The sequence below is a fragment of the Varroa destructor genome, unplaced genomic scaffold (genome assembly GCF_002443255.2).
Source record: "Varroa destructor unplaced genomic scaffold, Vdes_3.0 BEIS01000007.1, whole genome shotgun sequence".
Classification (NCBI taxonomy): domain Eukaryota; kingdom Metazoa; phylum Arthropoda; class Arachnida; order Mesostigmata; family Varroidae; genus Varroa; species Varroa destructor.
Window position 1 is genome coordinate 29,736,604 of NW_019211460.1, and position 59,656 is coordinate 29,796,259.

Consider the following 59,656-nt stretch of genomic DNA (forward strand, 5'->3'; position numbering starts at 1 on the left):
TCACGCTACATAATTTTACCCTGCAAAGCTCGACGGCATCGTAGTAGCTCGATATTCGCCCAACAATAAATTGACAAACGACTAAACCTTATTATATAAAATTCTGTAAGATCCTGGTCTATTCGCTGTAGAACAATATTTATTTGAAAATTGTATTTACGCGATTTTGTGACATTCACCTAACACATAAAAACCGCAAAATAACTTACTAGGTCCCGTCAAGAGGAACGTCCCTTCGAAGTCTCGAATGGATAAGACGTAAATGGTGTGCGCTTAGAGTCAGCTGCTCACGCATACATTGAACGGACTTTACTAAAACGGTGCTAGCAGATTAAATTGGTTTAGAATAATACGTTCCTTTAATAGGCAGAAACAAAGAAAGCAGACGTATTTCGTTATGATAGTTTTCTCAACCATAATCGCCTTGTGAATGGCATTCACACAGTGAAAAGCTGTCACTCGAAAAAAAATAAGAGATAAGGTTAATTAATTCTCCATGGTACCATGTTCAGATAATCAGCTGAGAAAAAAATTTCCATGGGCTACTGAGGAATTAAGATATTTTTGTCTTGGTTGAGTGCACTAGAGACAGTGAACGTAAATTAACTATTAAACTGTGCCGAAAACATCTTCAGGTGTTCTTGTACCTGAACATCGTGGCGCCCTCGCATGAACATGGGCTCAATTATCCTTTAGCACTATCCTGATCGTTTGCTTTCCTTTTTTCGGATTGTTTGCAGCTTTTCAATGAATTGGGAACAAAAGCCAAATTATAGAGAACTACAGCTAAAAATATGAAGTAGATTAGTGAACATGTAGGTATTAATCTTGTTAATTATTGGCAGTAAACATCTGAATTAGTCGTTTTATCAGGCAGCAACGATTCATAATGCACGATTTTATTTAAATCCTACCAAACACATAGTATTACCTTCTTTGAATTCCGTCTGAGCTGTAAGATCACTTATCGAATATAATAATAATCACTCTTCACGGCCCATAATCAACTGCTCTCGTTGCTCGTTTGTGGAGTTTCGCAGATGGAAATACGATCAAATTTATTGCGTCAATTCGCGTGGCACCCAAGCATCAGCTAACCTTCTGCTTTGAATATTTAAATCTATTAGGTGGTAAATGTTCCACTTACTACCGATATAATACCTATTCACATGTCGGTATTGCTGAACTTTTAAACTTTCATCGACTTATTCCGTCATTGGGTGACCCCTACAAGGAACGTCTTGTACATCAGCACTAACAGAATTTAGTAACAGAACCATTTTCAAGCCGTCTCTTCGGAAAGCGCATGCTGGACATGAACCGCAAACACTTCTATAAGCTTAGGTAACGTTTGTGCCTCTATTGTAAAAAGGTTCTCTCCCAAAATTGTACTTGTCTTCAAAATGTTCAATCGTAAGTCTAAATAAGGGCGATGCAACAATTTTGCGCGTCTTCTACAGCCAAATCTCAACATCTTTCAATGCGACTCATATTAATAATACGCGATCCTAAGGCTATTCAGCTAGAAAAACAGTCAACACATCTTCGACTATATATATATTATAGGCTTTGTTATATATCTGTTAGAATGTGGCTGCTACGAGTGACACCGTATATTCGTGCTGCAGTGAATATTGCTCCCGCGTATGGATGGGTAAGACCAAACGAACTAAGAATCGTCTTTGTGGTCGTTTCGAAAAAAAGTGAGGATCAGTTCTAGGCAGAACACCGGCTAACAAATACCACAGCTGTGGCTGTTGATGCTGGGAAACAGGCACAAAACGCTGAAGACGCAGCTTGGTTTGTCGTTTTCTCGCTGCTTTGTCCGACCGTTTTCTTTGTCAGCGACGTCGTTCGAATCGACCTTTCTTGATGTCCCGGCTAACGCTAATGGAGTCGAAGTGACGTGACGCTCAGCGTTCGATTCGGTTTATCCGCACGGTCTTTCCATAGTTTAGACAGTGTCTCTCTATGGCTTTGTCCTATTACTGCTTACACTGCTATGTTATTTACGTGACATCCTTATACAGCATCTCTGCATAGAAAACATAGTAGCCGACGTCACAAGCCCGTATCTATTCGTGAAAGATATCAGCAGGGAGCGATTACCCGACCCGCCGAGCAACCCACTGAACCTGACTGGCTGAACACAACTGACCCGATCCGGAAATGGGATGATGCGTCGATTACACTGAAACCACCGTTGCAGTCTTAGTCTGTTGCTGTTAGCAACGTTGACACTAGATGTCGCTATGGTTTTGTCGCACATTTCGGTATTCGTCCATCTTTGCGATGGATGGATGTATCGATGGTCGCTGTGTGCGATTTCCGAAAAAAAAGACAGATGATACAGTAATAGCATGCTTTTCATGCGAAAAGTAAGCTTGGCACTTCATGTGTGATGGACGCACCAATTGGCCTAACGTAACCAGGTCATCCAACGAAACACTTCTCAGTCGATAGTAACGTATTCAATAATCAATTTTCTCTCTGCTAACGAAATGTTGTAACCACTGAAATGAGCCGAATTGCTCAACGCATGTCTGTTTCTATTTGTCTAAATAAGCTACTTGTTGATTCGATTGTAATATTGCAGTAATGGTATCGCCTGACTAGGCTTCATTTGTTTACGTACGAATCTGGTAACAATAATATTATTTAGTATGTGGGCAGCGCATTATTCGAATTGGCCTTAGTATCCTTCAGTTACGAGCAACTGTGACCGTTTGTCACAGTTGCTGATTGCACGTAAAAATAAATAGCAATGTGTAATCTTTATTTGTATTGCAAAAAAGGCGGCAATACGGCTACGTAGCGTCAACCTTTCCTCAGTTGTAAGAATACATCAAAAGTAAAATTCGTTAGATAGTTCGCTTAGCGCTGAATATGCAACAGCTTCCGTTTTTTACCGATAGATGTCAATGAACAACAGGAAGTTGGATGGACAGACCCAGTGAAGAATGTACAGCTAGCTAAATGCCGAATGAATTGATAGGCAAATAGGCCCTTTCTTCTTTTTTCAGTAACGCGAGATTGTCGTTATCAGCACGATGGACGAGTCACAAATGGAACTACCACTGTGCCAATGACACATCGCAGGCCTCGCGTAGAACAAGAAGACATGTGTATATTTATGTGTGGAAGTATTATGGATTTAGCAGCAATAGTAGTGCAACCATACTTACATAGGCAACAGTAGGGACAACCGCCATCGCTGTTATGTGCTGCTGATGGATGAAGGCTCCTAAAGTGCCGAAGTGCAAAAGCACTTAACTATCGTCTAGATAGAGCCGAAGTCCGAAGCAACCATACACTGATTGAACAAGTCACTCAGTCAACGGCAAGCCGAATAAGGGCTGCTGGTGACGCTATCTCGCGATAATAACGGTAGCAAGGTTGCTTTGTAAAAGGCGCTTGGCCGACACCGAACCGAACCCGACTAATGAAGCCAACGTCGCCTTGCCACTTCGGTGAACGAAGTTGAGGTGGCCGAACCTCAACTTCGTTCACCGCGTATAATGCTGAATAGGAACGACACAACCGATGCCTCCGTCATGCTGGTGTAACTCCGTTAAAAATACACGAGGAAGGAGAATTCGAGCTACGGCCACGGACACCGTCCGACAGCTATGTCTTCATACGACTCCGGCTAATGCTTAGATATAAAGACTGGTTTGGTGATTGACTGTTCGTCACCGTCGAAGCGACAACAGGTAAAATTTTACCAACGTGAGTAGGAACAGACATGGAGGGGCCCTCAGCAACAACAGCAGCCCACAGAGCCGAACAAAAGCTCCAGCCTGTCGCGCGTTAAGCTGCCTATGGCAGCCGCCTATAACTGTGTTCGCAGGCGCCATTTCTAGGTGATGTCCGTTAATGATCAATGCTTGATTCGTTGGTCAGTGTTCGATCTCGTTATTGCTGCTAATTTTGTAGCAATTTCATTGCGTCAACCTGTTGCTTGGTGTTGCAGTGTTGTTGACTGACGTTCGAGTGTCATATTGCCCTCGTTGCATTTAGCCCTTGCCACTACGTAACAGCATCACTATATGTCTGAATTTCCCGCTGCCTTCTGCTTTAGGGTGTCGGAACCGATTGGAGACTTTCAAGGAGTCTGTAGTGATTTACCTTGACTAGGAAGAAGCAGAGAAATGATTAACTATTATACAATAACGTCGTTAGGGGCCAATGGATTGTTTTAGTCTATAGCCATATCAACAACGGTTCGATTTTTCTAAAACAGTTTTAGTTTTTGTTTTTTGGTATTGTTCTAGTTTATTTTCCTGTTTCTATGCGCGGGACGGCCAACTCAATCATGCTGTTAGCGGAGGGAATCAGGGTGTTTTTCCGATCGCGCAGCAGTAACAGCGTTCGGCTGTGCTGATGCTGTCGTTGTCAATGCCGGAATGAGGTTGGTATGCTAAAGCAAGTAATGAAGACATTTTTTCATTTAATTTGGTCTTCCATATTTGTTGTCGATTTTTGCTGTGACACTATTTCTTCTATGTACAGTTTTGTACTTGAACGTTGTCATTGCTGTGGACGTCACGCTGTCGTCGTGATTCAGCCGACGACAAAAAGATTTGTTAATCGCCAATGACGATATTTTTTGTACCTGTTACGTCATATTAATGAATGATGATAAGTATACTAACTAGTTTTTTACAGTCGGAAGCATTCAAGAAAAACGTTTTTGTTCGTTTAGAATAATAAACAAATGTTAAACCGTGTTGATATAATCTTAGCTTATCGCTGATAGATTCACTTTCGATGCCGCATTTGCTTTTTTCAACCACGTACCAGCCAGTGCGAATATTGAGTTCTTCAGCTTTGCATCTAACAATTGTGCTGCAATCTAATTTTGCTAATTGTTACGGCCATTAACAAAAGCTAACCCTTTTCTCCTTTTTTTGCTTTTGGACAATAGCAATAAACAATCGCGGCATTGCGTTTGTAGCGTCTAAGCGATAAAGGATTAGCGGGAGGAGAGGGTCCCTTTTACAACGTCGATACAGTCAAACGTTTCTAGTCAAAACTAAAACTGGCAGCCTCGTAGTTATTGTGAAGCTAACAGAAACATGCGAGCAGAACAGACAAGCGGTGAGTGGCTTTACGCGTACCGACGGCGGCGGCTGCGATAACGACGACGATGAACGCTACTGCGGTAGAAATAGGTTCTTACCTATACTGCCTTCTGCCAGGCCAAACTTCTCTCGTCGCATCTGAATTCACCGTTTTTTCTTTGGGTCGCCCTGTTTTAATGCCGTTGGTGTTATTTCACTTGTAGTACAGGCGCTGCACTTCCTGCGACAACAAGCAAAGAAAGCGTTTTACTTTCGCCACTTTGTCGCTGCCGGTGTTGCAGCTGCCGCTGGTTGGACGGTTTGTTGCTGTTTTACTGTCTTATCTTTTCCTGTATTGCCTTCGTTTTCGAGGTTCTTTTTTTAGCCAGAGCAGCTCCTATGGGAAGCAAAAAGCGTTCGTGGTGCCATTACCGTCGGTATCTATCCACAGTAAATGATGAACGGTCACTGCCAATTATCGTAAATGGAGTTAAGCAGAAGATGATGGAAACGATGGGCGATGATGATGAAGATGATAGCGTAACATCACTGCCCGAACAAAACACTCAATATTGCAAACACTAATAGCTTTCTAGCGTTCTATGCTAATGCGCTTAATCGCTCACTGGATCTTTAAACCGCAGACAAACTAAACGAGTCATACAACTATTTTAACAGCGGGTCATTTTGCTGGTGATACCATGCCGCTACTTTACCGTTATGAGTGCAATGGCCGGTTGCCGGTGGAGCCAGTTTAGCAGGTGAACCCAACAGCAGCAGCACTGGCACCTGTATGAATAGGGGTGTTGGCAGATACAGCCACGGCCAGATTACAGCTTGTTTTTCCATTATATATGGGTCGTGTCCCGTAACTATTCGACCCACCTGTCGCTTTTGCTGATGTAAATCAACTGAATAACGTGAGACTGGTTGATCACACCTGCTCGCTCTTGACTATCTATCTGTTCTATGCTGTGCTCGTTTGATATGCGGTCGCTGTCTTCGTCGTGGCCGTTTTCGCGTATTTGTGTGTTATCGGTATTGATGCCGACCAACACGCATTTTCGCCTTTTGTCCTACCCCAACCGACCACTTCGTGGTGATCTTGTTCTTTCGGCAATGAAAATGATGACATTTCGACGGCAACGTCCACGATGGCGTCAAACAATAACGACGAAAACGAAAATACCGACATTTGATTAGATTGTCGTCGGTGACGAAACGGATCCAACACAAATATAGTAGGCGACATCATCAGGTGCTGTTAGAGACAACAGTTGCAGCTCTAATGGCGAGTGGAACCAGTTACTATCGCCAGCGATAGCGGTTCAATGTGCCATAATAATTTTAAATGGCACAGTACAACGCCACTTGGACTAGAGTAAGCCGTTTCAGACCTATCTAGAGATTACAGTACAGTTATTTTATTACAGTTAACCTTTTCTGGGCTCTCACGGCAGACATTCATCAATCGGCACCCAACACACGGAACGCTGTTATTGGGTCAGTCAAATTCGTTCTTACTGCCATAAGGCAGGCGAATTACTAATAATACTTCAGCAGTAACAACAAATAGCAGTAATAACAAATGGCAGTAATAACAATAGTCCAATGTTACGATTTTCGTACGAAAAAATGAAAAAAAATAATTGAGTCGTTTTTATAGTAATAGGTATAATGATTCGTTGCTAGTATTACTAAGCGAGCGCACTTCGGGGGGTAACTGAGATGAGAGCCAAAAAGTCTGAGAACTACGGACGAGCTACCTAACCGTCACTTTGAATTTCATTGTGCGTTGTCTACATGTAATACTGATCTAAATGGCGGCCCACTGGCTAAATGCGGTGTCCTGTCGTACTATATAATTATGTAGTGTGAATGAATTGCTCTGGACAACGATACCGGTAGCAAATAGTTATAAAATTGTAAGTGGGACTTGTTAACAATATGCGGCCTATGTTGTTATTATCGTCAGCTAATAAACTTGGAGGTTCGAAAACGTGGGGCTAACGTATTACTGATTTTTAGTGATAAGACACTGTTCTATTTCACATGCATTCAGGTAATTGTTTTCGCGTATAGTACTAGACAATCGTGATGCCGGTAATTAGGGAGTTTAGCGTCTAACGTCATTTTAAGCCCAATGTCTAGCAATGTGGTGAGAATGGGTTATAGAGAAGACGGGCCAAGGAATGCGTGGGTTTGTCGCCTGTATTGGTATATATAACATTAACAAAACGCTGACAAAGAATTGCGAGTTTTAATTGTTCTTGGAAATAAACACTGAGATTCAGCGACGTTCAATAGCGCTCAGCGACCGCCGACAACGAAATCGCAACTAACATGAACGTAAGGGACAATTTAGAAATCTATCAGGAAATATTATCAGGCGTCGATCGAATCGTGCTTGAGGATTGCATTCTATTAAGAAAATAAGCCATTGTTTAGAGAGAGAGCGTGCTACTGAATATAGTGGATGAGGGGCACCGAATAACGAAACGAATTCTGGAAATGTATACATATGTATAAACGATGCCCGTAAAGTCAAACTACCAAAAGTAGCTACTGTAATAGGACTATCTATATAGAGGATCTTGATGGAATGAAGCTTGATCAAAACACAAATTAACCATTGTGGGCATCTGAAAGTAAGCAATGCAGGGTATACAGCTGGAAACAAGGCGCATACCTAACGTGGTTGTAACTTCGGAAGTTTTTTTAATTTAATTGTCTCGAGTTGTTTACGTAACTGCGCCGTCGTAGAGATTGTTGTTTGTACGCATTAAACGCATTCACGTAGGCTCTGAAAAATATATTGGCTACCAAACATCGCATGGCTTTTTGATGGGTCAGTACATTTTAGCCGCTGTCACAAACATTCTGGCAATTGTGTGTAGATTGCGTAGAACGTAACGCGTAACGTAACATTCAAAGCGTTCCATAATATATGTGGATTTCACGGAAACGGAATTGAGAACTTGACCTTTGAGTCAGTTAATTCAACGTTGGTTAGATTGTAGCTAAAATAAACTTCATATTGCTTTTAGCCTATTCCAGCATTTAGTTATCGCGCACTAACCTGCCTGAACAGTTACGTTTTACTTAAATCGTACAAGGAGAACAAGGTAAAATAATAGACTTATTTTTTTTAGAAGGAAGTTGTCTTGATAAAAAGATGCTAAGTCGCCGATTTACATAAAATGAAAAGGCATTCCTTCGTTAAAGATAATGAAAAATCTACATTAAATCCATACCGGTGTGACGGGTAAACTGTGCAAGTAATCACTGTCCCAACAAAAATCATTGCAGCATTATTTCGAAAATGTCGTCCACGGGTATCGTATGATAATGAGTCACTTATCCGCACATTTTTTAAGTGTACGGAACGTTTTTGAATGCAGTATGTCACGTTTCTCGATTCAGTAATATCTAGTAGTGTAGAAATTATCACCACAAAGACCGCATTATTGGCGTCGCTGCTGTTGTTATAAGTGTTATTACGCAACATGTGGTGTGTATTGTACCGACATTGTTTGATGGTAACCAGTCAAAATATGGAAAAAGTGATACGCGTAAAAAGAGAAGGATAACAAGAGAGAGGATTTAATGTTCCGCTTTCCTCCGTACTTAGCTTGATAAAATTACACTTGTTAAGTCTGTATTGAGCCCAAAATTTGCTGCTTAACTTTGACGGTATACTGGATTCGCTAATTAAGTGGCCCGGATTCTAATTCTACAATTACGTCAGCAAGTATTGGTCTACAATTTACGTACGGTACTATAATTACTTCGTTTTATCCCTCCGCTGTAACTTCATAAGGTGCGTTTTCCAAGTATAACACCATATAGCGCACGTGCAAACGTGCAATTTCGGATGTTTTTGTTCTTTACAAAAACTTATACTCCTTAAACAAACAATACACACGCACATACGCACACAAGTAAACACAGAGAAAGACAGAACAAATGGGATAGCTGTTATCTGCCCTTCACCTACGCTGTTTCTCCCTCCTACTCCATTTCTAGATGGCAATGTCTTAACACTCTGTCTGTAAGTCACGCCACGTATTACCTGCATGAATGTGTTATCCAGCATGCATGACACAATTCATCTGAGCACGCAAAGTCTAAACAAGGTGCTGATACCAAAAGCGACGGGGTGAAACGTTCTACGCTTAAGATCACCGTGATGCCCCCTGCCATAGCTAACTGAGCTGCAGTGATCGACTTTGGTTGTTACGGTATGAACAGTAAGCGATAACGAGAGCAATGGGCGGGCTGCAGGAAAAAGTCAGTGATGGTAGCGGCGCAGTTCTCAGCGATGAAAACTTGGTGAGCGTGCGTGTGTTTTCAATTAAATGGCAACAAATACGACAGTAACTCGTTGAACTTCTTTCTTTAAAAAAACACGAAAGACATTGTTGGCGTGTGTGTGTGTGTGTGTGTGGTGTGTGTGTGAGTGGGTGGGTGGCTTTGTACGGGTAAAATAACGCCTCGGCGGATTTTTTCTGAATGCTAGAAACGATACAGTTAATACAAAAAAAGCATCGCTTAGCGTTGCTACTCGATGCCATAGCATTCCCAGCGCACACCGAGAAAGCGTTCGATATTTTATCCTTGATACGGAAAACTCTGCTACTAGGTTGTTGCAAGTGTCGGTAGAACTCGTAATTACATGCTTCGGCGCATGTGACTTCCGCATGTGTTTTGCTATTTAGAATATCATCTAAATCTAACACTTCAAAGAAAACACACTGCTGATTCCATTGGTACATTTAGCAGATTAGTACTTTTTTAATACTGTTTATAACAAGCGAAGCATAGGGTGATTCTTTAAATCTAACGTGCTACGCTGTGGAAATACCTAAGGACCTTATTATATTGTGTAAACTCATTGCGGCCACTTAGTCCCGTGCAGAGCACTATTTCTATAGGAGTGAGAGCACTTGCCAATTCCAGATCTATATACAATTGAAAGGCATCCCCTTTTAACTTGAAATGTTGAAGTTAAAAGAAAACTGACTTCGAAGCATTGGCAGTACTTTCCTGCATCTTACTACCTTCAAAAAATAGACGGCTTCCGTACTTCTACCAGGCAAGTTTTGCTTCAGGTTAATGCTCGGCGATATCGTTATGCCTGATTGTTTCCAAAATCTTGTCCTACAGCTACGTTCTCCAAAAGGTATAGGAATGACGATGCTGACCTATTATAAACGGGCGTCAAGGACATACAAATAATTCTTATGATTTATCGATTTTACCTAAGCGCGTTCTTGTATACGTGATTTAGATATTCTTCATCGAGATTTAGGATTGTTAGAACACAGGATGCTTGAAAAGAGAGGACACATGGGATAAAATGCTACTTTGCGTGAGCTATGTTAGTACGGTGAGGTGTTTTTAGTAGTCCCGTATGACAATCTCACTTTTGGTTGAACCATTGCGGCTTTTAAGGGTACTATTATACAGAAGTTAAGTAACTCATTGGTCTACCGTCACTGCAGTTTGGAACTAGGCGTCAATTCACAGCGGTAATGTAAATGTTTGCTCCTGAACTACAGCTGTTCGAAGATAACCATGTTGCACGCAAAACATCCTGTCCGAACACACAAGAAGCAGCTAGCTTATTTTAAACTTATTCTGTTTAGGAACGATAATATATACCTGTAATAGCTTATAACCCTGCTTTCTTTCATGTTTTTATTTGGCCTGACACACAGATGCAAATTGGTGAATGTCCCGTAGTAATGTCTCCAGTTAATCCTTGCGTGATGGCACGGAGGGCACCTCCCGAAACCGCCCCCGAAGACCGCAATTACCTGCAAACGGCTCTCGAACACTTCGATCGAGCCGCGGAAGATGATCAGGTGGCATTTGTTGAGAAACTGCTTTTAATGATGAGCCACGCCCAGCATTCGCGCGTTAGTTCAACCTTGATTCCTATGTTGCAACGAGACTTTATCAGTCTGCTACCGAAGAAAGGTCTTGATCATCTTGCTGAAATCATTCTGTCATATCTCGATGTACAATCGTTAGCGAACGCTCAATGTGTCTCGAGAGAATGGTACCGAGTAATAGCTGAAGGTATGCTATGGAAGAAGCTTATCGAACGGCAGGTTCGTATCGACCCACTATGGCGAGGTCTGGCAGAACGTCGGGGCTGGATGCAGTATCTGTTTAAGCCGGCGCCGGGTAAGCCTCATCCAGGACACATGTTCTATCGCAAACTCTATCCCAGCGTGGTTACAGATATCAAAGCGATTGAAGACAACTGGAAAACTGGCCGACCTAACCTCCAGAAGATCAATTGTCGAAGCGAAAACTCCAAAGGTTAGTAGAGTTGATAGTTTGCTAAACTGTCTTATGCGCGATAGATAAATGAATGAGCCGGCGAGTGACAACAGAATATCCTAGCAGGCCGCCTACATTGGATTACGTAAGAACACGTAAATAGCCCTGGACGGATTTTTTGTCGAGCAGGAAGGGCTTCATTAAGAATTTCAAAGCGAAAACATAGCTGGATGTGTGAGGAACGCTGGCTTAATATGGAAAAGACGACGTGGATACAGAGATCATGCTGTCTCCTCCGGTGTTAATCTCTATCTTTCGAGTGTCGAGTTGTCGTTGAACAAAAATGGTACAATTGATTAAAAATTACAGTGAAATGGTAAAACAGATCGCAGTTGTAAACATAATGCTCTTTCGATCCACCGGGTATTTTGGCAGAACGTAAAAAACATTAGCTAGCTAATCCGTGGATATCATACCAGATGCTTGGAGCAGCGCCCGGTAACCATAACGCATATATTATGCCAAAAAAAAGTACGAGATATTCTACAGGGTCTATTTCTATATTAACAGCAATTAAAAGAAAAAAAAGGCTGAAAAGTATTACATAGCTTCATTTTGTTCTATTCAAAGTGAGAATTCACTATCTTGGTTTACTGTCTTGATTAATCAATGGCCCACCCCCGTAAACTAATCTAATAATACCTTACTATCGTATTCCAAAGGTCATACACAGAAACCCCAAAGTGAGAGTAGTCGGTTGGCTTTAGCTGTCATTCAGGAAACGCGAAAAGAGGACGAAAACATCCTTAGCATCGAGTATCGCGTGTTTTTTGTCGATGTCGAGTATACGTCATGGTTAAGGATCGCTAATTCGATCCTGTTGTAATGTCAACAGACGATCGGGCTAAAAATATACTACTTCTCGAGTACTGATTGCATGCAGAAGTACTACATTATTACGTTTCACAAATTAAGCTTATTTCATCATTTAATTAGCCCCGTTAACGTTGCGCAGATACTTCTAGATTTTCTAATAAAAGTTCAAGTGATTCCCCTTTATGAAAAGAGTCGGCAGTTAATCTTTAATAACTAGTTTGAGATGTATAATATTAAGGGAAGAGGTTTTCTTTTCCATGTCCACTGCTGAATTGACTTCCAGCACCCGGAAAACTTCTATAATTTGATTTTATTTGTTGATCATATTCGTTGTATACCGTGCGTCTTTTTCCGTTATAGCCACGATCTTAGTCTTTTTGTGACGGATAGCTCGATTGCTAAATGAACACCAGTGAACTGGTACATCGAATATGTATAGGTTGTTTCTTAGATAAAACCCAATAAAATCAAGTTACTCCTTAGCCTAACTTCGCAGCTTCCTACTAGTGACGTATGTAACCGTGGCACGTCTATTTTCAGGAGTGTACTGTCTGCAGTACGATGACAACAAGATCGTTTCTGGGCTCCGGGACAATACGCTTAAGATGTGGGATCGCAAGACCTTAAAATGTACACACGTGCTGCAGGGACACACCGGCAGCGTTCTATGCCTGCAGTATGATGACCAGGTTATCATTTCAGGCTCATCCGACTCTACCGTAAAAGTTCGTTTCACTTAGGAAGTATATAAAATTGTTTAGTGCTTGCTTTCTCTCGCAAAAATATTCATAAGAACCGAAGAACTTTTAGACCCGTTAGAATATTAAACTCATCTTCAATTTTTTTGTAGTTCGCCTTCACAGAGCGCGTGTCGATACTGGGATTCATGGAAGCTATTAATTCTTCCTCAGAACGGCCGTTTCTTTCTCCAGATTCACTTTAGGTAGTTTCGGATAGCCTGTGTTATCAGTACAATATTTTCTTTCTGACTTTCCTCGGTATATAGGTGCTGTTGGGCCGTTCACCTAAGTTACTCATAAATGGAAAGCTTTCCCATTTTATTTAATTTTATTCTTTCTTGTAACTATACTATCAACCCTTTTTTGAACAGAATTTTGCCACAACTACGGTCCGGGTGCAGTTGCTTATATGGAGGCCGGTTTTTGCCTGTTTTGCTCAAGCCTAGCAATGTATAGTATAAAAGCCGTATAACAGTCATGATCAGCCTCATTCAATGTCACCATTGCGACCTAGTCACCTCCATGAGTCATTCTCGTACTCCTTTTTTGTGGTTTAGTTACGTCTTTCGTGTCAGCATACAAACCGACCTTCTGTCCTTTTGGTGTCTGCCCTAGGTGCTTCTGCCCTAGGAAACACGCCTACACGAGTTAGCATTGGCTTGACTACGCATCTCAGTGGATAATTTTGAATAGATACCATACATGCTTGGCCCAGCATAGTAGAAATTACCGTGGCCCCGTGCTATAGACCCTACTTGGTACTCTAGCGTCCCGAGGCCTACGTAGAATTACGACTATGTTGCTGCTACTCAAGAAGGAATTATTGCCTGCCTCAATACTGTGTTGTACCTATCGTTGTTAAATTTGGAACTAGGAGTGGGGGCGATTCGCTTCTGCTATAGGCGAATCTCATTCGTGATTTCATTCATTTAAAGTACATAATGGATTGGAATTACAAAAGTAGCCTGTGGGTGGTAGATATTAGAAAATAGTGGGTATTTTCCTGGCTGACCGACAGGTTTTTTTTTGGCATAGTACGAGAGACGATCTTACGCGAGGTGTATAAGGCATGTATACGGAAATAATAGAAAAGTTCAATTTTGAGATGACTTTGTTTTGAATTAGACGAACGAAAAAGTCAAGTTCAAAACAACAAACAACGAAGAAGTTCTTTTTTTCTATGTCTACTGTGTTGGACTTGACTTCAAAACGCTCGGTCAGCTAATAACCTTGTTTTTTTTATATTGGAAATTAATATGAGTCTGCTTAGAATGTTTCACCTAGTCAAAATAAACAAGCTCTTGTGTTTCTCGGTGAATTTCATTCTTACGAATCTGCTTTTGTCGTTATATTTGTTGCTTTAATTTACATAGGTGTGGGACGTGAAAACTGGAGAGCTAGTGAACACATTGATACACCACTGTGAGGCGGTTTTACATCTGCGTTTTACCAACGGCATGATGGTAACGTGTTCAAAGGACCGCTCAATTGCTGTGTGGGACCTCACTTCACCAAGGGACATTGCGCTTCGTCGGGTCCTTGTCGGTCACCGGGCAGCCGTCAATGTTGTTGATTTCGACGAGCGTTATATTGTTTCCGCGTCAGGTGATCGCACAATTAAAGTAAGTTCATAGAAAATTATGGCGGAGGTAGCCAGATTATTGAAAGGCAGGCTATTCCCAACGTTTAGTATGGTTAGATATTATATGACGAGTCACCTTGATTCAGCAAAAAAGGTGGCAAGGAGAAGCTATGCTACTTATGTGTTTCAGTATATTTCAGAGGAACACATAACACGAGACTCTATTATACAAATTATAACCATTACGATTATAGAAATCAGAAGCACATATTTAGCGTGATGTGAATAATTGTAAAGTTCGGAAAAGCGACGACATCCTCTTAATCTTATCGTAATTATCGATTCCCCAGGTCTGGAACACCTCATCGTGTGAATTTGTGCGCACGTTGAATGGTCATCGACGAGGAATCGCTTGTCTTCAGTATCGTGAACGTTTGGTTGTCAGCGGGTCCTCCGACAACACGATACGGCTCTGGGATATCGAGTTCGGTACATGCCTTCGTGTTCTTGAGGGACACGAAGAGCTTGTGCGATGCATACGGTTTGATTCGAAGCGAATCGTTTCAGGTGCCTACGACGGGAAGATCAAGGTAACTGACCACTAAGCGGTGCACGAATTGACAACCATGAAAAGGTTCATTGTGATATACGAATTACAATAAACCTTTTCATAGTTTAGGCTGCAGAACATACATTATGGCTTCGTAGGGAGAATAGTTTCCGACTGACTGACAGTCAGTTAAGCTTGTTAGATTAGGTGCCACGGTAGCCGCCAGTCGTCACGTCGATGTTTTATAATATATTATATTATATTTTCATATTCTGTCTGAAACTACATAACCAAAAGGAGTTCCTTCGCGTACTCCGCGCTTTTTTTTTATAATATTAATAATAACAATATTATACTTCCGCAAGTACTAAACATTTTTATTATGGCAGAAATAAACAGTACTGGTATTGGAGGGGCTGATTTTATGAGTTACGTTTTGCAATAGGTGTGGGACCTGAATGCCGCGTTAGATCATCGTGCACCAGCTGCTCAACTCTGCGTCCGCACACTTATCGTAAGTTTTGCTTTCCTTTTGGTCAGGATCATTAACACCATCATAATCATCGGAACGATATTTTTGTTATAAAAGCTTCTATAAAAATAGTGTAAGAGAGCTAAAGGTTCAAACTCTAGCAGAGGAAAGTTGTTTTTGCTTTTTACGTCCACTAATCGTTTAAGCTTTTTGAGATTGCCTGTAAATTATTTTGTCGTCACTTTAAATAATTAAATCGCGTCAAAACTAACTTCTAAATTGAGAGATTCCACTCTAACCAAACTAACAGAACTGGCTTTCGCGGCCGGCCTGGGTTGTCTGTCGTTTCTACAGGAACACACTGGTCGGGTTTTCCGACTGCAGTTCGATGAGTTCCAGATCGTTTCTTCATCACACGACGACTCCATCCTTATCTGGGACTTCCTCAATGTTGATCAACCGCCGCCCGGGTCTCCGCTTGCACCGCAGGCTACTCAGGGCGGAGCCCCTGGTGGAGCAGGACCGTCGATGGCAAATCCGGCTGCTCCTGGCGCAGTTGGCGGGGGTGGAGGCTCTTCTGACAATGAATCGAACCCTGATTCGCCCCGAAGAAACTTCCCATTTCCCGCGCCAGTCGGGAAAGCTGTCCGTGATTGAACGACAAACCTGATCAACTATTAAAGTGGATGCCTGGATTGGCACAATCTGAAGCGTGCTTGCTGACGCAATAACAATTAAGCAAAGTGTGAAATGGGCAAGACGAAGACAAATGACGACTAGACGACTACGTCGAAGACGATGAACAGTTGCGTCCACATGGATTTGTCATAATTTTCCCTCCTTCCGTTAACCTGTTTTGGCCGAAAGGTATCAAGATATTACGTGTCATAATAGCCGCCCACGTACCAACATTCTCCAATCCAGCTGGACCGTCTTGACCTAGTCACGCAACATCGCCGTACGAAAGTCGCAAGAAAATGTCTAACCGCCAGCTTTGGCCTCAAATTTGAAATTGTTGTTGCTAGCTGTTCGGTTGTCTAACAACATACCGATTAAATGGGAAGACACTATGAATCAGTATATCTAAACAATCAACACAACCGGACGCGCGCCTGTGCTCTTTAGGAAAGAAAGGAGGTACCAAGCAAAACGAAAAATCTGTTTTCGAGAACGAACATTTTTCTGGTTTTATCTGGGGTTTGATCCGACCTATTGATCTTTAACGGTGTTATTACCAGTCGCGACGTCTTTGGCGTAAGCGGATTCGCCTAACCATCAATAGGATCCAAAGGCATGGCGGCAGATATTGACGGGGTAGTAGATAGCCAACTGGGTGGCGTTAACCCTACCAGAGACTGGATCTGGGGACAGCAAGTCCAACAAATCTGACGCAGCCGAAAACATAATACGAAAAAAACGGACACACAGATGTGCTAAGGGTTACGGGCAAAATGGGATAAACATCAGTCACGGCAAAGTTGTTTTTCGCGCGTGATTATATGAATGTGTATGTGTTAAATAGATAGGCCGTACACTGGTTTTGGCCAATATATGTATATATAGCAGTAGAATAACAGATGTATTTAATAGACATACACGCATATAGAATAATATACATATATTTGAAGTCCAGCCATGTTGGCTGTCGATCACCTAGACAGAGTCGGAATTGATCTCTGCCTCGATCCATTTCTGCTGCCTCTTCTAATCACTGGCTCTCTTCACTGGCTGTCGAATCGATTTTGTTTGCTTAACACACATACCTCTGTACAATTGATAGAGTACACAGTGGTTGAACGGAGCTGCTGATCGTATACTATAAGAACAAAATATTTTCTTGCACGAAGCACCTTGAGGGCAACAGGAAATGTAGTATGTTATGGAAGTAAACCATCGACGTGGCCGTGTCCTTTGTGACGAATCTTCATATCACTGTGCAATCTTATTAAAAGGTCGAGCTGCGAAGTGTTTCGAATAAATTCGGTTAATGTTAGGGCAGAGGTGTAAAGAAACAAGACATGGATATATGATGTTAACACAAAAACACCATACAGTGATAAGCAAACCCACTAACAACAGTATGATATCGTTCACATCTATAAATTGTTAGAGAGTAACATAATAATGGGCTGAATAGTTATACCTGTGTCATCGACGTAGAACACCCTCATGGCAATAACGACGATAACGAAACATGGCATGTTATAAGGAAAATCTGATATTCGTGTAAGTGATCGTCAAATCGGGTAAAGAAAAAACGGAAAATAGTTACGATCATAGTAAATACACGGCCACGTCCCACTGGCAGTTCGGTGGTGGACAGTTGTCGTATATAGAGGTAATCGTAGTGAAAATCAATACGAATAAATATGGAAGCAAAGCGTAAGGGCAAACGAAAACGGAGAAAAACAAACGCACTAGCGATTACGGGAAGGGAACATGACACTTGAAATGAAGTAAAAATACGTCGTATGTCGTATAGACGTTGACGGAGTACGTGAGGCAATGTAAGAACTCAAAAGGGGCTTAGATTTATCTGAGAAACAAACTTGAATTTTCTAATTTTACGCTGATAACGATCGTAATAAGGATGCTTGAATTACATCCGCAAATACCTTTCTTTGTTGAACTCCAACGAAATCCTTGCTGAAAGTATGTAGAGCGGCTTTTCGCATTTTCACATTGTCGCGTGGTTATGCATCTACATTTATTTGAATTTATGAGTAGAAATGGTTCTAAGCGGGCCAGATCAACATACCAGGGTTAAGCAGAAGTTATACTAATATAAAGCTAGTGAGTAAAGTGATATGGGAAGTTATAACTGCCTAGGAGGAGGAAAACTAGATGATGAACGATAATCCCCAGCCTATAGATATATATGAGCACTTGAGCAGAAAACATGTATAAAAGTGCATATGTAGAAGCAGCGATGCATATTTAACGAAAGTAGTCATTAAGTATATATATACACTTTTCTTTTTTCCTCTACATATTTTTTTTATATGTACCTATATATATTTACTTGAAAAAGAGAGCGAGAGAAAGCAACAACAGAAAGGCAAAGTTCCTGGCTAACTGTGTTTGCCGGCGACGCAGAAATCTTGCTCATCCGGAAAACGACAGAGAATAACACATATGTGAAGTCCAAGAAGACTTCTAAAGATGAAAAACAGAAAATATTAAGAAAAAAGAAAAAATATTAAGACGTAAATAGTAATGGCGAAGAAGTTTGTAATGGACGTGACGAAGCTACAAACATACGATTATTATTTACTAGTTACTCTTTCTTCCCTTGGAACCTTGTGGATCTCCATTTTATAATGAGATTAGTATATATTAACAACGACGATCACTGAACACGGTATAGTCCTAAGTGATAACGACTCGTTTTTCCATCTTTTTCTTTTTTCTTTTTTATGTTAAGCAAACAGCCGGTGTTTACACCACTCCATTATCACTGTCTATCAGACGATTTCTCACGGGATATGTGACGGGGTATTAAGCGAAAAAAACAGGGCAGAAAACTTACGGTTCCAACGCAATCGATTATCCTGGATAGATTTACAACAGAACGTGGCCGTAAAAGAATTAAAGTTACGATTAAGCTGAAACAAATTAATAACAACCACTCTGTATGCGTCCGGCATGTGTTGGAAGACAAAATCATCGAAGGTAACATAGGCACGCACGGCAAAGACAATTGCCTGTGGCAGCAGATATATGATGGCTGTGATGTGGGAAGAGCAAGGTCGTCGATTTGTTCTTTGAAGATAATGCCTGGCAGATCTTTAATTGGGTTGAGTTCAAGTTTGTCTAGAGTGTTCGAGTATCCATTATGGAGTTAGCGTTAAGCACAGCAATCGCCGTTAGATGGTTCTTCTATTTTCTAGAGATACAGACAGAGAGAAACGAGCAGCATATAAGGGGATAGATCGCCGGCCATCAGCACAGCGTGTTTTAGGCAACGCAATCAGCCTGGATAGTCGGTTTTCATCACGACCATAATGATTAATAATCATCATAAGAAAATAAGTAACAGAAGAAAGTGCGCATTTCATTCATTAGCAATTACGGTAGTGATGGCGCGACATGGTAACCTATCCCAGAAGCGGTGATATTCACACAAACACGTATAATATAACGTTTGACGGACGACCACGTCTGATAGTGTTTCAAGAAGAACGGCTGGATAAGCCATTATTAGGGATAGGCGAAACAAGGTAAGTAAAACAGGATAATGTAGCTACTGGACTGATGGATAGACAGAGTGAAACGTAAAGAGGGAGAAGAGGAAAAGTAGACGAAACCGATAGGGAAAGAAAGTTATTGAGAATGTGATAATTCCTTTGTATAACACGATCAATTTAACAGAGCGATATAGAGGTAGACGCCCGCATATACATACCGTCGTTAAGTAGCGAGTCACCAAAGCGAAAAACAAAACACTTCTAGCACGAGAACGACGATTGCGACTCGCGAGTTGCGCCCGATACCTTTAGCTCTGCGTCCACCGAATAATAGGGTTACGAATAGTCTGCCGACACCGACAGGCAGGTGTAGCTAAAATAACGCATTATCACCTTGTCTTTGTACTGTCACTGAGTAGTGGGACAACGACGTTGTCAAATTAAATATGCGGCATCAGAATCGACCGAGTAGCTGCTTTCTCAAGATAAGCTAAAATCGGGGGTAAGTTAAGCATGGCAGTTCACTGCTTGGCCAGCTGCCTTTCATTGGTACCTTGGCGTTCTATAGTTTATAGGTGGTGATGGTGAGCAAATCAGGTGTCGAGAGGCTAAGCGGTAAAACCTAAATGCTGGAGCTGCCGCTGACCTCGTGCGGCCCTGCCGTCCTTGTATAAACTGCAGCTTGCAAATATAAAATAAGTATAACAAGAAGAGCGTCAAAAGGCGGATCTTTAAAGCTAAACCAACTTTTCTTTCGAACTATTCTTTCCGTTTTCCAATATGGGCATGGGAAGGAATCAAACGTTGGAGGTTCGCCTAGACAAAGCCGCCGCTTTAGGATATCTTTGTAAAGACTATGTGTTATAACAAGACAAAAATAAAATGAGAACAATACCAACAACAAATTAATTGAATAAGAAAAATATTTCATTGCTTTGCAACTCTGACGTGTTCGTGTGTTGATTTCTAACTAGGTATTGACTGAAATGCAAGGTACACCTTAACGAAGTCAAAAATGACATGATGATTTCAAGAACGCGTTGAATATAAAAATTTTAATAGCATAAACAGTGAGCATTGCGGTGACGGTGACGAATGCTTTTATTTATAGGAGTAACCAAACGAGTTTTCGAGTAAAGTTAGATTTTTACAATAGTCCATAATAACAACAGCAGGAAAAAGCGCTTTAAAAAAGCGCATATAAATAGCGCATATAAAAGTTAATATGCACAGAGCGCCTAGCTTTGAATAATAATCTTCTAGTCTATACTGTCATCAATGTTAGCGCCGAAGAAGAATTATAACACAATTTGGTACAATTTTAAATAGGAAGTACTATATTTTATATTGATCCCAAATCTCAGCTCACCGATTATACGTGGAAGTTTGGTGTATTCTTGACAATGCTGGGTTTACAGTAGGGTTGATTTTTGCAGCGTGTTTCGAATTATAGTCCTTTTATTTTGTTGCAGGTATAATACGCGCATACATCTATCCTTCTGCTATTTTTAAAATTGCTCATGTATTGCCTAGGTTTACAGTGTCGTTGACACAATTAGCAACTGTCACTTACCTGTCCGTCAATAGATAAGCGTGGATATCAAATTGTTTTAAAAATCAATACTAGACTTTGAAAACGATCCAAAATAATTTGCAAACTTTATTTTATACTTTTTTATGTTGTATTTACCTTACCAATTCATTAAAGTCGATATTTATTAAGTATAAATAAATTGCGGGCTCAGTAATACATTATGTATATATAAAAAAATGCTCCTATTATTCCTATTCTATTATCGTGCGAGAGTCTCTTTGACCCCAATTCTTGCCTTCTCTTAAATATCCACATTAGCTGCTGGTAGGTGAATTACACAGATGTTGGCTTTATTGTCCAAAGCTGCGGGAAACACAGTTTCACTTTCATACTTATCTGGCTTTGATTGGATGGGGATCCCTTTTTCAGCATGTCAATGGGCACGGCGGTTTGGGCTGCCAGAAGGAATCCGATGTCACTATCTACCAGATGGAATATATTCAGGTACACCTTAGCACGCAGTGGCAACTGTGATTGTGGCTTCATCGGTATGAGATCTAGTTCGTCACAGGGGAGGAGGGCGTTTAGTTTGACATTCGCTGAAGCCATCGTAACAGCAGTTAGATGGTCGAGGCTGAAAGTAGCCTTCGACACGAGGTATACCTTAATAAGCAAGTTGCCAGTCATCACGGTGATCTTTTTGCTTCTGATTCACTCGAGGCGGGTCAAAAGGCATACATCGTGCTGTGTATACACTATTCTTAGCATAAATTGTTCCAAGTGCTATAAAGATTTTGGTACACCGGATTTTTACTAGGGAGACCTTGTACGTCTGGGCCATCATGTACGTATCCAGAATTAGCTCCTATGTTTTTCAGCTTTATTTTCCCTTTGATAGATGCAACACATATTACAACCAAGCTGCATTTCAAAACTTCAAAACATCGTTTTCTTACCGTGAGACTGTCATTCCTCACTTAATTCGCGAAAAAGCCACATCGTCATAAATGCTAGTACAAGTGCTAGTGTGTTAAATGTCCTTGCGCTATTGTACAAGGCGCGCGAGGCGAATGTTTGAAGGGCTCGCTCTGAAAATCCTGTGATTGTTAGACTTGCGCACACACTTAATTGGAAACGCCATAATCGTTGTATGGCGAGCTCTTGAATAGCTATTAGACGTGTTGTTCCTAAATGTGAATTCAATTTTGACATTACCAAGATGGTAATAAGAAAATCAAAACACTAAGCAAGGCAATTACTGTGAAAACCGCAAATTGGGAATGTAAGCAAATTTTACTTCTGGTTTGTCTAACGACAAGTAATGCTCATATTTGAGCAATGGTTCGGAAGCCATATCAAACGAACTAAAATACTAATTAGTTGCAAATCAAATGCGCGATATCATCCCTCGGTTGATTGCATTGGAGATAAGAACAAACACTGGCAGATAAATGTACGTAATTGTTCCTGCATGTTTTTCGCTTGTAACATTTGTCTACTGGACGAGTTCCCTATACCGGTCGAAATCATGCGACGGTAATTTATGGCTCACAGATTTCAAATATCTATATTTCGATACTAAGATAGCACGGCCGAAAAATGCGCCCAGAACTGAAGCGTCTGCTCATCCGAGGTAAGTAATAGCAACTTATAAAGTATGTGGGCAAACCTAGAGTTCTGCTGTTGTTGTGCTTGTGGCACTGAAATACTCTGTGCAAGTTTCGATCGCTTTTATGGAATGTTCTTACCACATAATTAAAGACAATATAATATAATTGGTATATCAGCACCAGCAATGTTATATGGAGATCAATCGACTGTACTTCAATGCAATGCCACCACGTTGATAAGCCCCTTTTTTTTTAATAGAAAAATTCAGAATGTAAAAAGTCTGGCTTCTTTCGAGCTAGTGCCTTGTACGTTTCTTCTTTGCTACCACAGATGACGCAACTAGTATTATCCATCGTATATTCCTGAACCTAAGCGCGTAACTCAGAACGAAAGTCTAGGCTGAGCACGAGATTATTGGTTCGGCGCAGTTCGAGCGAGGGTAACCCTTTTCAAACTGCACAATATTTTTCTTGCCATTTCAGCATACCCCGGATTACAGGGCGTTCGTGCGGTTTCGTTACAGTTCAGATCATCTGACAGGCGACGCAGCTGTACGCCACGCATCCACTGGAAACAACATTGTGTGGTACAATCTCGAATGACTTCGAAGCTGTTTTAGTCGAACGATGGGCTCTTTGCGTTGCCCTTTCCCTTCGTATGCAGGTAAAAGCCAACCGCCGCGACCTGCTACGTAGATTCTCTCTCCAATCGGTTGCAATAACATTCGAGAACAAAGCGTTTAATGACGCAATCGGTGCGGCAGCTACAAAAAAGGCCATCTGTTTTATCTGCGCAGTGATGAAACATATGTTTCATTGAAAAAGATGTTTATTACCTGGCCAATGGTATCGATAAAATAATGTTATGACTGATCTGATTAACTATGTCGATAGGCAGCAGAGGCGAACTTTTTGTAAATATTGTCTTGAAGCTCTGCCGCGGACTACGCGGCGATGGCATTGTTTATTAAAGTCGAAGATCTAGAACTTTTAGTGCGTTAGGACACAAATCGTAGTTGTATACATGCAATGCAATGATAAGGTGTCGGTGCTTCGCGTATAAGTTTGTTTACGAACGGCTAGCAACGATTCACTTGAGTCGACGTTACGAATGTGTTTTACTGTTACTCGCTTCTAAACAACCTAGAATAACATTCAAACGAAAACGCTCGGCGAGCCATAGAGCTGTTGCGAGGGGGTACTTAGCTGTGGCCGTGAGTTTAAGTATGTCTTATCTGCAACCTCAGATCTGAACAGAGGCAAAAATGTATATGGGGTATGATTACGCCAAGTAGATGAGCGGCTCTCGCTGGCACGAAACGAAGGCTGTCGATGCCCGGATTCGAACCGGGACTACCACGTGTTCGACTGATGTATTTGCAGAAATTCTCTTTATTGTTGACTGTGACGGAAGCACTTAGTACGCTTTGCTTTTCCAATGTTCGTATTGCTGAAAAAAAAGTCCGGAAAGCTGACAAATGTCGAGATTTTCAATCCTTTTGGATAGCGATCCCTAATGATTAAAATGGCACGTATAGCATGGCCTCTGTGAGAAAACGATCAGTGAATGAAACCGTTACACATAAATTCGTTTTTTTTTGTTCTCTAGAGATCATTTGGCTAAGAGAAATGTGACTGAATTGACTGTTAAAAAAGGTACTACTGAAATCATTTGTAACTACTACTAACTATCGATAAAACACCGCCCAAAAACCCGTGCGTTTTAATTTAAAGTCGTATTTTCCATGATTAGAGTCGAATAATAGTTGGTTTTGAACTCGGAAGATTCTGCTTTGGACCGAATTATTCAACTTATTCAGCTCTTACGAACTTTTGGCCTTGTTGGGTCGTAATGTCTAGCGGTAGTATTTAATGATATCAAGTATCAATATTAATCGCAGATTACTTCTTTATTCATAAAAACGGTATTGTGCTCCTGTTAACGATCGACACTATCGACAATTCAGAAAAAAATACTCAAAATATATTACGCAATGACCGTAAAATAAGAACACGTTCTAGAAATATCTTACTTTCAAAAAATTCGTAAAAGCCAAAAGGCGATTATTCTTAATTTTAAAATATCGAGGTACGCCCGAGACGAACGTTTCTGTCAATCAAAGAAGTTATCTGAACAAACTCCAAGTCCATTGCCGGTACTAATCATCTGCCCGAGTCTTGGACGCGATAATGAGGTGGTGAATCGAATTCATTTGCTCGATAGTAAACAGCAACGGCGTTGGACAAACAGCAAAAAAACAACGACAAATTTTTTCCGATTTCGTTGGCAGTCGCTCTCGAGATAGCAAGCGCCGGTTGAGCGCCACTGTGTGCCCGTGACAGAGCAGTGAGAGACGTGTTTGCCTCATGAGTTTAGGAACTTGTGGTAGTCTGGGTTCGAATCTGGTAAAGACAATTCAGTTAGAGTCTCACGCTTGAAGAAGGTAGCCGTCTGAAGTCCACCGCACTACGAATAAGCACCACGTGGTCTGGTGAACGCCGTTACTTCTGTTACAAATAGATTTTCATTCATTCATAACTGGCTGTCTGACGCCATCGTTTTACAACAACAGAGTTGTTGTTACTGACCGCGTATTGCCTCATCTTTACCAGTAAAAACAATTTTCGCCACATAAAGAGGCAGCTGGTAGAACTAGCCCAGTATTGACGCAACAATTCTGCCACAAGCCATCTCTATCAACGTAGTTTTCCAGTACAAATCGCCGCCATGGACGCCGGCAGCCCGCTGGAGTCGTCTATAGTGCTTATCTAAACCTGCTGCAGCTAGTACAACAGAACGGTCGGAGATCTATTGCTCCATAATCCCTCTCATTATTCTGTTCATTGGCCGTTGTTTGCAGTTGCAGACGGCAGAGACCACAGACCACAAACCGGCCGTCAGAGACTGTTGCTTACGGATGGGTGCTTCGTTGCAAAATAGACATTACTTTGTTGACAGCAGTAGCAGCAGCCTCGACCTTGCCATGATAGCTCGCTGCGCCCGGCCTGTTTGTGAGCCCATTCCTCGTAATGTTAGCGGACAGTCAAGTGGGATTCGATCTCGTAACTCCGCAAAAGCGCCGATTCATCAGCAGCGGCCGCGACGTTCCGGCTGTAGCAGCAACACCACCATCAGCAGGTCTCGGGCCACTGACGGTTAACGCCGCGTATTCCGATGGACACTATCTACTTCTACGCTCGGATTTCATATTCTACTACTGATGCTATCAGTGCTACCACAGCCAGACTCCTATTGATATAGCAATGACACGACTGCACTAGAGCTACCACTTATAGGCGGCCGTCAGCAACGACGTAATATGCTAATAATGACTGGTATAGAAGCAGGTGAATTCGGGCCACTAGTGGACGCTTATGAACCTGGCGGGCAATTTTGGCTTCTCGAGAAAGAATCACTGCGTCGACACGAAATTCAGTAGGTCTGTTTAGGTGCACATTAATGCGCAGGTCGTCTTTTTATCAAGATCATGGTAGATGTGAGACGCAGCGGCCATTAACCGTTAAATATTCTATTATTAATATTATTTAAGTATTTACTAACTTCATCGGAAGAACTGCGTGCTATTGCATGCTAATTTGCCTTGCAGCGTGCTAATAAAGCCGTATTTAGAAGAATTTTTCCTGTTAATCAGCAGAGCAGATTGGCCAGCCAACGAGGCGAGACACTTCAGAACGTTATTGGCAAGATCAACGGCAGCGAAAGGGCGACAACAGACCCGACTTACCCAAATTCAGTAAAATTAGTTTGTCATAAGTTGGCTCTCTCACCGTTAATTGCAGTATATACAATAAGATAATTACAAAGCACTCAACTCTCACTGTGAAACTATTCTCCGTGTGGAGTTATCTGATTTAGCATCTTGTTTTTTTTTTTTATTTTCCAAGACAGGTTGTGCGAACGTGTACGGTCGAACGTGAAATGATTGTAGAATCACTACCGAACCAAGGCCCAAGGATACGAAGGTTTACCAGCTGATGCTTCACAAAAACAAAGGAACACCTTGGCAGTAAAGTCTGGTTGACGTTAGGCATTTTAAAGGTTTTTAACCTCCTAAAAACAAAGCATTTAATGACACAGCCGTCTGAATTTTGCTATAGAAAGAACAATTAATTACAATTAATTACAACAAATTAAAAATCTCAATCTCTGATTTTTCTTATATCCATCATCAATGATTTGGTCGTCTTGAGGTTGTTTGTCATGTGCTACTTCAAAATAGGTCAATTTAGTCGCACACCTTACAATTTAAGTGAATAAAAAAATGCATTTATTACACTACAGGAAGATGGATGATATTACCACATAAGTATTTACCATTAACGATGGAAGCGTATTCTGTGACACTGTACTGATTTCAAGCGGTTCTTTACAATAAATTTTCGACAAATGTTAATCTCAATAAGTTTCGCTTTGGCAACCTAGAAAGCTCGAGTGCCTTTCTGAAAGTATTGTCTCACTTAACATTGCTAGTAACGAACTTTGCTCTGTCAGGTTTACATTCAGGAAATTATACTGCACATATGTATATAAAATAGAACTTTCCTCTGACAAGCTTATTCGCCCCAATAATTTGTCGTTTTGCTTCTGTCCCAACCTCATACACCCATATCTAGGAGATTACTCACCATACTTACCCTCAGGCACACAGGCTCGTATCTAACTAGTAGTACACAAGACCATTTGCTATCTATGTCGCTGTTTTATCCGCTATTGTGGGTTTGCGCCTACTGGCTAAGGCCGCCACATTTGCCTGATAAAAGTATGCCTGACGGCGATACTGGACGTAAAAGGATTTAAAACACTGTTCAGCTTTTGCAACTTTGTTTGTATCAGTAATGAGCGCATTGAAAGCGCTTTCCTTTTATTACTGCAGAGTTCATTTCTTTGTTGCGGAATGCAATTCTTATCACACTGCAAATGGTCATGTTATTTATTTTTGGGTAATTGGCGTGCCGAGTTGCGGCAGCACCAGAAGCCAATTACTCTGTCAATGTCTGTGCCGCCGCTAATCGGGCGCCAGCGCCAAACCCACTGACAAGAGTCTCCAGTCAAAACAACTCCACCGCGAGAAGTGTAAAAACCTACTTTTTGGCGCCGCATAAAAAACAGTTAGTTATTGCAAAGCGAAATAGCAGCATTTATGCGCGATGTCCTTCTCTTGTCTATTCAGTATAGTGTGGCGGTTGACCAGCAACTGGTCCCCCTTGAACAACAACACGGCGGCCGTCAGTAGTGCCGCGGTGACTTTCTGTAGACTTCATCGTAGCTCAGTTGTTGTTCTACAAGTGAGCGCCGTCATTGTTTTCCTTTTTCGCGCTGCAATTCACTGTTCACTACACGAGCCAATCGCCAATTGCTCATCGTGTTGGCCTCCGTGACGTCATCTGCTCCGCGAATCGCGGGCATTTGCCTCTTGTCGTTGTTGTACCGCTGCTGCTACGGCTGGCCCTACACATTCATAGAGGCGCATGGACAGTTAAACTGCTAACACACGCGACCCAAAGACCCTCTCAGAGACACACACACGTGCGCCCGCGAAGACACAGACATCACACACGCATGCCCAGCCACACTTACCAGACAGACACACACACACATGCACACTCACAGGGACACTCATACAACATAGAAACGTCGGCAGAGAAATGCGGCTCCAGCTGGCTGTTGCCATCCGCTATTGGTAGAAGCCGAGCCGCTTGATGTCTCGACCCGGTCAGGCCGATTCTGCGGATGTTGTTGTTATTGTTTTGAAAGGTGCGTTCCGCGCTATTCAACATGACGCGACCACCAGCAAATCGCGGACGACAACACGTTTCGAGACCCAGCAACCTTTCCACCACAGCCCGCATCTCTGACGCAGATAATCTCAATTCTATAGGGATCTAGTTCATCACGCGCACTAACCGCACATGCGCAACATGCGGCGCGAGCGGGAAACGAACTGAAGGAGAAGGCACGCGTGGAGATGGAGAGGCGCCAAGCGCCAAACACCGCCAGCAGCAGTGAGTCGCTTTCACAGCACAAATACTGTTTTACTCTGGCGATCAAGAAAGAGCAAGGGGATTCGACGACGTCCGCTCTGTGGCGCCGGCAACATTTTTATTGCAGTTAACAGTAGCTGGTGATGTTGTTACCGCCGTCACTGGCGCATTCGCTGCTGCGGCCAATGGCGGTAGCGCGGATGACTGTGTTGTCTGGCCAAGTAGAGTGAAGAGCGCACATAGTATACGATGACGAACTATTGCTGTAGCGCGGCCGCTATGACCATCGGTGTATCGTTGCGCCGGGGCGGCTAGGCTGATATTTACAAACTGTGAAGCCTGGCGAACGGGAGATCGCGTCGCCTGTGGGTACAACAACGACGGGAGGTGATCGTAAGCAAGCCAGCCAGCAGTGGACAGCCGTTGTTAATAGTTACATAGCTGAGACCTACATACGACACATTATGTCAGTTGACTTTAATCTGGCCAAGAACAATCAGGCCAAGTGTTTACTTTAACACAGGACGAACACAATCGGTCAGCGGAACGCAATACAAGTGAGAATTGAAGGGCAGTCCTTTACTTCGAACTATTTAGCTGCAGCGTTCTGCCATCTAACCGTGGATTTAACCATTTAATGCTTTACTTTGTAGTATTTGTGCTTGTGTATGATTGAGTGAACCACTTACGGATATTTCAACGCATTATCGACATCTAACGAAAGGATAACCAATTGGATAATACGACGTTACGTAGATATTTGAGCGTACGCGTTGATGTGTGCGCTGATGATGGTGTGTACAAAGATATCGTCCACTATTATCTAACTACACGCAATCTGGATTCCTACTAGCTGTTGCTGAACGTATCGTGAGGTTGGTGATTACTTAATGGTTGACTATTGATGCTAGTACGACAGTTTAACCCCGTCAACAGCACTGTCTAAAACCAACACGTAAATAAGCCTGCCGTCCACATCGGTGTCCTTTACGGACAGAATATACATCTGAAATAGCGACAAAACCAATAGAACCAGCCTAGCCAGGACATCTGTGGCGGCACTGAAGGGCCGTTATCTTTTCGTTAGGATATTCTCAGTATTGTTCTTATATTGGTCGTCGTATCTGATCTTCAATAGAGATGTCTGTGTGAGAAAGACCGAACTGTGCGATCGTCAACCTCCCTGTGACTATGTGTAACTGAATTGTATTGATATTCCTAAGGCTTAGTCAATAGCATTCGAATGATTTCCACTGGAGGTGGAGTACCAGAGTATCTGTTTCGCCTAGCACAGCATCTGTTCTGCTTGGTACACAGCCAAAACTCAATATCAACGCAAAACAATTCGAGCGGTTCCCCTCTTACTATCCACAGCGTAATCATCTGTGTTTGATTGGCAAACCCGGGCAGAATCGACTTGAACGCATCGACGAATACAGGTTACACACTGTAACGGAACAACAGTTGTTGTTGTTGTTGTCGTCAATTTTCTTTCGTTGGCAGCTACTTGAGCAACGGCGGTGGAATTGACAACAGCTGGCGCCAGTATCGTTTGGATTTATGGAAAAAAACACAACTTTTCCATGTAGATATTTTGCTGTGAGCGTGTAAAAGCTTTTGTGAGCGTAACAACTGGTCGTACTTTTGCGCTGTGGAGAATCGCTCGTGTGATATAGGGTGCGTACTGTTATCATCGATAGAGAATCGGAACGGTTTGTTCTCGGGTGTCAGTCCTGTTTGGACATGTTCAAATTTTGCAGTTCACGAATGGTGGTCGATATGAAGCTCAAAGATATTAGTGACCTAAACGGCCACAATCCGCTCTCGATGCAGGCCGTTAGCCACAACCATACTCAAAGTCCGTTGCCTTTGCAGACTTTGGGCTCGGCCGGCCACAGTTCGCCGTTGGTTATGGATGAGCTGGTTTGCGCAATTCGTGAAAACCTCAAGCTTAAGGCGGCCAAATCACCAATCGTCTCTGTACAATTGACAAGTCGGACTGGCGGCACGGGCTGCACCTGTGGGTCGGGAGCAACGTTCACTAATGGCGGACGCGCGTCCCGTCGAGTGTCGCCGTACAGCGTACCGTCCCGCGAGAATCGTCGACCCGATACAATTCGTTTTGGCTGTGCGTGCGGCGCATCAACAACAGCTAGCGGAACCATTCGCGGATCCGGGCATTCATCGCGTGGCGGTGGAGGCGCTAGACCAGGTCGATCCGCTGGTCAGGAGGATCCATACGAGCTGCTTCAGGCTCTACTACGGCGAGGCACTTTGATTCAAGAAGCGGTTAGACGGTTGCGTGAACCCCAGACAAAGGCGGGCAACAAAGCCGCTGTTCTCGCGCGAACCCCCTCATCCGTTGAGAGTTGTGCCAGCTGTGATTCGAACCCTCCAACATCATCAGGACCCGCGAGCTTCTTAACGACGGCAGCCGCATGTGCCGCCACTTAGTGGGCTAACGAACACACATTTAGGAACCAATATAAAAAATGTTTACCAATTCATTCATTGTGTACATATGAGATAAGAAAAAAACAAATTGTCAATCAATTTTATTATTAGTTCCATTATTACTATTACGAAAAACTAAGTAATTAAGCAATTTAGAAATAAAGGGAGAGGAGAAGAAGGATGCAAGGAAGAGCGAAAGAAGGATAAATGAAAAGTAGAAAGCGACTACGAAATCAAATCATGTGGGAATATGACAACAACAACAACAACAACAACAACGAATTTATATTGAGAGTATTGAAAAAAAAACAAAATAACAGGCAAGAAAAAATTAGCAACAAACAATTCCGTTTGAATTCAGGAACGAGTAAATGTTAAAGGCAATGAAAGAGATGCAACTCAACAAGGGTAGAAAACGGACAAAAATTATGTGTACGTAGGCAAGGAAGACGTGTACAAGTATTGTCGCAATTTTTAGTTGAATACCCGAAGCTGTCTCGGACAACTCCCATGAAAACTTATATTGTAAAGCTAACCAGCCAATAGATAATATACATTAATGAAACAATAAATGAGAAAGAGAGAACACATACAGCCAAACAGTTCTAATTCTATCGATAAACATCTCATCGTGCCGTTTAGCGGTAGATGAAGGAATATAGGAAAAAAAATTAGATAAAATCTAATAAATGGGTAACAAGCGGAAAATGAAATTATCTCATAAACATTTGTCAGCGTCACTATGATCACTAGGTCGGAGCCAGAAAAACATTAATCATAAAAACAAAAAACACGTGCGCACACGCATACACATACCAGATCCAGTCACATTCACACGCACTCAAGTAAATGGACATGGACATCTTAGGCCATTTCTTAAATTGCTAACGAGGACATTGAAACACTATTCAGCAGAGCATTATTAGTAAGAAGGTATGCGCAACGGGTGATGATATTGAGAGATGACAGTGTGATAAATCTAATAATCATTACGATAATAATGAATGCAGTGAAAAGACGCAAACTGTAGACAAATGAGTTAAGTACACAGGCAGTAGTATGCTCTATATCCTGAACCACTATTCGACTCCGAGTGAAGTTAAGTGGAAGAGATTGATAAGCGCTAGTGAATTCGTGTGTGTTGTGAGTGATGTAGGTCGGAAAACGTGCAGTCGTGGAGTGGAGTATGCGCAACTCGGCCAGAAACGTCTAGTGAAAGGGACAGCAATGAAAACTCAGGCAGTAATGGAGTGTCTGGTGTTCGATAGGAGCGGAATTGCTTGCAGATGAATGCGAAAAATCATCGAAAACGAAATGAATGATGCCTATAATGATGATGATCATGACGGCGAAGAGTAGTAAACTTTAGAAACCAGGAAAGGGAGAGGGTGGATTGAGACGGCGTCATCTGCTGGCATCAATCTGTTTCGCAGAAATGGAGTACGCGAAGGCGCAAATTAGCTTGGTTGGGTGGCCATCAATAGGGGACTGGTGAAGCTGACGTAGATTTCAGTGGAAGCGATGACAGAATGGAAAAACAATATAATAGCGAGAAATAATGGTAGGGAGAAAGAAAACAAGGAGATTTCTCATGCTGTCAGAAGCGGAGCAGGTATGTGAACAGAAGTGACAATATGGAATGACAATATGCAGTGACAATATAAAACATCACAACATTATTGTAATCATTTAAAGATAAAGAATCGTAACTGGTCTGCCCGACGAAAGCTCATTGGCCACCCTCCAGTTTCAGCATCTCAAATCAATTTAGAAAATAATTTTCAAATTTGGCGCGTTTTCTCAGTACAGGGAAATGCTCGTTTTATTTTTGCGTTCAATGACGATGTTTATCATGGCGATGGTAATAGTGGAACGATTGAGCTTTTGCTTTACTTTTCGACTCCGCAATGCTGTTTCACTGGACGAAATCGAACTAAAGTGCGGTTCCGTTATGTGAATTTATCCAATCTTGAAATCAAAACAAGATGCGATGTAGTGGTAACTCCGAAATTAGGTTGCGTTGCATAGTCAGATTAAGCTTAATAATCTTTTTTAATGAAACGAATTAGTTAAGTTGTGCTTTAAAATGATTGATTTCTGGTGTCATTACGCAACTTCCAATTCAACTTTCAATGCTTTATTTAGTCAAAATATTCAGAGCACGCTTACGCACGATTTAGCCTTTTCTGGGTTAAAAATCTGATAGGAAACGTATTATTGGTTCTATTTAAATAACAAGAAATGAAACACAAGCATTGTCCCCATGCTGGAGGCGCGGCGTGTGTAAACACAGTAAGAATTACTATTATTATTATGTCGGTAAGGCAACACTAAGTTATTGAAGTCGCTGAAGGTTACCTGCGATGTTTATGGTTGTAACCAATAAAACGAAGCGCATGCGAAAGCTGTTAAATGACCAAAGACTTTGTTTGTTTTTATTTGTTTCATTATAAAAACTATATGCGTTTTATAGTAGTACAAGCAATGGGTTTAAATTCGATATGGGCTAGCTTAGAAAGGATAATAGATATAGTAATACATTTTCTCTCACTCTATCTACATATATATGTATATATATAGATGTATATATATATATATATATATATAGATCTGTGTAGCCATCGGGCTAGAGGGCTGCTAGGCTGTTGATAATAAGAGAATTTATTGTGTTTTCAGCATGATCTAATGCCATAGCCATTGTATTCACAGCATTTGTTAACATCCGAGTAACCTTAATAAATTTCTCGAGTAAATAGGTCTTTGATTGTTGTATTTTAGAAGCAGTAGCGTTCTTACGAACAATTTTGTCATTATCATTTATGTATCTTAATGCATAGAGAGTTGAAGTGAAGAGTCACTGAAGGTCACTGTTGTCTTGAAATGCTTAGTTAACGTCCGCAGGCCTTTGTTGTGAAATAGACAAATGATACAGGTCGTTTAAAGCAGTTTTTAATCAAAATACTTTATGGGTTATACCAGTGAAGTTTGTAGATTTTAGATGAAAGCAGCTCTAGATGATAATAGTAATAACAACTTGTTTGTTCGTACGCAACAAAATCTTGAGTTCGGTGCATAATGATATTCATGTTCCAGTGGCTACAAGTGTAGGGAATTCAACATACTATTATAGCAATAGGCACAGCCAACTCGGTTTACACGCGTTCGTGAAGTAGGTGAAATAGTTTTGGTATTATGCCAATCAAGCGGTGCTCAACATTTGTGATAGAAATGATACTATGACGATGCATGAACCAACAGGGTAAAATAATTTATTAGAATAGCAGCGATATGATAGAGTGACGCGGCTGCATGCAGTGGGCAGAGTTTGTCGTCAAAGTAGGCCATATGCAGCAAGGAAAATCGAATAGAGTGTCGCTTGATTGGGTAAGCAAGCATGTTTCGTAGGCACAAGCATTGATACCAATTACAAACTTAGGCGTTGGTTGCTTTTACACTTGTTATGCCTGCATATGCATGCAGTTTAGTTCTAGGTTTGAAAATGTTATATTTTTTTAAAATAACTCTACAGAATTCTATTCTTGTCGGACACGCCTATAATTAGCAGTCCAGGCCCAAACTGTTTTCTTTCGTCTAGTTGATCTTGCATTATTACAATAGTATAAGATCTAGTCAAGCAATCTTACTATTGACGTAAGGTTCAGTAGTTAGACCACAAGGACGGCATAATCGATTCTATCCTCTGCGACTTATAGGTTTAATTCTAACCAGTCAGACTAAGGACATTTTCCGAGTTTCGACAATATTTAAACTGCAACAAAAACAAACATCCGTTCTCTGCCAGAGTGCCACTGTTAATAGCATAGATAGACTTGACAAACCAGGCGGATTCAGTTGATGTTCATGCTTTTCCACTTTAATGCATCAACATTTTATCATGGATGGTTTCTTGCTGTTGCTACCGCCGCGTTAGAAAGTCGGCTAGAAGAAACAATAGTAGTCCTTCTATCGAATCCAAACTGCATAAGCTAATCAATTTATTCAGGATGCCTCTGGAGAAGTGTTTTGATGCTGCGACATCCACAATTCAAATGGATGGATAGCTAATTACGCATGTACGCTGGTGTTGCCGTATTTACGCCAGAATGTGGTAGATGGTAGTGCATTGTAGTCCGTAACAATCTGTAATGTGTACATGCGAACATAGTCCTTACAGAATCGCGGCTCTTTGTTGATTGACTTGGTGATTGCTAAAGATAAAAACAGCATAACGCGGAACTATGGAGCTGTCAACTAGCACATCGATCAGCACGAGCCAGTCGAGTCATGTATCATAACAATATGCCATTATAACGAGCACGCTGACAGACACCTGCCCGAACGTCACCGTTACGTTCAACAGCAATGATAGCAATAACGAACAAGGAGTACGTGTATAGTCATGTAAAACAGACAAGATAACGTATCTGTTAGTGTAGTGCTATTATTTCATAGCAGCAGCCAAATGAAGAAATTGGGACGAAGGGCAAACTGTGATGGCAGTTCATTTAAACGAAGAATTCTTAAAAAATGCCCCTTCTCCGCCTTTCACAGAAAGCTAACACCCATCCCTCGGCCGGTTCGTTCTCGAGAATCTTCTCATTATATCTTATTATGACGTTTCAGGTAGAGATTTCGGGGGGCTAAAAATAGCATGTAGAGGAATCAGTTATGCTGTGGTGCGTGGTGGTATCGTCGTGTCGCCGAACTGCTGGAGGGCATTTGCCTCTATTTGACGGTCATACTGATAGGTCAGAAATGGCTTATCAATTTTCAGAAATAGGTAGAAGCGCTTCCATGTAACAATCGCTCCCTGTTGTTCCTGTGCGTGTTTTTTTTTTCTTAATTCTACCTTTGGCTCTCATTCGAATCAAGCTGTTGTTGTTCCTATCGCTGTTGCTGCTGTGTTTTTGTTCTTCAATCCTTCTTCGAAGTAAGATTAAGTCTTCTGTCTTCGAAAAAGTAGCAACTGTCAACTAATGCTTACTTCGTTTCAAACGGTAAATTAAAGCTGTGCATTACGTTATGGAATCTCATTTCTTAACGCTACTAGATTACTCGTTGTTTCATTGTGTAGAGATATTTATAACGAAGCTTTCCGTCCGTAATGATCATTTTTGTTCAAAGCATTGCCACAGTTTGTCAAAACGAATAAACAATTTGTCACTTGACAGAAAGTTATGAAGCATCAAAAAGCGGTACAACCAAATAAAACTAAAATGCAATGGCTAACAGCTAATTTCGCTGAAATACGGTGACGGAATAGATAAGGAGAGCATGTCCGCTAGCTTTCATAGAGGCAGCCCAATGGTTCTCATCCGAATGAGCGAAGAACACATAGTTTAGTACAAATATTTTAGGAACAACAACAGAAATGACTTCATCTGCGGTTAATAGTGCAGGGGCAAGCAGTATCAGGGACAAATAAAATGACGATTAATAGTGAAAGCAATAAGATGACATATAACCTGTTTATGATAAAGAATATCATACCTTGAAAATATGGTTGATTTTTGAGCAAGACAGTCCTTCTTTTCGTTCGTTATTATACTACCGCTTGACGTATATGTCCGTTGTCATAACACGTGCAATGAGAATGGATCACACTCAAATCCAGGCACTCCCCAAGTACTCACGCCTTGACAGTGCCTATCGTTTACGTTAACTCTCGACTGACTATGACCTGCCAACAACGTCGCAGAATACCGTTAGTACAATAAATGCCGTTACTACTGGTGCAATCGCCACATCTATACAACATTGCTTGATCTAAAACAATAGGAAAAATTACCGGACCGATCTAGAAGGCACCACTTACTTGTTGGCTGTAGCCTTTTCTGTATCGATATCGGCCGGCCATGCGTCAGCCAATCGAACGAAGTTAGCCAACCTCGCTCGCGCTGGCCTAGACGATAGGTTAGGCTAGGTTACCCTATGCACTGAGTTAACAAGTGGGTCTGGAACAGAAGCGCTGCCGCGTGATTCTAATCGCTTACGCATATACCAAACAGTCCTGCAGACTACCAAATAAAATTGATTCAACATATGTATACAAAGCTCGCTCCCTATCAGCTAGTGAGCACAGCGTTCAAATGTCTTTTTCTGCTGTTCACGGGATTTAGGTAGAAAAAAACTATTCGCGACATGTCCTTACTGTTAATTATAGAACGGATCCACGATTTTGTCTGCCTGCATCTGTATAAGTATGTAGTTTTTTTACCTTTGCTAACGAAATAAGAAGTCGGAGACGGATGCAATATATGCCTATTTTTGAGCGTTTATTAACTAGTTAATTTTAGTTAAGTTGAATATATAGAAGCAATGTCGTGGAAGCAATAAGGACTTTTAGCAGATTGCAAGCTTTTAGTTATTACTATCCTTATCTAAATATCTAATTTTAAATTCCGCTTTATTTCAAACGGTAAGGCTAATCGATATGGCTCCAGGTTGTCCGTGTAAGGACAACATAATAAATAGGATAGCGTGCTAAAAACAGCATTTTGTTGTTAGCCTAAATTTTCTTTCAATGTAAATGTGCTTATGCCGCAATATCAGTTTAGTGCAACGTTTGGAAAAGTGGTATCCTTTCTTATCCCATTAAAAGTAAGATAAATCTAAGTGAAACCAAAGAACTAGCGCAGAATTACGTCGTAATCGTTGTTGACGAGTAATAATGTTCCATTCTCTTTTGCCAGTTGTTTCTGTGATGTTGTTGTGGTGTCGAGTTATAATTATGTCTTTTTGCAGTTCGCGTAAAATCTTAGCAAAGCTAACCAGTTACGTAACGGTTATACAGACCCTAGAATGACCCTAAACCACAATTCTCTGCCAGGCAGATTGTGCGTGTGCTTAGGTTTGGTGCGAGATTTAAACAACACAATGCCGTCTCCAAAAAGAATAACATGCATAAATACTACGAGTGAATGGTAAATTTCTAGCGCAAAAGTGACGACAAACTTGTCATCTATGCAGTACGAGAAAGAGCTATTTTGTTCGTCAAAAACTTAGCTCACAGAACGTTCAAGGAAGGTGTTCTTTAGACAGGGTTTTTTAGAGTAATTCAAATAAGTTCCGATTATTGTAATAGTCGAAATGCTTAAGCCGGGACTGCAACGGTTTGAAAGAAACAAAATCGCAAGTCGTTCCAAGGCGTTGTTATTCAACTACACCGTTACGGTTCTTCACAGTAGTTTTCAAGGATCTGTGAAAAACAGGGCAAGCACGCCCTCTTTAGATGATCTTCGTCGTGGTCCCACAAGTTCCTAAGCTTCGAAGTCGATACTGCAGCAGTTCCTTTAAAGGATATTTTGACTCATAAACGCACTTATTTTGTGTGTCAAACAAACAAACTTTTGCGTAATCAAGCTTCTGCCACAAAATATTAGCGTCATATAATACTAACATGCTTGCTTTGAAGCGAGACTTTTTCTGACAGCACGAATTTTAGATTGGGTCAAATATATCTAGGAGTATAGGTTTTATCATCTACCAAATCTACTTTTCCTGGGGACACATATAAATGCAAATTATATCCATTAGTCTATAAGCTGTTAAACCTAATTTCGATAATCTAAATATTCGTGTGCTAAGAACCTGCCGTTTACATTTTCTATCTGTCGCAATACGAGTTCGTACATTTCGTCGAGAGATGGTCACGTTATACCTCTCTATACATATCCTATGCTTCATCAGTACTCATGTATATAATTTCTCAGGGCATTTAACGTATATGGGTTATACAACTGCAATACGCCGTATTAGATAACGTGTTTCCTTCGCAAGCAGACACATGCCTTATTTTTCTATATTTCTCATTTGATCTTAGAATAATTTATGTTTTAAGTATCTAAGTACTGCCCACCATGTTTGTCTGCTACAAATCTATAAATGATAGAACGTATCCATAAATTTCGCTCTGCTATAGTGTCGATATAGCATCGGCGTGCTGTTACTGTTGTTGGTACTTCTTCTTGGTACCCATGAAGTATTACGATTTTTATAGGATGAAATGGACCTCGTCTTTTTTATTTTTGAACTCTTTAGCAATCTGAACTGGTAGATTAGAGATTCATTAATGAACCAGTGAAACCTATAATTCGAGAGAAATTGGTTTATCTAAAACTAAATTCTATATGATCTCATATGTAAGGACTGTTTTTCCTCGGCGTAACGCTTTTTACCGGATTACGCGCTCAATTCGAATCTTCTCTTTTCCGGTTTATTGTGAGAACTTGCAAACGTATCTCCGGAATAATTCTGATTACAATTAGGTGACTAATGAACGGAGCTGGGCATAAATGACCTTCTTCGTTATTGAACAAATTCGTATTTCGTGGGCATGGGAAATGCCTTATACATAAATCAGGAAAAAATTACAAAAATTACATTGCCGCTAAAAATGAGTTATATACATATTTTTTTAAAGCAGAGCTACGAACATTTCACCTGGAGTTCATAAAACCAAAGCATTTGTGATTCTATATTGTGCAATACAACGAATTTCTTCAGCTACAAAATATATCTGTTAGTGTTATCGTAACGAAACTAAGTAGGAAAAGATCCGTTCTAGTCATTTTAGATGTCCCATCTGAGAGTTCTCCTAAACAGATTAACAACGATTATCAATATTTTCCTTGTTTTAAGTATAGGAAATCATAATACAATAGAAAAAAACGAGATCAATTCTTTTATAACGACATATGCGTTAGATGTTGCTTAACAGTTAGGTTCACACAGTAATAGCTGAATCATATCGATATCCTCCGATGGGACTTGGGCCCTCATAGCAGTGAAAAAACGTCAAAAGTCCGTTGAATTTCGCGTGGCAAGTTAGTATTCAACGTCGAACTTCAGAACCTCTCTTGTCTTTTTAAGTTACTGCTGGACGGACGTACAGCGGAACTCACCCTGTATCCTCTGCTAGTTCAGTTTCTCAACATAAAATAAACGTTGTATGACAGCATGCCCTTCGTCGGCTGCTGACGGAGCACTAAGTACCAGCGATTCCGATTCGTTACCCAATTCTTATTGCGAGAAGCTCCATCAACAGTTGCAAATACTAAGAAACGTGTATGTGCGGACACTGGACTGGGGTTGCAGCTGCTAGAGTTGCACATATGTCTGAGAAATCGGCTTTTCATTAAGAATAATTGGCATATGTAAATTTGTTTAAACGAGACCGGAAGGATATGCCCCAGCGAGCCCAATAGCAACCTTAGTCTACTGATATTTTTGGTCGGTTTCGATAGAGGGTTTTTATGATTTGCCCTCTTCTTTAGACCAATGCAAGTCATCAAATTTTGCTCACGCACACATGTAGTCACATATACACATCCACATAGTCGACAGTTGAGTCAAACTGTTCATCATATATGTTTTTTTGTACGATAAACAATTTTAATAAGTACGAAAGTTTGTTGTAATAGTCAAGTTTCTAGGAACGCACCAAAATAATATTTAAGGTTGAAAATACTCGTACCATTGTCCTTGTCATGTTTAGAAGTGACCTTTGAAAGCTCATCTTCATAAGTTGTCTCTGGAGCATCTTTATTGTATCTTGTATCTTTATTTATAAGTTACTGCGTGGACGCGAAGCCACAACTAACGAAGAAAGCGTTGGCTTCTCACTGTTGTCCACAGTAGAACGATAGTCTAGTACATTCTGAACAACTGTCTGATTAAACATCAGGAATTAGTTAATTAACCGCGATCGCATCAGTGACGCTATCAATAAACACAGTGTCTAAATAAAGTCAAGGCTGACCTCCTTCCTTGTAGAACATCGTCAGTGACAATATAATAGTAGTTGCTTTATATGATGTATATACCAAAACATTAATTTGCCCTGGATCAATTTGGATTACTGAAAAAACGACAATTGGCCCAGCTCAAAATCTAAAATCACTAAGTAGGTAACGCCAAGAGAAAGTGTGGCATCTCTTGTAATATCGAACGAAGCAGCAACGCAGACCGGATTGTATGAAGCCACTATAGAAATTTACGCATATATACTGATTTTTTCTATCTCGGCCGTATAGAGCCTTGCCTTAACGCCTAGCGAGATGCGCCTACGAGGCACGGCGCTCAGCAACATGTCAGTCAGTCAGCCAGCCAGATTGAGCCTTCACGCGGTATAATCTCGTAATCGCTGCTTATTATGTGAAAACTAAGGCACACAATTTAATTGAAAGCACCATGATGCTGCCGTTGCTCGAGTGCGTTTCGATCTTGTTTTACGTGACAGATTTCGATTGTGCATGTCATAGAACTAAACGTTGTAGCGTTGTTCAGTGATGCCCGTTCATTGTCCTTCTACACTTCTGTTTAGTGAAGCTTTACTGATGATATTTTGGCATTACCTTGATATTAACGTGAAAGCATAAAAGAATATCCATTATAGCAGGCGGATATTGTATGTCTGGCGGTATTCTGCATGTCAGAGTCAAACGAAAGTTTCCTTTTACTAGATGAAAAAAATTTTACGTTCAACAAAAGGGTATCTACATTGCCCTAAAATGGCGATGTTCATGTTAATACATTTGTATTGCTAAAGAAATAGAATATATTTTTATGCCACTTCGCGTCTATTATTGTTGACATGGGGTACGGAATACAGGTACAACAGTCTGTGTCCTGCCTTGGGTTGCGTTCGAATACTATCGCGGTGGGCGCAAATGGTAGCATAGTCGCAGTCGAAATCTACGTGGACCCATTGTTCTCCAATCAGCGTGAATAACAACACTATCTATTGATCAGAATTAGATATTTGTTTATTTTCTATTATCGTAGATATACGCCATAGTATTAACCTCTGTTTGCAGTGATTTATAGAACGTTACTAATCGTTTGACAGCAGAGCGACACACGTCTGATCTCTCGATTTCGAGTGCAAAGACGGTATAAACAAGTTGGTCAGAGTTGGGTATATCTTAGGCACCTATGAAAGGTGAAGTTTGAGTTGGAGAAGCGCTGGCTATGAACTATAGCCAACGTGTTTACCTAGAGCCAGGATATGCGCGATATGTTATATTAATAATTTGTAGATGTGAGCAACATTTCAATACAGACCATATTATTTATTAATTTCACATCGTAATATTGGACCCACATGCTAACCCAGCGAAAATATTATCCTACGCGTCAAAGGAAATGATGGCAAACTTTATGCAAAATATTTGCTGATGGATCAGTCATTTGCTATATTGACCCTTGAATATTTGTTATGTCTGAAGCGGACGGGAATATCAATACTGCTCTTTGTTATTTATGAGTCTCCTCCGTCGTTCGCTGAAGGGAGATTTTTTCGACCTTTGTTCACTTCATTCGTTTCTAGATCATATGATTCTGCGTCTCCATACCGTGCCGACTTGAAATTGTTTCATTTCAAACTACAAACCGTTTCCATTTTCAGTTTCTAGCCCCCGGCAAATAGAGCTGTTCTCCGTTATCGCCGAGTTCCCTTTTTCCACATCTTTCAGTCGTGCCTGTCAGTTGTTTTCGCCAAGAAAGCGAACTCCTCAACGAAAAACTCGGTGGATTAGCGAGTCTAACACGATATCGCCGAAAGCCCGATGTTGCTGCTGCTGCTGCTATTGCTTTTCTGTTGTCTAAGAGGGAAATTGTAATAGTCATACAACTGTGGCCCGCTAACCCTTAGGGCCTGGCTCATGTCGCACCGATAGACAGATTAGTAGGACGGGCTGACATCGATATTGGTGCGTTGTCCAAGTCTGTTTAGTGTCTGCAATTACAACGGTAAATGCTGGCCGTTCGTCTGTCTTTTACCTGATAATATTGACAGTATTGCTAAATAGAGAGCATAGCACCGCCCGCCCAGGTGATCTATAGCAATAACCCGTTTGAGTGTCGACCGTTAACTGGAATACATGGAGTCTATGCGAGTCGAATACTTCGAATTTGAAGCTTAATATCGTGTAAGCTTTTACGGTCATCACAGCAAGATCGACATGAGAGGATAATTAGGTTCTGTCCATTCTTTTTGCACTGTACCGTGTATATTTCACGTACACGTCAATACAACGGACGGGCGGACGGACGGAGGGAGAGAGGAAACATGACAAAGCTGCAGGCAAAGGAATTCTATGATGACTACCGTCATAACCACAGTTATTTCTGCTATTTGTAGTAGTGCCTTTGCTGCTGCTGGTAATAGTAACGTCATCACCAGCGACGCTGTTCTTTCTGGTCGGCTTCGGCAAGCTGGTTGCTTGTAGCTGCTGGAAATGTGTGTTACACTCATTGTACTATGGACGAATGGATTTCTAGCATAGTACCGACAGCGCCACAGCGGGTCATTGCTTCCATATTGTAATGCGGTGCGTCAGCTAAGGAAGGATTTCTCGTTGTCGCCGCCAGCGCCGCTTACGTATTACCGGTTGTCGACAAACTATTCCTGTTCCTGTCTAGAAGTAATAGTTTGTGATGGTGTGGCCCATTTGAACCTCATGCGTGTTTGCTTTCTCGCACGTGGCTTTGCTACGTCGATGTAGCAAAGGCAGAGTTATCATCAGCACCATCACCAGCAGCAGTCATCAGCTTCAATGGCATCATGAAGATCATCATTATCATCATTATTATTAACGGCAGCAGCAGTAGCACATGTCGCAATAACGATAATCACACACGACAGAAATTGAGCAGAGTCATCATTTCTCCGAAGAGCAAAGGCCAAAAGGCGTGCGCCAAAAGGTAATAAAGAAACGGGAGAGCGTGAAGGAAGAGACGAAAGAAAGGAGAAGAAGAGGTGCAGACAGGTACAAGTAGACGCGTCGTCAAAACAAAACCGAGACCAAAACATCAACTGTCGGCTAGCAACGGTAGACTACGAAATATAAACGATAACAAGTGCTCACGGTAATTCCGTAATAACAGCTCGATATTTTCTGACCCTGTTAATAAGTCTATCTATACCTTCTTGTTACTCGTCCTTAATAGTAATAAAGCTGGTGATACTAGCAATAGTCAACGTGGTACTATACTTATACGAACATTTGTACTATGACTGGGAATGTAAAGGGGTCAAGTTAAGTTATCGATGATGGAAGGTTGCGATTGCTGCAAATAGAAGATCCGATCTGAACTTGATATTTGCCCAACACGCGAGATTAGCCTTTTTCTCTGTTGGCTAGCCTGAGCTTATCGTCTGTGGGGTACGGACTGCAGGGCGTTCGTTTAATCTAGCCCGATTTATTCAGCAGGCTTACATGTGTCTCTATGCAAACACATAAAAGTAGGCCAATAGAATGTTGAACTCTCTTGATGACCTAGTCTAAAGTATTGTGACATCTATTGATTGTTTCCGCAATTCAAGCAAGCGCAAGTGTGGCGCTTGTTTGTTATCTCTTTGTTTTGATAATTTTGACAAAACACTGTTGCTACTACTGGTAAAGACCTGAATGTTTAGTGTTCTTTTTTTTGTTTTTACATTTTCGCCTTATCTAGAAAAAAAAAAATACGAATTGAATATTTAGAAAGGAAGCCAAATTATAGCACGATATCATGTGATTAGAGTAGTTAATACTGGCCTCAGCCTTTGCTATTTTCCCTCGTTGGGTGCAGGGCATATATTGCCCAGCATTAGTATTAGTTATTCTAAGCGTATATTGTCTAATAATTGTAAGGATTATAAGTGTACCATTTCATGGATTAGTCATGTGGGTTAAGTTAATCAATAAAAATGCTTTTCTGTATATTTATGGGATGTATTATTGCTACGGTGAACTTTGCCAGTTTTTCCAATTCTGCGTGACACCTTTTTAAGCTCTATTATTGTCGTATATATATATATATATATATATATATATAGAGTCCCCTTCCCTCTGTTCTGGCTAGATGTCGTTATATCTGCGTAGATAGACACATGTCTATAGGCAAGTTTAAAACGCGAATCACCATTTTCGGAATGAAGGAATTACTGGCAAATGGAATGACGCCCAAGTCCAATCCGAGCAGAAAGAACAAACTGTAACATATGCACCCTTAAAATAAGAACGAGATCGTTTCGTGTTTTGTTGCTTGCCATCTCGCCTTCAGCTACTGCTGCCTTTTCCCATTGACACAGGATCAATGAGGGCCACTCAGAGAGGCACACAGTTCGACTATTGAAAAAAACAATAATTTACCAGCAGCGTTAATTGGCTCCCTATATCTCGCTCGTCACTTGTTATTTTGTTTGCCTAATCTTCTTGTTCATTTACGGCTTTGTCATGTCTCGCTACAATCCTCAGTAATAATAACCAGCCCTAGTAATAATCGCAGTTTTCATAAGCAAGCCGTGTCGTGAAGATTCGTTTGTTCCAGCATACGGAAGGTAACGTAGCAAAGAGATACGGACGGGAAGAGCAATAAAAAAAACAAAGAAAAGACAGCAAAGCATCATGAAAATAAAACAACAGTTCTCAACAGCCAGATCTGCTTCCGTTGTTTCTGCTGCTGTAGCGGGAAGGTGGGGAGAGAGATGGAGAGAGAGAGGGGAGAGAGAGAGAGAGAGAGAGAGAGAGAGAGAGGTAAGGAGGCCAATGATGTAATATCGTTTTATTCATGCTGGGATTGAGCTCAACGTCAACAACAGCAAGTAGAGAGGCGCACAAGAATTACGGCAGATTTTGTCAATAGTGTCTGTAGTTGAAGAGCTAACAAGGCTGGCCACGACCTGTCGTCTTTGTTGCTCACGCCGCCTGGTCGGTCAGTTGATGGGTGCGCGCTGTTATTGTAGCTGAAATAACAGTGACGAAGCGAATAGTGCCGACGACAATATCTCGAATGGCGATAACGTATAGTGATGCATTGTGCGCTATTGTTTTTGTCATAGTTGCTAAAGCTCTGTGCCGCGGAGGTCTGTTTGGCTGGCTGCTCTTCGTATACGGCCTCCCATCTCACGTTTATATAGCTGCACGCAGATACTGTTGATTTTACAGCCATGGATGCCGACGCACTCTTGCTTGTCTCGAGCAGTTCTGCGTTCTCTAGTGATCTCTGTCGACATCTGTTGCTGTCTAACAGACATAGAACAGACAGTGCTTTGCGGCCAGCCGTGTTTCGGGTGACGACCCAAATGACGATGTCGACGAGACGGGAAAGGGCGATGCTGTGGAAGAAAGCCGAGAATCTATGGACAAATATAGCTTCGACGAGCGAACGACGCCAACAAAAACAAGATGAGCAACAGGAAACGTTCCTTTACTACTACGGTAGTATAGTATGGCCCGGTAATTGAATGGTTTGAATGTGGGCCAGAACAGACAGCAAGGGAGATTTCTACACGCATGCAACATGTAATAGAAAATAAAATGGATTAAATGGACTATTGAAAATGTAAGTAGTTAATTTGCAGCTACAATCATTGGCATCACCGGAAAGTAGAGGGAGCATAGTTACGGTACTCAGAGTAAAACATTAAGTATGTCCCTTCCATAGCGTTTTTCCATGAGCCAGTTTTTACTACTGTTGATGCCGCTCCCTACGAAAATTGCGATAACAGAAAGAGTCGAAAACATCATATTGAGATGAACATGCTACGGTTACAGTTATCGATGCTGAATTTACTGTTGTCCATAATAACCTAAAGTATAATATATACAATGTATATATAAGTACATTTTGGAAGCTGCAACAACTGTCTGCGCCGCTTCTACCTCCGATTTGCCGTTACTTGTGCCATAAGTGCGCAGTGTATGAAAGACAAAAATGCACGCACGTACTTATGCCGATTTGTAGGTGCTCCTCACAACGAGATCCTTCCGCGCTTATCCATGATGATAATTATTGCCTGCTATATTCGAAACAAAGCTAGAAAGATATGACTAGATAATCGATTAGGGTAGAGGTTTTACTGGCACTCGCTGTTCTGGCCGGCCGAAACCAGTACTGCCATCGCAACTAAGGTAGTAGAACAGACTTCTGACCAAGTTTGGTCTAGCGGCTATTGATAGCCATTCTACAAACCATTACTACCATTACCGGAAACGTGCCGCGGAAAAGTTACTACGCAACCGTTGTCGACACAGGTACAACACAAATCTGTCTCTATCATAGTTCATACTGGAAATCCACCTGCTGACCTAGGTGATTCAGTAATCCGCTTGGTCCGGTAACCGTGTAGCGTCGCTCGAATCGGTACGGGCCCACGTACAAACTCCGGACATTGCCACACTCCGACCAATAGTATCAACAGCGCAATCGGACGAAAGGCATTCAGGGCTAAAACGTTATAACTTGACTCGTGCGATTCCTAGTCAGAGCTCTTTTTCGTCTAAAAATGAATGAATCAGAGAGAAACATTACAACTATTAGGATTATATCAGTTAAATGATAACAACAATAAATGTGGTGATTGAAGTAATTCATCCCCCGTTGGTAATCACACAACATCTATAACTGAAAAACAACTGAATAGATGTGATCTAGAGGTTTATAAGTATATATAATTCACTATGAAGAAATAAGTATGTATCTAACAAAAATCAAGTGCCCGCTGGCAATTTACATGCGGTTTACTATACGCTGCGGACTATATTGGGTTATCGTATAAAACCAGCTTTGGTTACAAATCATACGAGTAATTAGTGGTGACCTGAAAGCGCTCGAAAAATTTCCACAGTCAATAAAGATATACGAGTTATTTTTAGTGTGGTTTTTCTTTCCTCGTAATGTAGATAAACATCGCATTTTTGGCGACTGACAAGGTATGAACCTGAATTAGAGGCTCAAGCCACTTTGTAAAAGTTAAACGCTATGCATTATATTCTTCGAGATAGGCTTTCTATTTTTTTTTTTGCCGTGACGAAGTAAAGTTTGTTATGAAGCGATAAGCCTAGTTCCTGTTGTGCCATGAGGACTATATTTGAAAGTATTGCAAGCGACTGGCTGAATTTACGTATTACGTACTTGCCTGACGTTTTACAGTTCCGTTCCGTTTCATCCAGCACCCTCTCGAAGTTAGAGGCTTACCAAATAGATATTATAAAAAAATCGTCCGAGCATTTCCACTCGCGCCATTGCAACGATTACTGTTAGTAATCGCCAGTCTTCCTTTTCTTCCGATCGCTATAGATTAGACGCCATGCCTGTCTGGTCAGCGTGACGTCTTCCATCGTCACGAGTGTTCTACTAGCTGAACGGGGCTCACGTGCGGCACCATTATGTCTGGGCATGGCCACGGAGGATCGTCTTTTGCAGATGTCAAGTGCAGTCGCAGACACCCCACGGGATGGCGTTAGTTTCGAAGACACTCGCGGTAACTCATCTCCGTTGCAAGAGCCAAAAGGACAGAAATAGGAGGCACAACAGCAGAAATAACCAAAGACAGCGATGCATCAGGACGCCAATTAACACGTTCTCATGTAGAGAACGTGTCATAAGGTACATCCCCACGGGAATTCAATGTTGCAGTCTAAGCAGACTGCACTGCTAGGGTTGGGGTAAAGATAGTTAATCCACATACATTTTGTATAAAAATAAGATGCCTTTCCAAAAATGCACGAAAAGAGAAGTATTTTATATTGGAGTGTCGGCTATTTCGGCAGTCATAATAATATATTCTAATGCATAGTAATATACTGTAGCGTATGTCGTCATGCAATTTAGCAGTTAGGGTTGAATGTCATAGAGATGCCTAAGCCTAAGTATTCACATGGGACACTACAGCAAAGTAGAGGGCCATCTTCTAACTGATTATCTCCTCTCTCGCAATATTTCAGATACAGTATTTATTTGAGAAAGCCATTTGTTTGTCTACCGGTTGACCCTCGCCAGTCGACTGGCCAGGTATCGAGCTTCGACAGCCGAAGGTTTAGCGACAAGTGTGAAACACTCGCTTGACGCCATCAGCAACATGATGATCGGGTCGGAGTCAAGCGACCGAGAAAAAGGTCGACGGTCCTTTCTCGTTTTGTCGATAGCAGTTTTTGGCAACAACTTGATACAACTGGCTTTCCGCAACAGCTGCGAGCCCTGGTTCTGTCAATAGGATTAGCAACAACTGTATTAGTCCAATATGAAGAAAACACAGCGGGTCAGCGAGCGACAGCGGCAAGGGGCGCCGTGCAGTCTACGATCTCAAACTGAGACTACTCACAAGCTACCCAGCCAGACAAGTAGATAAAACAGAAGCAAGACTACATAGGCCCCTCGAGCGTTTTCCTAACCCCGTTTTTCCTCATAATGGACATTACTGGCCCGCACCTCCGACTCTGGTCTGATGCCGAAATGACAAGAGGCGTTGGAACGGTAATTGTGGAGGACGTCTCAACCGTTGTTGTGCAACGACATCAACTATCCAGCGTGAGCCACGGATGCATATTGCGCACGACCTGTGTCTGACGTGGTATCTGTGCATTTAACTGTATTCTGCATAAAACAGTAGTTTGTGCGTTTAAAGTGTGTACCGGTTCATGGTAAGTACTTCATTGTGTTACCGGCCAAGCGGCGGAAGAACATACGTACATATGTTTAATACGTGCCTAGAAGCGTAGGTGTATAAAGTTGTTTGCATTGAATATGTCGATATTGATGTCAACTTAACTAGGATGGCTGAATTTATTTTAGCTACCGATTGCATTCTGTGCAAAGAAAATATGGCTAGATTGAAGAAGCACACGCAGTTTTATCTTAAGCATTATTGCAAAACTGTACAACAAGGACATATAGCGACATCATCTAGGTCTTAAAAGTTCTTAAAAAGTTTTTTGCGGCTATTTGAACGCATCAGTTATTGGCTATTTGTTTCTGTTATAAAAGAAACTACTAATAGTATTAATATAGACTAACGAAAACTTGGACAGGCAAACTTTTTCAATGGAGTAGGCTTTTTTTGACAAGATAGGATACAAAGTAAGCGGTTATCGAAACTTACGTGGCGAGCTCAATCAAACGGAGGGCTGATCACTCAGGATTCATATTTCCATATTTTTTTACCCATTTTGTCAGCTGAATTAATTTATGGGCAAAAACAGAAGATTATTTAGAACTGATTACGAAAGTTGAGATATAATGTTTGATACCTGAATTGTGTTTTTTTTAACATTACGCTGAAAAAATTACATAACTTTTTAAGCAGCATGCTCTTTATTTCTAGCAGATGTATGAGATTCTTCAACATTTATCGTATAGATGTATAGAAATTTAATTTTCGATATCAGCCGGCACGAGTTAATTTTTACTTATCAATTCGCCAGTGATGTTAATCGGTTCTGTCATGTTTGGTGCGCTCAGAACCTATTTTACCGCCTTTAATGGCCTTCGACCAAGGAAGAGTGTGCGGATAACTAACATGAGCGGATCAGGCCCATCCGCAGCAATGCCACACGAAATAGTACCACCTTCGAATCGATCGACTTTCGATACTCGACATTTACAACTGTTTGCTATCGGCATTGCGAAGGTTATTCGGATCAACTGAACTTGTTAAGGGCTCTCATCGATCAACCCAGGTTCCGTACGGTAAACATCAATAGGAACAAGAGTAATAATCCACGCGAAAGGCAAAAAATACAAAAAAGGTGCATAACTGTGTGCGTAACAAACACGACGGATCTTGAAGTGTGCTGCCTTGATATAAGAGTAGTTAGGTCGCTAATTGTAGGCCACCGATGAAATAATGTCCTAAAGAGAAATGCTTCAAACGACAATTAAGTGTTGCTTCGAAGCGCGCAATAAACTTTTACTCACGAAGTCAACGCACAACCATCTCAGAACAAAATCCTCCAGCAGAAGGAAGGCCTCTGTCATATAACAACGCAGCCTAAATCATCAACTGTTTGATATAGGCTCGTTTTATATACGAAATTGAACTGTCGATATTGTTTTTTGTTTCTATCTTCTAAATTGACGAAAGCTTTGGAGTTGTTTGTCGTGATAGACACGCGTTCATCCGATCCTCCTTTGATAGTCGGTACCCAACGAATGGCACTTCGTTCCGGGCTAAAACGATGGCAAACAAGGGAGCGCAGCTTTCGGAATTTGACTGACCGAATGAGGTTTTACCTGTTTTACCCGAGGTCGGCTTCGGTGTAACTTTGTGATAACCTTTTTGGAACCTTGGCCACCCTCAACCTAAAATTTAATTTCTATGTGCAGCGTATTTGAGCTACGAATATTACGTTTACCATTATAAAAATATTTCGAATATGATTAGGTGTTGAATTCAAGCGGTACTTGCGGTCAGTGCTGGTTTCACTGAACAGGCCACAAGTGATATTTTCAGATCATGCTAAAAACTTCGTACTTTATATCTGTTTTTATTGTACACTTTTTTGAAAATGAGGCATAAACAACTTTCATCTTATGCATATCACTTTCTTCTTGACCGCAGTTATCAAACAACAAAAATCCAAATAAAGCCTGTCGCAGTTTATTGAAATATAATAAGAGAAGTTAAATGGTTGGTAGCAGGCTAACGCGGTTGACATTTAAACTAAAGTTGCCAAACTCGCTTCATTTATATTAAATATATTTTCCATCGAGTAACCTATATATATTTTTTTTTCTCCAATAATTACCTTATGGCTGTAATTTGTTCGCCTCACGCTTCGTGCCATCCATTCGGTTGTTCGCTATTTTCTATCAGATAAATTATCGCTATCGTTTCTGTTATTAGAAACGTTAAAAGCGCTTAGAAATCATACGAAACCGAGTAATGTCTTGATACACATACGTATGTTATTTTCAATAGTTAGCACTGTATGGGAAATGTCGTTAGGGGAGATGTTCAAAGGCGTACGCCAAAGCGTTTTGTTGCCTCTTCTACTGAAATTGTTTTTGTGACACGGGGGTGGCACGCTCAAAGGATCAAATAGTAAATAATGTTTATGTATTTGATTGCAATTTAAAATACCTTGACGTTAATTACCTAAAGTACTCATCGATGTATAGGTAGTTCAATTCTGAATGGATTTCGTTATAACGTAGGCTAGACTTAGGCGCAAACGTAACCCTGTGGTCACTAACGTATTGGTTTTCCAGCAAAAATCCCAAGAAATTTCTATGAAAATTAATTTGATTTGACTTGTATGTGAGTGACGTTAGTAGCGAGGTATAGACAGACGTAGGTGCTACGGTAATGGTGAACGCTGAGTTTTACTAGTCGATCTAAACAGATAGCTTAAGTGATTACTTTCTTTTTTACTACTGAATGATTCGTCATAGTTAAATACTTTAACATGCATCATTGTTCGTATGTCCAGTATTATTGATGTCGCCGACGATATGTTGGCCCAATATTTGCCAAATGAATTATCGGCCCATTTACGTAGACAACAGCATGACCGAGCACAATTTTATTTGGTCTTCTGCGATCCGGATAACGTTCAAATAGCTGAAAAGCGGACGCCGCTACGAGATACAGTTCTAATACCTAATGGAAAGCATCGAGGTGAAGATGGTGAAAAAAGATCAGGCCATGCCGTCGGTGTTATGCCAAAGAATATCTATGGCCGCTAGACTGTCGCCCCATGATATTTTCGCCTCATTCGTGCCCTCAAGTGCTACCAAACCTAATATAACCTCAATGCCTGTCATTTTATATGAGTACACGTGTGCATACGACCAGAAGGCAGCTGGTCGTCAACGCGTTCGCTACGAGGTTGATTCTGCGATTGCTGCCCGATACTGTTGTAGACAGATATTAGATAAAGCGCTAGAAAGCTATCAAGAAAGCTGCCCGTGGCTACACATTGATCCGTCCCTAACAGCTGCTGTCCGCCAGCTGCCGTTGCAAACCAGTTGCTAGTTCTTAACTCTCTAAGATTTCTCGTCGTTCAAATCATTGATCATGTCAGTATACCGGATAGTTGAAAGGAACGAGTCGAATCCGTTCAAATGCTGCCTAGACCGATTTAACAATGACAACACTGATAAGTACGCGCTGGCATTGGCTCAATGAAAACTGCCATTTATCAGCGTGTGATAACCAGGGGACACCACGTGATTTTTGCCGTTTTACGACCGCGCTCAGCTGGCGTTCCAAGTACGTCGTTTAGAGTCCATGCGAGATAAAATCTGTTGCTGTGACAGCTAGGAGTATTGAGAATACGGTCGATCGCGATGTTCTTTTACCCGCGCGCTTTGTTTCCTTTTGTATTATTGACACTGTAGCGTGGCTGATTTAACCTAATCTACTTGGACATCCTAAGGCAGTCCGAGCAGGCCTGAACGGCCTAAAAAGAGTTGGCGATGACTCCAGCTTCTGTAGTGGCTGTAGTAGCTGTTAGCACCCGTGCCTGCTGTCACTCAGTGCAATGTAGTTTCGTCATCATTCGAATTAGGGCTTCATTGTGGCCAGTGTTTTTGGCGTTTATTTCGAGATCCACTAAGTATTGGTTCCGCTGTATTTCGTTCAATCTCTTGTTTTTTTTCTTCTTTCTGGCTTATATGTACACTAATAGTTAAGCTGGTCGAAGCAGTCGAAAGATCGATTGCTGTCAAAACTTTAGTAGTTTAAAACAGCCATTAAAGGAAGCCGTCACACATATTGCCACACAAAGAAAACTGTATTATACGTAGGTCGTCGAACCGGTCGGGATCCGCGAGTAAATTATTTGGCCTATAAGCGCCTGGCTAGCTCGGTCGGGCGTCGAGCCCCACCTTGAACTCAAGTGATTTACTATTACAAATGGTAATTTTCACAGTAAACTCGCTTTTGTATATTTTATAAAATATGATCGTCTATGTATAAAGGGATTTGTAAGTTATCAATGAACATCAGCCTGTAACACCATTGCTATCTCTACCGCTTCATCGTATCGCTACGAAGAATGAGCAAGCGTTTCCACAAAACATAGAAAATACGAAAAAAAACCAACGTAGGCACTTAACACACTTATGATTTCGATATACTGATAAATGATAGCGGTGCCGCAGCTATATTCATTGGGCTTTATTACAATTCACAAGCCGTTCACCGTAATTCCGGATTAGTTTCTTTAATTCTAATAAATTCCTGGCTTTAGCTGAGTTAGGCGCTCTCAACTTCAAAGCTGACACAGTTCGAAGTGCTTACGAATCTGATTTCCGAGTCGTGCGCCCTGAGACGAGTCTGATTTTGGCAATATCAACAATAGTTCAATAGTGAACTTGGGGGTATGAGCAGTCATTCAACTGAAATAAACCAGTTCGAATAAAAAACGCTCACTACGTCAGTACTTTATCAGCAAGGTAGACGATTTTCTAGAGTGATAAGCAATACGAGCCATTTGATCTCTAAGCCTATCTGATCGCTGATCACGTGGCTATCTACTTGTAGCCACGTGTGCCTCTCAATACATATCTGGTGCTTACGACACTAGTTTCAAGGAGCCGCTTAGAAGGTGAACGGACACCCCAAGGTCGTGAGTTCCTTGACGACAAACGTTAATTTACTCTAGATTTTGATTGTGTTGACATCCTCGTATAGTTAGGCGCTATCTACATGTGGATTTTATAATGGACCAAATCAGTGTATAAGGTCACACAAAGAAACAGGAAAATTTTAGAAGGCAGTGGACAAAATTGTCTTATGTGAACAATTAACTAGGAAACTCAAACGATTGGTTTTACCTATTTGAATACGTAACTAATGATTTTTTATATTCAAGCTCGTTTTATGTAATATGCTTGTTTTAATAGATTCCACTAGAACACATATACCTACTTTTTACTGGCGAAGAGCGGGAAGTCGTCTAGTCGCACGGAGCTTTTTGTTTCCATATGAATAGGCAGTATGTGTTTCGAACAAAAAGATCCCGAAAAGCATTGTGGCATCTCTAGCGGCCCATAATTTTTTACCGCAACCGTTACGTTATTATATGTGTTGAGCTATTGATACGAACAATAGTTCATAGAAAGCAAAGACAGCCATTGAATCATTCCTGTGTAAAAAGTATGCTTCGTAGTAGAATCAAGAAAACCGTTTGATTAAAGACAATTCCTATTAATACTTATCACAAGGTGGATGGATCTGCAATATGCTATTTTGAGCTCGCTCAAAAAAATTCAAATCGTACTTCGATAGACATTCATTATCAGCGCAATTCTCCAGCCCATTTAATGTTATCGGCTGTACACGTTACCCACGCCCGACAATGACATCTACAGGCTTCGATATTCATAATAAATAGATTGACCCACTATAATTGAGCCCTTTCTCTCTTGGGGGTCTTTGCACGTCAGACATCATAGATTTATGCCCTATCGGCTAGATAGCGGCAAAGCCACGAATGATTTTGTTATGTCGACTAGGGCATGTAAGCAAAAAAATATGTCTTTCAATACACCACAACTAAGATGCGAGATCGTTACGTTGATGCCTACACAACATACTCACTTTTTACCCACAACGTACCATCCATGTAAATCTATTTAGCCCACTCAACGCACATGCGTCTGCAGAGACAGTAAGTGCGTAATCCATTTGAGAGTCGCGTAAGCTTTTATCGACTAATCGCCTAGATTTTTCCACCAGCCAGAAAAGCAGCTTATTATTCCTGTGACGATTCCGTTACTGCTACACTGCTCTCCAAGGCTATTGTGACATTTTGGGGTCGGTCGACAGTTCGATGACGGCACTCGGTCCGTCTCACTATCTGCTGCATGCAACGCATTGTGATTCTGTTATCGCAACGACGTTCGGCTGAAGAGTCCTCGATCAGCAACCGTAGGGCACGAAATTACAGTCCGACAGGATAAGCACGACCGCATCAATTGGCCAGGTTGGCCATTACGTAGTCACTACGAAAGGTTCCGGTGGGGCCTCGTCAGCGGTCTATAGCTCCATTAAACTCGGATAAATACGTTGTCGCTTCCCATACCCGCCTGCCGACATACGCGAGTATCGGTCACTGAATTTGTCAACAATATGACTAACTAAATGAATTGTGACATCTAGCAAGTAAACGAATTGTAGATGAATGAATAATATCCAGGTGTTTCAGAGATGCCTGGCCAGCATATAAACTGCGGGGGGTGTTGGATAAGTATCCATTAAAAATATCCAATTGATTTTCGACATCTTGTTAAAGGTGAGCTGAAGTAGTACGACTTAATTATGTTACTGAACGTGTTATTGTTCCAGTTTGCTTCGAGGTTATCGGAAACAAGAGATTGCTATCATAATAGATAATTAAGACTAGTAAGAAGGACTTCGAATTATTCGTGTACGTAATAAGGTTTACTAGGCCCTAAGCAGGAACACAGATCATAACAGGTTCCTATCAAGAAAACATTATCTTTGTACATATTGCTGATGTGACTACGATGCTCAGTGCTGTTCTATTTATTACGTTCCTTCTTAGGCGTGTAGATTGGATTAAAAATAAGGAATAGTTATTCAATCTCGGGTACATGTTTTCATAAGATCTTTGAGTTATACGAATCTATGGCACAGCTTATTTAGATATTTATGGTAATAAACAATTTAATAAAATGTATTTACTTGACGGCGTCTTCTTGATTTGTTTTATTTAAAACAAAATGTCAAAATCACATTAATCTACTTTTTGACATTTGGCTCCCTTTCTCAAATGCATTGCCGACATGATTTACAAAAGTCCTGATGTTGCAGAGCAAAATTTATAGATATATATATATATAGCTCTCTTTTGTATAAAACAAACTTATCTATGTCTATTTTAATTTTGTTAGATGCTTATACTTTCAACTCTGCAATACTGCAATCACCATAGCATTATTTACGAAGTGAAAAATGCTCTCTTAAAACATAGCTAAGTCGATAAAAAGACATGTGTTTGCCCCTGGAGACATTCATACGCAAACAGAACAGGAGCAAGCTTATCATTTGCCATAGGGGTGTAACAGCACAAGCCCTTCCAACCGCTAGGCTTCCAGGTTAAGTACTTAGCCGACAAATAAGAGTAAAAAGTTATTTCATAGCTTAGCTACTTTTCTTATAAACGTGTGGATGCTTTTCCTGGATGAATGGCGCAACTGCTGTCATCGTATAGATTCTCCGTCCTCGATATTTATCAAATCGAAGTCCTACCCGAATGGCCTTAGTGGAACTCTACGCTACTACAGTGTCTAATCTTCTTTTTAGCCTTTCTGGGATTTTCCTCTTTCAACCCCCTGAACGGTTATAGCAGGTCCTTTTTATGTTCGCTTGGACATGTCCACCGTGGTAGAATCATTATTCTATTTAATAGTTTATATGTATTTATATACATGTGGTACTCAGACATCGAAGCCTAAATAGCTAGATGGCGCTTGTTAATAATTTGCCGAAAATGGAGCACGATATGTTTATGCCTGCCTGCGTGTGTGTGTCCAAGCCGTTCTTCAACAAACCTCTTGGGCGCCAACAACTTCCGTACGGAATGCTGTTAGCTCATTGCCAGTTTTCAATGCGTCCAGAGGCGCACTCCAACGTCAAATGACCATTTTAACAGTTTCATTTAACTTGTTTTTTCGTCATCCACCGATGATGTAACTAAACATACAGTATATGCGCCTCTTATATATGGATTTATTCTTTCGCTGTCGTTTCGTCTCAAGTGGACAATTGATGTAAATATGAATCGAATTAAATTTCATCGCCGATGCTTTGGTTTATCTTTTGAATTGTTTTTATTGAGGACTGTTTCATAACTAGTGCACTACTTACACGAACAATGCCAAGTCGCATTGTTATAAAACAAACTATCAGCAGGTAACTTTTTGACGGGATGGGTTGGGTCGAGGTCACGACTGGGTTATATTTTTTACTACGCGTCTATTTTGTTTGAAGATTTTATTACCTAAAGGAAAAATAGGCCAGGCAACTGACAGCTATTTAGCTCATAGCAGCAACAGAAGCATCGGCTTGATTGTGCAGGAGACATTACGATAACTAGCTGAGAACTTGGTGCCTGTAAAAAAAAAATGCTTACTTTGCCCCTTGCAGCGGAGCTCAACTTAGACTCCTAAACGTGACTGGCTGTGTTGCTAGAAATATAAAACTATCTTAAACATGTATTATAATTCCTTTAATTTCTTTTCTGTAATACTCCAAATAGCTAGATTTCAAACAGAATTCAAATTAAGCTGCGATGATCAGCGGTAGAAGACAAACATCATAATGTGAGGATGTACAGGTTTTTTAGCAGGTTCTAGAGATCTGTTTTCTCTTGATGTCTGTGTCCATAAAAGCTAAACGTTTTCGGCACAAAGTAACTACACCGATAAACATATCAAGCGGCAAAATCTCATATGTTTGCATAAACCGCAACATTATCTGCTGCCTATTAAGATAAACACCAAATATTTACCTTGCAGTTGAGCGTTATACGTATTATACTGCACAGGTTCGGCTATATGAGGCCATACAATACATGAGGCCATGCAAAAAGATCAGTCAAGTCAGAACTTTTGGTTAATAGAAACAGCACAAAGAAGCACTACGTAACCTTGCGTCAAATTGTCATTAGTCGTTAGGTAGCTACTCAAACTAATGAGTACTTACTTCAACCCTTCGTTCTTTCGTGGCAACCTCACTTCTGCCCTCTCATGACGTTTTGTTAAAAATCTTACATTAAGTGATTGACTATTTTATTACTATTTTTGTTTCTAATTAGATACTGATGTTTTTATTGATAGATATACTTTTATCTAAATGCGTAACAATACCTTGTGGGTGTCTCCTATATGTAAGTTGTATCTACTTTTCTGTGGCAAAATGAGCAGCTTACGATATGTTTTTTCTCTAATTTTACTTAACGTATTTCTGTACGCTTGCTGCTATGATACGCATAATGTGTATCTATAATATATTCTACTTACTGTATGTTTACGCGACCGTGTAGTCACGTGAGTAAATGTTTAAGTGGATTTTGCAGTCCAGCATCCTTCCCCGCATTGTACTTTCGTACATGGTAGCGGCCGCTGCTTCCTGGATCTGTTGACAAATAGGTGTCTGTATATTTATGCACGTCTATGGAGGCCCACTTGTGTGCCATACGCTCTCCGTATACTCATAATACTATTAGTATAAGTACGGGCTCTCTCTCTCCCCTTTTATATCTGTATGCCGTGTTGTTCTAGCAATACGTCCACTACTTCGACAGGCGCCATCGGTGACGGCAAAAATAACGGAATTTCGGATAATAATATCTTCGCTTTCGTACAAGAGGAAGGGTTTTGTCAAAGTATTGGTACGGGCAAACAGAAAGCGCCGGTTTCGTGGCGGCATCACGAACACCAATGGTAATAACCACCCTTGGCGGATCTTGACTGACAGGATGAATTGAGTGATTCCAAATACACACACGCTATCTATGGATAACATGACAACTCGATGACAAAAGTTCGACAAGGA

At 41.1% G+C, this 59,656-nt stretch overlaps 2 protein-coding genes across 16 annotated transcripts; both read left to right on the plus strand.

The window, feature by feature from the left end:
• Window positions 1-3,008: 3,008 nt before the first annotated feature.
• On the plus strand, window positions 3,009-33,785 carry LOC111254465 (beta-TrCP-like). Of its 15 annotated transcripts, XM_022815337.2 has the most exons (13): window positions 3,009-3,713; window positions 4,275-4,411; window positions 4,928-5,100; window positions 10,784-11,393; window positions 12,771-12,955; window positions 14,344-14,592; window positions 14,903-15,142; window positions 15,548-15,616; window positions 15,929-22,139; window positions 23,389-23,569; window positions 25,767-26,341; window positions 26,812-26,965; window positions 32,519-33,785. In XM_022815337.2, the coding sequence occupies exons 4-9, from the start codon at window positions 10,784-10,786 to the stop codon at window positions 16,229-16,231; spliced, it is 1,656 nt and encodes a 551-aa protein (XP_022671072.1). In that variant the 5' UTR covers window positions 3,009-3,713; window positions 4,275-4,411; window positions 4,928-5,100; the 3' UTR covers window positions 16,232-22,139; window positions 23,389-23,569; window positions 25,767-26,341; window positions 26,812-26,965; window positions 32,519-33,785. The 15 variants fall into 15 exon arrangements, with proteins under 15 accessions (XP_022671072.1, XP_022671071.1, XP_086831313.1 ...); XM_022815336.2 differs by lacking the exon at window positions 4,928-5,100; XM_086975178.1 differs by lacking the exons at window positions 3,009-3,713; window positions 4,275-4,411; window positions 4,928-5,100 and adding exons at window positions 9,171-9,395; window positions 22,879-22,928.
• Window positions 26,972-33,785, plus strand: LOC111254466 (uncharacterized). The gene has a single exon (XM_086975190.1). It carries the CDS (start codon window positions 30,652-30,654, stop codon window positions 31,360-31,362), a length of 711 nt encoding a protein of 236 aa, XP_086831316.1. The 5' UTR covers window positions 26,972-30,651; the 3' UTR covers window positions 31,363-33,785.
• Window positions 33,786-59,656: the final 25,871 nt, after the last annotated feature.

What these genes read in the sequence shown, in the direction of transcription:
- LOC111254465 (XM_086975178.1), top strand. Translation starts at nt 9,333, where the DNA reads ATGGGCGGGCTGCAGGAAAAAGTCAGTGATGGTAGCGGCGCAGTTCTC. An exon ending in CAGGTGATCGCACAATTAAA is followed by an intron (nt 14,593 to 14,902) that starts GTAAGTTCATAG and finishes TCGATTCCCCAG; the next exon opens with GTCTGGAACACCTCATCGTG. An exon ending in CCTACGACGGGAAGATCAAG is followed by an intron (nt 15,143 to 15,547) that starts GTAACTGACCAC and finishes GTTTTGCAATAG; the next exon opens with GTGTGGGACCTGAATGCCGC.
- LOC111254466 (XM_086975190.1), top strand. Translation starts at nt 30,652, where the DNA reads ATGTTCAAATTTTGCAGTTCACGAATGGTGGTCGATATGAAGCTCAAA.